Source organism: Vigna angularis, chromosome 7, assembly GCF_016808095.1.
Source record: "Vigna angularis cultivar LongXiaoDou No.4 chromosome 7, ASM1680809v1, whole genome shotgun sequence".
In the NCBI taxonomy this organism is placed as follows: domain Eukaryota; kingdom Viridiplantae; phylum Streptophyta; class Magnoliopsida; order Fabales; family Fabaceae; genus Vigna; species Vigna angularis.
In genome coordinates, this window is record NC_068976.1 from 12,428,574 (window position 1) to 12,500,662 (window position 72,089).

At 32.8% G+C, this 72,089-nt stretch overlaps 6 protein-coding genes across 7 annotated transcripts; 3 read left to right on the plus strand and 3 right to left on the minus strand.

The window, feature by feature from the left end:
* The first annotated feature begins 816 nt into the window (after window positions 1-816).
* Window positions 817-1,575, plus strand: LOC108337837 (protein GLUTAMINE DUMPER 4). The gene has a single exon (XM_017574439.2). The coding sequence runs from the start codon at window positions 907-909 to the stop codon at window positions 1,435-1,437; it is 531 nt and encodes a 176-aa protein (XP_017429928.1). The 5' UTR covers window positions 817-906; the 3' UTR covers window positions 1,438-1,575.
* Window positions 1,576-7,628: 6,053 nt separating this feature from the next.
* Window positions 7,629-12,633, minus strand: LOC108338431 (probable protein phosphatase 2C 59). 2 transcript variants are annotated; one of them, XM_017575309.2, is made up of 9 exons: window positions 12,503-12,633; window positions 11,946-12,208; window positions 11,161-11,288; window positions 10,546-10,644; window positions 10,272-10,430; window positions 9,461-9,547; window positions 9,284-9,375; window positions 8,701-8,775; window positions 7,629-8,262 (listed from the first exon to the last, which is right to left on the minus strand). In XM_017575309.2, exons 2-9 carry the CDS (start codon window positions 12,152-12,154, stop codon window positions 8,104-8,106), a joined length of 1,008 nt encoding a protein of 335 aa, XP_017430798.1. In that variant the 5' UTR covers window positions 12,155-12,208; window positions 12,503-12,633; the 3' UTR covers window positions 7,629-8,103. The 2 variants fall into 2 exon arrangements, with proteins under 2 accessions (XP_017430798.1, XP_017430797.1); XM_017575308.2 differs by having other exon boundaries at window positions 12,438-12,625.
* A 13,973-nt stretch (window positions 12,634-26,606) lies between these two features.
* Window positions 26,607-27,735, plus strand: LOC108337646 (protein ENHANCED DISEASE RESISTANCE 2-like). The gene has a single exon (XM_017574215.2). It carries the CDS (start codon window positions 26,711-26,713, stop codon window positions 27,614-27,616), a length of 906 nt encoding a protein of 301 aa, XP_017429704.1. The 5' UTR covers window positions 26,607-26,710; the 3' UTR covers window positions 27,617-27,735.
* A 3,662-nt stretch (window positions 27,736-31,397) lies between these two features.
* On the minus strand, window positions 31,398-33,719 carry LOC108337593 (peroxidase 46). The gene is made up of 4 exons (XM_017574150.2): window positions 33,403-33,719; window positions 32,780-32,959; window positions 32,477-32,642; window positions 31,398-32,033 (listed from the first exon to the last, which is right to left on the minus strand). The coding sequence occupies exons 1-4, from the start codon at window positions 33,628-33,630 to the stop codon at window positions 31,618-31,620; spliced, it is 990 nt and encodes a 329-aa protein (XP_017429639.1). The 5' UTR covers window positions 33,631-33,719; the 3' UTR covers window positions 31,398-31,617.
* A 12,070-nt stretch (window positions 33,720-45,789) lies between these two features.
* LOC108336986 (receptor-like protein EIX2) lies at window positions 45,790-49,050 on the plus strand. Its single transcript, XM_017573425.2, has 2 exons — window positions 45,790-48,488; window positions 48,742-49,050. Exon 1 carries the CDS (start codon window positions 45,822-45,824, stop codon window positions 48,459-48,461), a length of 2,640 nt encoding a protein of 879 aa, XP_017428914.1. The 5' UTR covers window positions 45,790-45,821; the 3' UTR covers window positions 48,462-48,488; window positions 48,742-49,050.
* Window positions 49,051-62,122: 13,072 nt separating this feature from the next.
* On the minus strand, window positions 62,123-63,162 carry LOC108336988 (ABC transporter B family member 10). The gene is made up of 3 exons (XM_052880632.1): window positions 62,987-63,162; window positions 62,468-62,884; window positions 62,123-62,351 (listed from the first exon to the last, which is right to left on the minus strand). Exons 1-3 carry the CDS (start codon window positions 63,160-63,162, stop codon window positions 62,123-62,125), a joined length of 822 nt encoding a protein of 273 aa, XP_052736592.1.
* Window positions 63,163-72,089: the final 8,927 nt, after the last annotated feature.

The window sequence follows — 72,089 nt, forward strand, 5'->3', positions numbered from 1 at the left end:
CATAAAAATACACACTTTTTTAATATTAAATATTATGAAAAAAATTATAATTATATAAATATTAAATAACATAAAAGTTAAATAATTGTAAAAAGGAGTAAAACTAACTAAAATGTAGTTTAGAAATAAGTTAAGAAATTAAAAACTAAATAAAATTTAATATATAAGACTTTTATATTACTTAATAAAATAAATGTGTTTTAATAATTTAAAATGGAAACATATAAGGATATAAACGATATTAAAATAGACACGGTGACAAGGATTGATGAATACGTAAATATATATATATATATATATATATATATATATATATATTGAAAATTTGAGTATGTGGGAAATCCTACATTAATTAAAGAAAAATGATTTCCTAATATATTGATGTAAGTCCTATTTTATAAACTGTTTTTTAGGATTGAATTAAATTTAAAATTTAATTTTTAAATATAACGTTAATATAGAGATTTTCCATGTTGTGATGAAAAGTAAAGAGAAAAGAAAAGGAAGTATAGTGGAAATAAAAATAGAAAGTTAGAAGAAATGATATTTTTTATATACATTAATAACAACCCGTATATGATCTTGAATATCTCTTTTCCATTATTTAATAAAAAGTTGTTCTAAACTTCTTTTAACACTAACAATAAAAAAAAATGCATAGACAAGAGTATTATATTAGAAAGAATAAAGTGAGATTAATTTTGAATTTTACATTCTTTGCATTATACTTATTATAGCATCACACAACTATAAACACAATCTTCTTGCTCTGTCTCATTCAATATATCTTGGGCACTATAAATACCCTACTCCCCATGTCTCTTTTACAAGCTCTCAAAAATCCTTCTCTTCTTTGCCTTCTATTTCCCCTCCACCAACTACCAAAAGCAAAAGCACAATAGCAAAATGAGAAGTTTTCCCATTCCCACCAACACCAAAACCACCACATTAGCACCAACAACCTCCACAGTACAAACACTGACAACAACGTCAACAAGAACAACATCAACATCAACCTCAACTTCATCACCTCTTGCCTCTCCATGGCACTCTCCTGTTCCTTACCTTTTTGGAGGCTTGGCCATCATCATGGCTCTCATATCCATGGCACTCTTCATACTTGCTTGCTCCTATTGGAGACTCACAAGGAGTACCCAACAAAGGGATTTGGAGAATATGAACACCAACAAAGAGGGTGATGATGACCCTCAAGAAAAGGAACAGCCTTTGGTCTATGAGGAGAAGATCTTGGTCATTATGGCTGGAGATCACAAACCAACCTTCTTGGCCACCCCATCTTCCAATACCAATTTCCACAAACACCTCGCAAATTCAGAAAATTTGGAAATTTCCGACAACAAACGTGTTGTTCTTGATGATGATGTTTCAGACGGAAATGGAAGTTCTCGTGAACATAATCAACAACCTAGTCAGTGAAAACTATGAGTTTAGATCCTCTCTGTGCTCTCCACCACGATTTTGTCTGCTTTGATGAGTGAATGGGGTTTAAGGTTCTGTGGAAGTGGTGTAGCTTAAAGACTGAATAGTTATGAAATGTCGTTCCATTTTTGTTTATTTTTTCCATCAATGTACTATCACTCTTCTTTTTCGACAGTTTTTTTTTTTTACTTTTAACAAAATAAATAATCTCGTTTATTCATAAAAAAAACTAATTAATATTATGTACTCATAATAAATTTAAATTAAAAATTATACTTTAAAATTAAATTTATAAAAATGTATACGCAACTAACTTCATAAATAGAAAAAGAAAAGCTAAAGCTATTATTATATTTTTGTATGAAGTTTAATGCATTGTTCAAGGGAATTTCAATAGCTAGTAGCTTTTTTTTTCTTTTAAAGTAAAAGAAAAAAGGTTATTCCTTCATTTTATGTATCAAAATTATATCCAATTACCAAAAAAAAAGTTACTTTTTCAAATTCAAAACTTCAACTTCAACTTAAAGACTGTATGTGATTAGTTATAACATGGTTACAAAATAAAGTGTGCTTCTTCTGTCAACCAAACCCCATTCAAATCCTTAACTTCTTCAATTTATTTTAAATTCTAGTTCAAACAATTTATTTTTCAAAACTATTTTATATTTTGTTCATGTTGTAATTTTTTTAAAAGTATGTTTCCATAAATTTATGTAAAAATACTTACAAAAGTATTATTTTTCTATAATATTAATAAATATATTTTAAATCTAATTTATCTTCACATGTAAAATAAGATTTACATTCACTAATATAATATAAATTTACTTTATATCTAATTGATGGAAATCATCAACATATTGTTAAAATTAATGTATACATACATTAAAAATAAAAATTAGAGTAACTATGTGAAATAAATTTTTTATACATGTAATAATTTCAACTAATGTAAAAGTTTTATATATCTTTTTCTTTTTTTTCTTTCGCAAAAGTATTTTAGAGGAAATTTTTTCAGACATATTTTTTTGAAGTGAAGCAACGAGAAAAGATGCATACAAACATGATAGGTAAATGGTTAGTGTAACATCCCAATATATATAGTGTAAACTATAATAAAGAGAATCAACATGCATGATAAAGTAGTATAGTTATCCATCTAAAATATAAAGTGATATCTTTACAGTCATCCAAAAACAACTATAAATTTAAAACCTTATATACAGACTGAAAACTATACCAAAACTATACACAAGGCTATAAAGAACAACAACCACTACTCAGCAGCAGCATCACCTCCATCCAATGCTTGCTCCAAGGAAATCTCTTCTTCCGCTGCTCACATCCAAAGGATGGTCATCGCATAAGAGGAACAGCAGAACATACAAAACATAAGCACACAACAGGGTAAGCTAGTTTAAACAAAGACTAATCATACCACAATCAATAAAATTCATACAAGTATGTTATACATTCACATCACTTAAACCCTTCACACATAACACACACTGACTCTAACTGTCCGGACTTAGAATGATTGTCGAGCTATGGCGGGTCGTGCACTCGTGGTGGCTTCTACTGCTTTGCAAAGCCATTGCCAATGGGTTTCACCCTACCATACTCACGAGGTTAGTCTGTTATCACTCACCTTGGGCCATACTGGAAGCACCCAAGACTAGGACCTCCTGCTACTCCTCACGACATGGATCAATCCTCTCTACTTGAGAATGAATGACCATTGGAGTTTCAGGATAACCCCCAAGACTGAGCTCCTGCATCCATTCTAAACTTACTTGAATCTCAACTAGAGATTCCACTTTGAATCACAACATAGGGCACCACCATGTCTCCCCTCCTTGAGGATCATGGAATTACGTCCATAAACCACACTTGAACTTTACCGTTTTGATTACAACATACCACAATCACCACAGATATTACATGTTACAACTTTAACTTACTTCATACAACACTTATTGATACATATCCAACAACATAAGAACACACAAGACTTGAACTAGAACGTACCTCTCGCATAGCGAGACCATAAGCTTCTCGCACAGCGACCTAACTCGCCTTGCGAAAACCTTAGACAGAGACCAACTACTCTAGATCCCTCGTATAGCGACTAAACTGGCTATGCGAATAAAATTGTAAAAAGCTACAGACCCCAACCCCTCGCATAGCGACCCAATTCGCTACGCGAGAGCCTCATCCAGGGACTGGAACCCCCAAGCACTCGCAGAGCGAGACCCACTCGCTGATCGAATAAAATGAATAATGGTTCCAGACCCCAACTAGTCGCATAGCAATTACACTCGCTATGCGGATTGACAAACAGAGAGCAACCCTCTCAAATCACTCGCACAGCACACCCATTCGCTATGCGGGTACATTGGCAGAGAGCATCTCGCCAAGGTAACTCGCTATGCGAATCCATTCGCACAGCGAGTCTGCATAATCTGCAGAACGAAATTATGCAGAATTACACAACTCAACTACTCCTTACCAATTCTACTCAACTTGGCCAACTTCTAACACTCCTAATTTGATGTATATACTAAATTAAACTTAACTAAAGGATTCTAAACATTCCTAACACCAATCTAAAGCGTTTATGCACCAATCTCTACTCTAGAACCTCCAATTCATCAACTTATAGACCCAAAACCAATTCTACCACTTGGAACCTGTTTTTGACTATTTTGATGACTCAAACCAGTCACAAATGACCTATCTACACTATCCCAGCAGTCACCAACAGCCCTACCCCACTAATTCTCAAATTCACTACCTCACTTCCTCTAAAATACACCAAACCAGCCCAATTCCCTTCACAATTTACTTCCTCAACACTACAACACATCACAGCCAATAACAATCCCCAATTTGCACACATTACAGCATATAGATTAATCCAACTCAGCTCATCAATCACATTTCACAGTTCCCACCATTTTAACAGTTAAGAACATACATTCACAACTGAAATTTTAACTGCAGAGCACTTTAAATCACAAAATTCCTCACATACAACACTAATTGATAATTAAAACATAACCTAGCTTCCCTTACCTCAGAGATAACAGCCACACACACAGAAACGTTCCAGCCGTACCTTGCACAGCAAGGAATTTCAACAGAATCCTACAACTCACCAAATGGTCATAGAGAACCACACTTAGAACTTAAATTGAGCTAGAAATGGAAGGAAGGACTACTAATCACATGCAACCAGAATCGTTGCATGCTCACAGCTCAGAGAAGAACGGACAGAAAAGGGAGACGACTTACCAGCTGAAGAACGAGAAATTGATCGGTCCAAACTCAAGCCCTCAACGCCAGGATCGCCTAGGCACTTCCTGATCGTTGAACAGATAACTCAGCAAGAAGAAATTTTAGAGAGAAATCAGAGAACTCTGAGGAATAGAGTTCTAGAGAGATGAAGTGTTCTTAGAATAATGAGAAGTGTTTATAAAATTTCCTTTTATATTATCAGATTATTTTAAAGTAAAATAATCTATCTCATTATTCTAATATATCAATCTGCTCTATAACACTCTATTTTTCAGGTCTTTACAGTTAGTCTTTTATAAAAAAATTAATTTATATTTATTTAGATTTAAGTTAATATAATGTAAAATAAAATTTTATTACAACTTTAAATAATAATATTTCTAAGACTATTTTAAGGATTTGTTTTTGTTCTCTAATATAAGTTGCAAGAAATACAATAAAAGGAATTAAATTTGAAGTTATGTTTAATCTCTAAATTATTTTATTTTGTATATTAATTATGTATGAGGTATCTATCTTAATTTTATTTAGGAAATAATATTTGAATTTAAGTAGAGGGATGGGAATAACGTTTAATTGATGATGTAGTAAAGCAAAATAACTTGGACTTTTGGTTGTTGGGCTGAAATATATAATAGACTCAAAAGGGAGGGCTTTTACTTCCTGCACCTTTACAATTTTTCCGTTTCCACAAATTTTCAAAATAACTACTTTATTTTTTGAAAAATTAACTTCCGAAATGAATATTTCCAGAACAGGTTTCGGATCGAGTTTTTCTTTTGCATTTTCTTCTCTTCTTCCACAGTGTTCTTTCCTTTTTTTTTCTTTGCAGCGCTTATGACGTAAGCGGTAGTAACAACAATAGTGGTATGGTGTAATAGGGAAGGATATTTGAGTCTGTTTCTATTATTGTGGGAGTACAGTTACTAATTTTGGGGTGCATGATGCAATAACCTAAATATAATTTCTAGTAAGGATACTATTCGCACCCCTTTCATTGTTATTTAAATTTTCTAGAACTCGTAATATTTGTTTTGACGAAAAAATATTATTTTATTTCACCCATATTGCGATAATTAATTAAAAAATTACTAAATCATTCTAACTAAATTCAATAATAAAACTCATAATTTATAAGAAAAATCAAAACAGAAATCACCACCGAAATATTTAGTGTTGAAAAGTCACTTTTCTCGTATCCAATAAGGGTTGAGGTTAAAAAGTTATGAAACTCCAACAAAAGAATAAATAAATGCAACATAGTTTATACATTACAAAAGACGAATATACAAAAATATTTACGCCACGATTATATGTATTTTCTTCCTAGTGGATTACTTAATAAAATTTTATCATAAAAAAAATTAACTTCACTTATGGTAACCTATCTTTTCACCTCTGTTTATTTAATAATTGTAAAGTGAAGAATTCGTTTTGAAAAAAAAAAACGAAAATACTTAGGTAAGTCAATTTTATTGTGAGTTCCACATGCATCACGATGTTCTTTAATTAAACAGAAGCCAAATTTCAAACATTAAAAAACATCGTATGAAAACGACATTGAGGGCCCTATAGACTGGTTGGTAATGCAATATCTGAGTATTTTAATAAAGAGTATAATGCTACTACTATATATTTTTTTTCTAACAATGTGTCTCTTATTAATTAAAAATTACTGAATCATATTAAAAAAAAGTAAGATTTACATTTTTAATAATTTCCAGTTAATAATAATACAATGTACAAATACTAATATTTCTTTTTTAATGATATTCAACCTTTTTCTTTTGGCTGGTTTCACTTTACTTGTTATTCTATGACTTGGTAGGCAAGGCATACAAAATTTTCTTCCTTTTTACAAATAAAATATATTTTATTTCTCCTATATAAGCCTTCAACTTCCCTTCTTCATTCATCCTTCTTTCAACTCAAATCCTCTCTCTCTCCATCTTTCTCTCTCTCTCTCTCTCTCTCTCTCTCTCTCTCTATATATATATATATATATATATATATATATATATATATATATATATATATATATATATATATATATATATATATATATATATATATATAATGTTTATTTATTACTAATATACATATACTTACTTTTTAGAAGTGTGTTAATTTTTCTTTTATTCTTTACTACTTTTTCTTCTTTTCGTTTTTTTTTTTCATTCCCTCTATTTTTCCACTCTATCTCAGTCATGCATATATGTCTTAGAACATGCTTTCATAAAAAAAATATTATTTTTGACTATATGAATATAAATATAAGATAGATATATATATATATATATATATATATATATATATATATATATATATATATATATATATATATATATAACTGAATATTTTTACCATGTACTTGTATTGGACGATGATGAAGAAAATTATAAGTTCGCTCGTCGTACGTAAGTGCAAAACCTGCCTTGTCGACAACGTAATTTTCTGAGTCCATTTCTATAGGGTAAGGACTTCCTGCATCCTATCCTATCAAATTTCTTGGTGCATCCCATCAAAAGCTTCTGGAAAGTGATTGCCTACCGAAAAAAATTTCCAGATTTGTTTTAATGTGTTCTAGGAAACGAATTCCAGAATGATAATATGGTGCAGGAAGTAATAGCCTTTCTATAAATAACTTAGTCTTTTCATTGGACAGAAAACTTTTTTCTTTCTTTTTTAAAATATGTTTGATAATATAAAATCAAACTTGAAATTTTGAATGGAACATCATTTTAGTCCCTGTGTTTAAATAAATATTTCACCTTATTTTGAAACCCAATCTTAATCAAAAGTTATTTTGCAAAATCTAGATAATCTAAATCCATTCATGCATATGCTATAAACAGTTGAAAAATAGTGAGAAAAGAAAAAGAGAAAGAAGATTGTTTCTAAGTAGATTGACATTATTATACAGTTGATGAAAGCCACTATTAGAGTAGAACATGAGTGTGGGTGTTACATGGGATGGGATGGGACTAACACTGTAAAACCAGATTAAGAATGAAAAGGGAACATAAGTTCAACCAAGCACACTAGTAGTTTGTTTGGGAGAGAGGGGATTAATAGGATCAATCCCACATTTACAAACATCATGTCATGTGTGAGCAATTCAAACACTGTAAACTCTTTGCACTGCTATTTTTTCCTCCCTACAAATAGGACTCAATTATGGAGTGAAATGGTTTGAATGTGAAAACATCTATGCTAGAGGACCATAGTGAGTTCAAATTTGATTTCTGTTCTTGCATGGTACACAGCTACAAGGAATGTCTCTCACCAACTATAACAAACTGATTTTGCCTCGTCCCACCTTTTCTTATCTGTCTCCAGATACACACTGCTCTTCTAATACAACACTTAGCCAGAGTTACTGTGAGAAGAAGCACCTTGATTCGACAAGAAACGAACAACCACGCATGTAATGTTGTCAGAACTACCTCTCTGGTATGCTTCTTGCATCAGTCTCTTTGCTGCCTCCTCCGCGTCCTGAATCGGTTTAATCATGGAAACAGCTTCCTGAATAAAGGTGATAACATTATGAGATTTAGATGAGTAGCACGACTACATGACTTGGACTTCTGAGTTTACAAATTCATAAGTTTGGTCTTGAACTTTTCTAGGAATATGATAGCCAATTTTCTTGAACAACACATCATGTAGAGGTCATCATATTTTCAGTGATAATTGTTGGAAACAATCTAAATATGAGTTTAAGTCTCACATTGAATAAAAATAAGCCTTAAAATGCTTAGAGATTTTAGGTTAAAAATTGTGTCTATTCCTTAAGTTGGTTACGCTCATGTTACATGTATATAATATCTTCGTAATGAACTCCCTCAGAAGAAAAAAACCTATCCGTAACAATGAACCTGCGTGTGTGGCACAGAATTTCAGAATGAGCCCTAGGTCTCTAGTTTGGTTTCTAACATGAAAGAAATGAAAATAGTTGCAAACCTCATTTGAGACAACATCCCATAGCCCATCACTGGCCAATATGAGAAACTCAAGAGAGCTATCAACCTTTTCTTCCTGCAAGACCACAAACATGTTTTAGTTAAGGGACATATACAAAAAGAGGCCAGAGAAATGCATGACTTCAAACTATTTGAACAAGAATAAAGACCAATCTGGAGACAGCTCTCTCATGTGAAGACCCGTTATATTACACTACTATAGTTAGCAGCATTTTTTTTTTCTCAGGCCCTAAAATGCAACTTCTCAAGGTTAACTGCACAATGGGTATATCAACAGAGATTTATTGTATATTTTATAGCCTTAATAAAGTTCAGGGAACTTCCAAGCCATAAAAATTGTTCATAAAATTAATCCACATGCATTGTTATATACATCATGCAAGTTCTTTCTGAACTGTCTTTATATTTTAAGCATGTTTTATGCTTTATTTTACTTTCATCTTCTCACATGAAGCAGAGTTTGGTCTCTAATTTACTGAATGGATGTTTCATATAGTAAATCATGCACTCTATACACAGATATTAATGGATCTAACAATATATGAAATATATTGTAAACTCACCTGGATTTCTGGATCAGCAACAACATACTGCTTCAGGAGTCTATCACCAAATGCACGAGAAACAGCAAGAACGCCACCAACTCTCCAAGTTCCTGCACATAATGTTAAAATTTACCAGGCACAAACCAGATGAATCCATAAAGCTGGTAACAAAAGCTAACTATAAGACGACCTTACCAGCCCACATAACAAAGCCACCTGCATCTTCAATCCTTCGTCTCTCATCAGTTTGGTCCGGCTTGTGATCTCGGGAAACAGCAATGGCTAGATGAAACAACATAGGAAAGCAAAATATTTGAGTCAGCATTCAATTCAGAAGGTTGAAAAAGAAATCCAACAAAAGCACAAGAAATTTCTATGTACAAATACAGACCCCTGTGACACATATACTCTTCGTTAGATTCCATCTTAAAACCAATTGGTATTAAATGAAGTTGCCAACAGATCTATCAGCTCCACCCCAAGAATTGAGGCATAACTAAAACCAAGTGAATGCTATTGATTCCTAAAAATGAATTAGACCTAGATAATCATTCAAGATAAATTTAGAAGGGAAAAGAAAGTCAAATTATATAAAGAACATCCCAATGTATAAACTATGAAAAGCCAATGATTAAACACTTAAAATTAAACTATATATTAAGATAAGCCTGAAATAAATAGTTATCACTTTGCAGTCTGTAGAGTTTCACATATTTAATGTTTTCTAAATAGCATATGATACGAGTGCCTAAAAGTTGTAAACTTATAGATGCAAGGAAATGGAAACACAATAGAAAAATGATTACTTAATGGCTGTAAATTTGGTGAGACAATACAAATATTAAGTATCGGCATTAGCATGCAGAGAGAATACAAATATTAAGTATAGGCATTACAATTATTATGTCATCAAGGTGTCAGAAAACTAAAATTACTGTGAAACAATATCTGTAATACAATCTATGCAACTAAGCAAGAATTTACAATACAAGACAACAAGCCTTACCATTTCCACCCCTGCATATAACAGCTCTGGAATCCCCAACATTTGCAACAAGCAATCGATCTCCGACAAGAATGGCTGTGGAAGCAGTTGATCCAGCATCTCTGTTTTGATTATTTTCAGATTTCAGAAATTCAGAGTCGGTATGGTTATATGCATCAGCTGCGAAGAAAAACAAATTGACAGGAGGAAAAGAAAGTTATTCTCAGAATTTATCACATTGGAAGACATCAGGCTAAGGATCATGATGCCATATCATGAGTAGGAAATTATAGACCTATAGCAGATTTGGTGTCAGAAATGAATTTTGGATGTCTGATCAAATTGCTAAACAGGTTTTGCTTGACATACTCGGCAGCACGAGCACCTCCATGACCTGAAAGTTTCAACAAAGAGTGTTATAGACACCTTTTACATTTTTAGCCAATAAAACACAGTATCAAGTATAGGTTATATGTAGCCAACAGTACATAAATCCTACATGTCTAAATGATAGAAATGAAAAACTAAACAAAGAAACACTCAGCACACATAATCACCACTATAAGGAACTCATGAAGGTTCTTTGTAACGATTAGGAATACTAGAAAGAGAAAGTACAGGATAATGGTTAAAGCCTCTGGAAATTATGCTCAAATACATATTGCTTAGATAAAGAACCTACAGGGAGAATTCCTTCGTGGTGTGCAGAAAACAGTACCATAGCCAATCATAACAATTAAACATTCCATAGTCAGATTGAAATAATCACATTTATCATCTCTAAAGAAAACAATTTCCAAGTTTCCAATTAATATACATTAGCTACTCCGCCATCTTGGAATTTTCTCTTAGCATAAGTAGCATGGATACAATACAAGGCTAAGGCGATAAAAGTGTTATGTAAAAATACCATCAAAAACTCCAAAAAGGCCAACAATTTCACCATCAACGCCATCAATTTTTGTCTCATAAAAATCTTCCATTGATGATCTCTTGCCAGGGGAGCTAGCATACCCATAGCTGAATTTGCCATTCTGACTGCAGTTACAATTCATAATAAATTTGTCAAAACCGTATCATTCCATCAGCCAAAAGAAAGGAATATAAAGAAGACAAATTAAAATCATATATCATCAATAAGACTATAACCATTGAATTATGCACGCATAAGTCACCATCTATTTTCAATCATTGACATAGCAGAAAAAATTCAGCAAAGGGTAGTCATTCATTTCAGCAAGAGTATAAATTTTAACATTGTCCAATATAATTTATGGCCAATAAGATAGAGAGAATCAAATGTAAAAACGGAAAACCGGATAAGAAATAGAAAAACCAGAACTTAGTAATGACATTCAACAAAACAAAGAATGACTAGTTCTACATCAACCATGGCCCCTCTACAAACAATTATATTATACAAAGAAAAACTACAGTAAATTTGCTTCTGACCATTTTCACAAAATCCACACTAAAAAGAACAGCAGAGAACAGAACTATGATCGTGAATCTGCAAAGCAACACATGGGATGATACAACAAAACGGACATAGAACAGCAAAGAATTCGACACAAAACTAACTAGAAAGAATAACATTAACCAACATCAATAATTGTAACCATCAAATAAACACTCTAAATCTTCAGTATACTGAACCAACTCTAGATCTACAGAAAGATGAACACAATTACAAACCTGAGGCCCCCTCCGCTGACAGGTGAATCTTCTGTGGCATGAACCTGGCCTGAAGAGGATAAGACTGAATTGAGGTACCCCATATCACAGCTTGAATATTCAGGGCTCCCAGGTACTATTTCTTTGACCAACAACAAAAAATGAAGAAATAATAGCGCTATTGCGTGTGTCCAACTTATTCTTGCGTGCAACAGGTTCCAAGTTATCATAACACTAAGTGGTGTGGGGTCATTTCGGAATAATCAAACAATCCCAAGTTTAATCTGCACAGAAACCCCACAAGGAAGAGAGTGCAGTTAATATCACAAAGCAGATAAATTTCGGAAAAAGGCTCCAACTTTGTTCCACCCAAAAGGATAAAAAAAAAAATTTATGCTTGGATCTTGGTATCGTTAACCAAATCAAATTCAGAACTGAGTTGGGATTTGGTGAGAATAATTATTGAACACGGTAAACCCTGCAGTTAGGGAGAGAGACAAAGAGGGAAAGTACCCTATAAAGAGAACAGGGAAGAAATTGCATGACACAAAGAAGAGAGAGAAAGGAGAAGAGGTTACAGCAAGGGTGAGAAAACAGGGTGGATTCTGTTTCATTTGTAGTTCAAGTTAGCTTCATGGTTTTGTTTGTTCCACCAACAATCTTGTTCAACGAATTCAAACACCATCTTTTCGTAAATTAACTCATAATTTACATCCAAAAAACTTTTTTGAAATTTCTGAGTTTAATGAGAAACCAATTGAAATCAGAAAATTTCTTTTTCTTTCAAACAAAATCGTATTTATTTCGATTGAATAAAATGTAGTAAGTAAGAGTTTAAAAACTTTACACTATCATTAGTTTACATGTGAGTACAAAGAGTTTGATGATTTGTATGCTATTCAAGTACAAATTATTCTCGTTTAATTAATGATTTGTTTTGTTTTGAGTCATCCGTTACATCAAGTATCTGGAATAATTGCATAATAAAAATTAATTGTGATATTAACAAATAATAAAATCATCATTTAAGACTTCTCAAAATAGTTATTGTAAAATATAATAAATTTAATAATATTGATAAAAACATGAAACTAAATTCTGGCAAAATTAGTATTAAATTTATTATACATAGAATATTTCCTCTACTTTGGGTTATTATTTTTAAATTTTTTGGTGAAGTTTAAAATGTTTGTTTGGTGATTCATTCATTAAGCTCTAAAATTTGGTCGGTCTCCAACGTGCACGTTGCCGGAGGATAAGGGAAGTTTATGTGAGGGTAAGTCAATGCCACATTAATACTCTTTCCAATGAATAAAATATAATTTTAAGAAATTAATCATGATTATTTTATCTTAATTACATGGTTTTATGTTAATTAATCTAAAACAGAGAAAAACAATCTCATCCACGAGCTTCTCTTATGTTTTAAGTCTTATCTCTTGTTATGTATAAAAAGCCATTGTGTTGTTTATGCTCACTATTGCTATACTTGAAATATCAACCTTTTGGATTATTTTTGGACATAAAATATGCATAATAATGGTAAACCCTTTGTATCCTTTTCGGCTAAGTTTACCTCTAAGGTTCAACAATGATATTTTTCTCACAAGTGTTAGTTTTTGAAGAAAACTCGATTAAAACAATTAGTATTACGTGAAAGAAAATTATGAGTTAAATATAAGAAAAAACAATCACAAAACTTGATACATTAGCCTTTCTAATTAAGTGATTTACACCCCTGTAAAGTGTTGTTGTCAAAATGCTTAAACATCTTATTGTTCATAAGTGTGGAGAGTATTCATATAATAGATAATTTATATTTACTTTTTTGTCTGAAAAAACTTATCTAATTAAGTAATAATAAGTACAATATTGTAAATGAGATTAATCTTTAATATGACAAATTAAGAAAAATATGAATAGAAAATAAGTTTATAATAATTGTTCATTCTTCACTGTATGAGATCTCTGCCTTATCTTGTACATCACACTATATGCTTACTTTGCTATGTATTTTCATCATAAGCTTAAAGGTAAAGGTTTTGATTAAAAGAATCCATTCATTCCTTTGAAAATCTCAAATTTTCATGTGATAGAGTGCATTATGATATGCATTTCTCCTATATACCCTCTTATATTATTATTTATTCCTCTTATTTATTCAGAAAAGAAAAGAAAAGAAAAACTATTCCCCTAATTGTTTATTTAATTTTTAAAGATGTTTTAGTTGCAATTTGAGGATATTCATTTAATTAGAGAAGATATAATTTGTCACTCAGTTATTGTTCATCTTCTTTTCCAAAGGTGTGACTTTTAATGAGCATAAAAACATCATGTATACTATAAAAATGTGACTTTTTTCTTGCAAGTCAAAATTATTGTGCTATAAATTTAATTTAACGGAAATTAAATTACTAATACATGCATTGGTGATCTACATTACATTATATTCTACTACATTTTGTTGCATTAACAATGCATTTAATTCTTATATATTTTTCACAATAAAAATAATAAAATTTGAATCCAAGAGTATACAAATTATTCAAAAAAGAATTAAACCGGCTCTTGTCATCTTCTTCGATATTTTATAGTAATAAACTCAACATATTTATAGTAATAATTTAGCTTTTATTGAAAAAGACCATACTAATAAAAATATCTCATACCTACTACGAGACAATATTTATGAGTTAAAAAATAATCTCGTAACATTCTTTTCAAACACACTCAAAGGAACTATTAAGCTCTTTTGATGGTTTATTGGACTAAATTTCAAATCCAAACATTGAAATCAATTAAAAATAAAAACAATAGTTCAAAAACGAAACTCGAAAAAGAGAAATGCATTAAAAGCAATAACGTAGCATCAATGAAACTATAAAAAATAAGAAACAATGGTTGCCTCAAGAAATGGTATGATAGGACATTGCTTTTTCTTAAATTTTCTTTGTTCGTTGGGTTCTCATTTAAGAAGGAAAGTATGGTAATCATGCCATGTGGCAAGAGACGGGGAAAGTGTTGAAATCTATAAAAAAATTAAATAATGAAGCAAACATTATTTTAAAAAGTTGATCTCTACTAAAAAAATGTCAAACTATTTTCTTTGATGGTAGCACCTTTTGTGATTCGTATCCTATAAACACTAATTTTTAAACTAAAAACAAGACTTTTAAGACTGGTTTATAAATTAACTTATGTATAAATAAATTTCCATCTATTTTTATAATTTTTAAATAAATATTTCTTGTAGAGAAAATTAAAAGAAAATCCATAAATTAAACTAGTTTATACAACACATTTAATTTATAAACCAATTTTAAAAGTTTTTCTTAGTGACACTAATTTTAATTTATGATAAAACTTTATTTTTTTTTTCTTAATTTTCTCTCTTGAAAATATCTATGAAGATTTTTTTTAGAAAAAATACCCTTTATAGAAAAAGTAATTTCTTATTAACATTTATAAAATCTAAATTATAACACATGCATAAACTAAATACTTGTAATTGAAAACTTATTGTATTATCTTCTTATAAAGGTTCATGGAAAAGTCTTTTCCAAATGACCTTCCTTAATGTTCTTTAACAACTAAGTAACACTTTATTTTATGGTGGTTTAGGGTTAGAAGAGACTTGGAGAGAGATTTAGAAGCTCCCTGAAGAGAAATTCCTATGTTACATTGGTTTGAATAAATTCTCTTATTATTATGATGGTGTGATTTTCAAAGTTTTGGGTCCTTATCTTTGACATTTTCCACGGTGTGATTTTCACATTCCAAGATATATCATAATCTCTCTAACCTTTGAAACATCTTTATCTTTAGGGCACATGTTTTGCCTCTCTTCTTCATTGCAATTAATTCATTGGCCTATCCAATTCAACTACTTTCTTATGTGTGTATCACAAGAAAAAGGGCACACATCAACCCTATCAAAAGGGAACTTCTATTTTGTCCCAATTAATTTCCAACTACCACGTATGCAAAACCCTAACCAAACTACAACTCCATTTATCATACTTGTACTTTCAAACAATGGTGGCTTGTGTTGTGTTGTGTTCTTGTCGACCACATATTCAGCTCAAGTTTCTATTGATTGGATCGTTAATTGGGTTAGACATGGTTTCCATTGTTGTAATATGAATGCATATACTTATATTGTTGCTTTGTGTAAGAGAATCTAGTTATCATTCTTTAAAATTTTGAAATCATTGTTTGATTATTTATGTGTTTAGTGAAATAAATTAAATAATCATACTAAGTGACTGTAACACAATCTAAATTCTGAGTACGTTATTTATTTAAGTTATAATTATTAGGATGTAATTACTTGATTTTGAATGTGATTTTAATTAATTGATTTATATTATCATAAATTTTGAATTTAGTTATTTTAAATCATGATTAATGTATATAATTAATTATTTAATGATAAAATGTTTTGATCAATACATCAAAAATTAGTTTACAAATATTTTTTCGTTCAAAACAATTTTAGCGTAAGTAGTTAATTTATAATTTTAGCGTAGGTAATTAATTTTTATTAAAATATAGATCTTATTTGATATCCATTTTAAATTTTGTTGCCTTTTTTTATTTTGTCTTTAATCGTTATTCTTCTAAAGATGAAAAATAAAAAGTATAAAAAGTTAATGGGGTGAAACTCGCTCTATATCTTATATATTTTATGTTGATTATGTGTTTTTTATAAAGAAGATATTAGGTTTAATACCCTATTTTGTCTCCAGTTTCGCCCGAAAATGTCAAATTAGTCCATCCTTTAAAAAATGCGTCAATTATGTCCTCACTTAATAAAATTTGCATAAATTAAATCCCTTCCGTTAAATCCGTACAAACAGCGTTAATTATCTTGATGCAAAATAATTAACACCGTTTATACGGATTTAACGGAAGGGATTTCATTGATGCAAATTTTATTAAGTGAAGACGTAATTGACGTATTGTTTAAAGGATGGACTAATTTGACATTTGCGAGCGAAATTGGGAACAAAATAAGGTATTAAGCCAAGATATTATTACCCTACTTTGAAAGTTTTTTTACGTGAGTGTGACATTTTTTTTTCTAAAAAGTCAATATTACAACCTCATGTTTCTGCCATTTTTGTTAGATATTTTGAAATATTTTTCTCTCAAAATCAATATCTCTTCCTTTAACGTATTTGGGTGTATCAATTTCTATGGAAGCTCCTAAGACATGATTTTTTCTTTTTCAATCTTTGGTTGATAATATTAGTAAAAAACAACCTTTGGTTGATAAGATTTGTAATAAACTTACTTTTTGGAAAGGGAAGTTGCTTAGTATGATAGGAAGAATTCAACTAGTAAATTCGATAATTGTTGGTTTATTGTTTTATAGTTTCCAAGGTTACAAATGACCTATTAAGCTTCCTGTTAAGGTGGAACAATAGAATGGAGAAACACAAAAACGAGGATTGCTTATTGTTAAATGGTCTATCTTATGTGATTTTAAGGTGAATGATAGTTTGCAAATTACTAATATTCAATTGGAGAATAAAACCCATCTACTACGTTTAGTTTGAGAGTTTGCTTACGAAAAAATGACTTGGATTGAACTCATGCATATTCGATTTCTTAAGTCTAAGTATAAAAAATATATGTTATTTAAATCATTGTCAATTTGACATGGTACATATTGTGTTGTTCTTAAAAACATTTTTTGAAAACTAAGTAAGGGTGATTGTATTAATCTTGGAATGATTGTTGGTGTTCTGACATTTGCATATCTAAATTGGTTAGAATTTCTTATTTTTACAATGTAAGATTATACTCTATTTTTAGTTCGGTCTGGACAGGTATTCACTAAAACTCTCCTTCTTTTATTGCCATTTTATTGATTTTTCTTCTTTAATGATTAATGAGGATGATGATGTACCTAACTGAATTTTGGATGACACTGATGTGCTTTCTTAAAAAATTGCAAATTTTTTTTACTCTTTTGGTATGAAATTGTGGATTAAGGAAACTTGATTTGGTTGGATAAGGTGCCACCAATTTAAATTTTGGTTCTTTGGAAGTTGTTGTATGGTCATTTACCTATTGATTTGAAGGTTCATAAAAAAGAGTGGTTTTATGCTCTATGTATTCTGTGTGGTAATAATGTTCTTTCATTGTTCTATTGTTATAGGGTTGTGACTATGATTGAAGGAAACCTTTTAGGATTTGAAATTTTTGTTCTTTGAATTTGGTTGTTTAGTGTATGAAGTCTTCTTATGATCCTTTGCTTAAACTAATTAAAGTGGCTATCATTAGTTAATTGAATTATTTGGAGGATGAGAAATCATAATAGATTTATGATCCAATTGCAATTCTTTTTGTTATTTTTTAAATTAAGGAACTAGTACATATGGTAGAAAATAAATCTAACACTACAAAATAACTGTTATTTAATGAAGATTATTTTGTAGAAGTTATAAAAATCCCTTATAAATTAACATGATTTAAGATGATTACGATGAATTCTCTAAATGCAATAAAAATTGGGATTTTAGTTCTTTTCTAAAGATATTTATAACCTACTCAAATTATAATACATTTTTCTATTTTCTTCCCATAATTTTATACATTTTTTTCCCTCCAAAAATTTTACACTTAAACTTTTTTATGTATTTAAAATCTGTTTATTTTTTCTCCAAATTGCAAAACCATATACCTAAGCGTCAATTTTCAAATTTTGTTCCTCTCAAATTTTCCAAATTTCTCGTCACTCTCATCTCTGTTCTTCCTTTTTCCATTTCCCCTTTTTATATATATATATATATATATATATATATATATATATATAATTTTATAATTTAATATCTGTATGAATGATAGAATATTTATTGGTTGTTACTTCTATATACTAATACTAATAGTACTATCCTCTTGTTTGGTGCTAGAGAGGAGTAAAAGAAAATGTTATTTAAATAGACTTTTTTATTGGTATTTATGTGAAAATGTGTTGTAAGACTGGTGAAAATTGTTTGAAAAATAAGATTGAAAGATGATTTGTCACTAGTTTACGATTAGATATTATTTTTGTTTTTATTTTATTTTATGTATTTAAAATCTGTTTATTTTTTATTTCCTAAATAGATCTCAAAACAAAAAATAAATTGAGATTAATTTTTTGCTTTATTTCCAACAAAATATTAAAAACAAAACATAAATTAAATTTAAAGTGGTATTTTTATAATCAAATAAAAACACGTGTTTAACTCAACCCATAGTTTTAGCGACACGAACTTTGTAATCACATTTTAACATTAAATTTTAAAATTTTACAAATTTTATCACTCAAACTTTTTAAGCATATTTTAGTATCACGTTTTTCAAAACTTTGTTGGGATTAAAAAAAAGAAAAAAACAAAGATAGAACCTTCTCAAAACTAACATAACAACTAAATAAGTCAATTTTAAACATTCTAACAATTTCACGAAAACTTTTTGAAAATTAAATGCACATAAATCAGACCAAGAAAATCAGCGTAAATTATTTAAAGGACTAAATAATTTTACAGCAAACTCACTTTTCTCTTTTAAATGGTAAATAAAATGAACCATTCGATTCATTTCTACTTTTTCAACGTTTTCAACAAAGTGAGGGAGTGAGAGCATGTTCCGACAAGGAACAGTGAGATCTTACTGAGAGTGTCGAGAAACCAGAAAATGGAAAAGGAAAGGGTTGGATCCGCATTCCAGTAAAACGACGTCGTGCTGCTGCGCATCCAAATCCTCTCTTCTTTTGTGCAATGGCGGAATCTGAATCGCAAGGTCATTCATGGATCTCCTATGGAGTGTCGTTATTGATCGTTCTTCTAATAGCGCTTCACGTCTTCGCCTTGGTAACCCTAACAATTTATCTCCTTTTCTTCTTCACCTTATCAAAACCTAACCTAATCACTTCTATCTATCTTTTTTCAGGTCTATTGGATTTATAGATTGGCCACTGACAATAGGTCGCAACAGCAGCAGCAGCAGCAACAACAAGAACATCAGCAAGTGAGAAGAAAAGCTCACTGATTGAATTAAAAAAAAAGTTCCCATTTAGTTTCGCTTTCTACAAACAATTGTTGTGTGAAATTATGTGCATTAGAGGATAGGATTTTTATTTTTAATTTTTTTGTATAAGAGTGATGAATGAGGTTTCTATTTATTTTTAAATTGAGTGTTAGTGATATAGTCAACATTGCATGCTTTCACAAGCTAGAGTGTGATCTGTTGTGCCAAAATTGAATAATCTCCGAGGAGTAGAGTCTTGCTGCAATTTAGTTCATCTTATGCTCTTTGTATTGTGTGCTGTGCTTCTTTGGATAAAGTTTTTCATAGATACTTCAAGAACAAAATAGCAACAAAAAACGAAAGAAGTTATTCCATGAGTTAAACTTAATTTATATGTAAAGTAATTTGTAAAAGTTCTCTTGTATTAGTTTCTCTACAGCATGATTTTTCTTAACCTATACTAGCTCTCTTATTCATAGAAGTGTTCATGGTGATGTTTATTCAAACATGCATTATGTTTATTTCCGTGATTCAAAAATATCCAAATCAACACTTACATATGAGAAGAAGAAACAAATGAAACAAGTTTTCTTGTAAGCTTATTTATAAATAAAAATAAGTTATTGGAGAAGTTATTATACGAGAGGTTTATAAATTAGCTTTTGCAGAAATTAATTTTAATTTATGGAGAAAATTGTTTCATTTGCTCTACTCTTCAAGTATTTATGTCTATGTATTGCATTCATATATGTGAATGGTGTTACAAATTAAGACTTTGAAGTTGGGGGCTACGGGGAGGGGCATGGATCTTGGTGTCTAAGGAAGTTGTATCATTTTTGTCGAGAAGTAGGTAACAAGGCTGTGATACACCAGAGAGAATGAGGTATTTATGAGCAGTTGAGCACTTACGTTGGTATTTAAGGTGGGTAAAAAATGTTTCCTTTGAGACTTGATCTAAACCGTTTGTTGTGAATGATTGCATTGTGTTATTATAGTTTGCCTTAACCAAAGGTATCACATTAAATTTTTGGGTGTCTGTTGGAGTCCTGATTTATAACCAGAGCTAAACCAGTATCTCGGGATTTAGCTTAGAACTAGAGAAATGCTAGCAACAATCTTTAATGCACTCATTGTAATATCTTCAATATTTAAATTTATGGAGACTTTTGTAGCACACCCTTCACTATCGATTAGAATTTATTGAGACTCTTGTATCTGGGAGAGTCTCACTACTCACTACAATATTAGTGAATATAACAATGAATTTGTTAGAAATTTTTTTGTTAAAGAGTGTATTAGTTAATATTGATGTGAGTCCCAGCATTCCTCTTTCTCACAATAAAATGATCTTCCTGTAATTTCATCTTTCTTATTTTGTCAATGTGGACTTTTTAAGGCCTTGGCTGTACGTCTTGGAAATATGCATGTGTTTACTGGTTAATATTGATATTCACACAAGAAAAAATCTGAAACACCAACAAGTTTGTGAGAATATCTTTCAGAAGTAGAAAATTTGTCTAGTTCGTAGTTTTGTACCATACCTGTTACTGCCTGCAGAGAATAAATAATGGGAAATGTGAATGATATATCTGCTGTTCACGTAATTTCTGAACCCGGGTCTCATGTTTACTGTGTTTGTCTGATGTTCATTGAAGTTCCATACATACAGAGTATGCAATAAAATTTGGAACAAAAAAACATTATACTGGTTCTGTGATCTAATGCAGGTAACATCGAAATAAGTGACTGGTAAGGGTATGTCTTATGTAATTTAATTTTTGTAACTTTTATAATAACAATAAGTTGTAGTTTTGGTGTTGGTAATTTTACTTTTCTAGTTATGCACAATAGTGTAAGCTGTGTGCTATTTGATATTAGGGGTCAATTTTATATTGCATTTTAGGGAATTGGCTTAACCAGTTAACCTATAGCTGCCTGACGTGCAATCTAAAGCCGAACGTGTTGAATGACTCTAAATTTGGTCTTTGTGGTTGCTTGGGACGACTCTAGTCTCTTTTGATAAGTAATTTTGATCTTAACGATTGGGGAACTTTTGATGTTCATACGCTACTGAAACACTTGTAGAATGGTGTAAATCTACCAAAATCTTGTAATCTAATTGAAAAAAATTAGAGCTTGGTCGCCACACAAAGCGTGGTAACAATATTATCACTGCAAAACGGATTGAGTTTAATTTGGATATGCTGTCAGTATACAATTACACAATCAATTAGAATTCATTTTACCATGACTAGAAATTATGCTCCCAATTCAGCCATGCCACTGATTGCAATTGAATCCAACAGTCCAGGTAGTTAGCCATGAAATAGGGGCCCTGGTAGGTGCTTCTCCTTTCTGGAAGTTTGGTGTGGGCTGATACGGTTGATTTAGCTCTATGCAATTGATAATCATTTTGGAAAAGTTATTTTTAACTTTCTTTTTCATATGAAAGGATATGTGAAAATTTGGCATAAAATATTTCATATCTTAAGTTTAACAAGTTATGCTTAAATCTTAATAGAAGGGGTTAGTTGATCCTTCACAAAATAATGAATTTTGGTTTAAGTCATCATCCATAAAACAATCCCACTTTATCCAATTTATTTTAAACATAATTATATGGATTGGTTTTATATTTTTAAAAATTGTTTTTTAATATGTTAAACAGTTTTTTTAAAATGTTTGTTTAATATGTTATTTTAACAAATGAATAGTCATTTATTTATTTTAAGTAAATCCCATATGCTCATCAAATAAGTCGTTTGTCTAAAAATGAATAATTTTAAAAATATTTATTCTAAGCCATTGAACTCAAATAAAATTGTAATTACCACAACACATATGTTGTTCAATAAACGTAAAAGGCTATTTACTATCCTATATATTTTTTGTGTGCGGAAAAACGGTCTTTTACATTTTACTAAAGAATGTTAGTTTATATTAGCTTGTTTCGTATATGGATTCACTAATCATGTTTCGTGGCCTAGTTCTCATAAATTTCGTAGAACTTTCTGAAATTATTAGGGAAAATGATCTCTTTGCATCAGATTGTGCTGGAACTTAATCTTATTTTATTAGTGTCATTTCACAACTGAAAAATAAATCATATTTCATGTACGATGTTCACAATCATGCATCTCAATTGGTTTGGGTCGGTAAGCCTATCTATGAAACTCGTAAAATCCGCTTGCGGCTTTTGTTACAAAAATCATAACCACACATAATATTGAAAATCAAATTAAAGAAGAATTTGATTAAGAAAACAACATAAGTTCTAGAAGACTAATCTAATGTTAGTGAGAAATCAATCATTAAAGTAAAGGATGACCACAGTTAGTAAATAGCCTTACATGATGGGTGTAAATAACTACTCTAAGTCTATATGATTTATTTTGCTTTGGATAAATTTAAGATTCATATATTTTGTATGCAGTGAATTGCGTCTTCTTTTCACATACGTGATATGGACTAAGAACTAGAAATTTATATACATACAAATACATGTAATTTTCCTCTTGATTCTTTTGTAGGATGCTCAATGTATTTTAATCCAAACATAATAAGTACAAAGTGGTGCGAACATCCAACATGCATGAATATTGAGTGAAAAAAATTATTAAAATAACACAAAATAGTTATCTTAATATTTTATAAATAATAGTTGAGTCCATTTTCTAGTGTTACAACAACAATTTACAAAGTAACTTTTCAATTATATCTTTTTTACTTCATTATGAATAACTTGAAGTTAACGTTATGTCATCCAATGCTTCAAACTATGTTCTTGTAATGATTACATTATATTTAACGCTAAATTATTCTTTGGACCAATTTTTGTTGAAACAATTTAAGTAGGATTTTTTTTTCAATTAACCTTAATTGTTTTGAAAATTTGATTTAGTTTAGTTATTTTCGTTAAATTTGTATTAACGACATCAAAGATATGTCACAATTTGTAATTTTTTTTAAAATTTTTTTTAAACTCTTTTGTCCATGTATTAGATTTTTGTCAAACCATGTAGCACTATCAATAACACATGAGAATGACAATATTACCTGTTAGTGTCAACTTTACGAGTCAGTTTTTGTATATTTAATTCAGTTTATATATTTATTTTTTATTCAATTCATTCCTAGATTTTTTTTCTTCAAATAAACTAATGACCAACTTTATTTATTTATTTTATAAATGTTATACTAATATGTTTATTAAAATTGATATTTATATTAAATATTTCTAGAATTATTTTTAAACCAATTCTATCGATATTATTGAATTCTATTCAAATAAATTATTTCTAATCTTATAAAAATATATGAATTAATAATATTGCAGTTCAAAATACTTACTCTTTGTAAATAAAACGTAAATTTATTTAATAAATATAGTAATAATTATTAATCATTTTTATAGACCTACCAACATGTGACATGTTTATTGGTACAAATCTAATGGAGAAGCCTAATTAAATTATTTTTTAGAAAATAGGACTTAATTGAAAAAAAGAAAGAAAAAGACTACCATCTTGAATGATTTCAACAAAAATTAAGACAAAAAGAGTAATTTAACCTACATTTAACATATATAGCTTCAAAATATTAAGCTTTTTGAAAATAAAGATAAATGAATTTTTACAAGTAATGAATCGAGTAATAGCTATCATTTACAAGTTAAGTGAAACTTTAAATAACAAGATGACAAAGTGGATTTTGGTCCGTAGTCGATTCGTCTCATCACGTCTAAAATGCTAAATTAGTAGTCAGGGAAGAAATGAAATAGGTTGACTTGTCAATCCATTATTTTAAATTAAAAATAAAAAGATTTATGTATTATATTAGTTGAAAAATATATATGTATAGTGACATAATTTATCTATTAAAGATATTAATTAATTAATTAAAAATTTAAAAAATATTTATATAATTAAGTATGTTTTTAATATATATATATATATATATATATATATATATATATATATATATATATATATATATATATATATATATATATATATAACAAATTTTGAAAATATAAAATTTACGACCCGCTTTACTACGACATAGTTGGTACTACGTACTCCCTTCAATATTTGACTAGTCTTGCAAAATTTTCGGAAGCAACCATTATACAAGTTTAAGATTCCTTCAATATTTGACAGTTTTTCAACATTTTCTCAAGCAACCGTTATACAAGTCTAAGATTCCAGTGAAGCATCATACATCAAATTTTGCACTGGTAGCCAACAACAAACAAATGAAACTAATGCAAAGACAAAAGAAGATAAAGAAAATAAATGGCAAGCAATCACTACAATGTACTACGAATGTTTAGGAAACTTTATTTTCTAATTGTTATATTTTAAAATAATTAGTTAAAACGTATTCGAGGAACATTATTTTTGTATTTTCTAAGTAATAATATTTTCTTAACATTCGATCCTTACAACACTACAGCCAACACTAGAAAATGATAATATTGCTGGTTGGACATTTGATCAAACACCTTTCTTCCCAAAAATAAAAATAGCTACATTAAGAAATCATCCAAAAGAGTAGATACACCACAAAACTACGACCAGAAGAACCAAAGAAAAGAAAGAGAGAAAGAAGGAAAAGGGAAGGAAATAGAAAATTCCTTAAAACCCATGGCTCAAAAGTTTCCTAAAATTCAAGGAAACGCAAATTCTTTCCAGCAACTCCAAATCAAGTAACAATGGCTGATGAAATCCATGAAAAATACAACACAAGTTTACGTGCCTACACCAACAAAAGAAACCACAACCATCACCTTCCAAGGCTGATTGATTTTTGGCTTCATATTCAACAAACCAATCTCAAAGCCACTGCTCAGAGATGAAATTAAGCAATTGTTCATCTCTTTAAGCTTCAAGGACTCCTTTTCGTTAGACATTTCATTCAAAGTAATGTATTATGCTTCATCAAGGTTAGATATTTAAAAGTATTAATTATGGCTAATGTGCAACATTTAAGAAGTTTCTTTTGTTGTATTAAATAACCGAGGAGAAATTAATACAATTTCTTTATCGGTTTCTCTTATCTCTCCCATGCATAATGATTAAAAGTAATGTATGATATGGTTGGTGGATAAACACATTTGTTAAACAAAATGATTAAGAATATCTGACATAATATGCTATGGACACAGTTCATAAATAATATTGCTATTGGTTGAGATGATGTGTATAACAATATACACTGTTCTTTTCCAACTCATTCCAGAATTACTATAATGTTTAAATTCAATAATTCACGAAATATAGTTGTCAAACCCAATAATTTCATTACTCTGTGTTCAAAAGTTTTGTTCTCCAGTTTACAGAAAAAGTTGAACCTTTATTTGATGCCTTAAATTATTGAACTTTGAAACAGAAAAACACATTTTTAAACAGTATATGCTGTTTTATAAAATACAAAAAACTAAAATTATAGAAAAAAGAATCAAAATTATAATTTAATTTTGTAAGAAATTATTCAGTTCTTATAATCATACAACTTTTATCTTTATATTTAAAAATAATCTATTTTAATCTTTGTACGTACTGTCTTAAATATTTTTAGTCTCTAATTATATTATTTTAACACTTTTAACTTTTATCGTCCAAGACTTAATTTTTTTTAAATAGCTATTATCTTTTATTTCTAGGTCCTCCTTCAAATTATCCTTGCTAACACACCCCTCTTCTCTCCACCTTAAATGCAGTTCAGTTAAACTTCTACAGTGTCTGCAATAAAATCCTCCACCAATGTCACCGCCGCTATATCCTCATCGTAGATCCGTTTCTGTCGGTGGAATTCCCGATTGGATCTCTGACTCGATCAACGGTGGATCCCTCCGCCACGTCGACCTGAACAACGGAACCAATGGCTGGGCGTCGCCACCGGGGGAACTCTTTTCCCTCCGCTCCTCCGACTACCTCAAGAACCGCCAAAAATCCCCCGCCGGCGATTATCTCCTGGCGCCGGCCGGCATGGACTGGCTCAAATCCACCGCCAAAATGGAGCACGTGCTCTCACGCCCGGACAATCGCGTAATGCAGGCGCTGAAAAGGTCGCAGCAAAACCAAGGCCAGTCGATGAAGAGCTTCGTCTTCGCCGTGAACCTCCAGATCCCCGGCGCGAAGGAGCACCACAGCGCGGTGTTCTACTTCGCGGCGGAGGATCCGGAATCGCTCCAAAGCTGTTCGCTGCTGAATCGGTTCGTGCACGGCGACGACACGTTCCGGAACCAGCGGTTCAAGCTGGTGAACCGGATTGTGAAGGGACCGTGGATCGTGAAGAGAGCCGTGGGTAACCACGGCGCATGCTTGTTAGGGAAAGCGTTACATTGCTCATACCACAGAGGGCCCAATTACCTAGAAATCGACGTCGATATAGGAAGCAGCGCAATTGCGAATGCGATTCTACACGTCGCGTTGGGACATGTGACTGCAGTTACGATCGACATGGGATTCGTGGTGGAGGCGCAGACGGAGGATGAGCTGCCGGAGAAGTTGATCGGCGGCATCAGGGTTTGCCAGATGGAGATGTCGTCGGCCACCGTGGTGGAGGCGTCGCACGTGCCGCAAGTAGCGCACGTGTCGCGTGGGATTGGGTGTGCCAGAGTGAATCACCATATGTCTGCGGATGATCTTCTTGCTTTGGATCATTAGATTATGAATTTTTTAGTGGCAAAAGATTATCATTTTTTTTTTAAAATTTTAATTGTTCTCCTATGATTTTAATTTCACATTTATTGGATATAAAGAAAATAATGCCAATATTTTATACGTAATTATGCTTACCGGAGGTTAATTTTATTTTGAAGAGCATGTATAGAAAAAGTTAATTTTAATGATTTTTATTTTTATTTTAATACAAAAATCTTTACAATTTGACACATACGTAACTTTATTACATTAAAGAGAGCGTTTATTATATTTATCCCAGTTTTATATTAGCTATTGCACTAATTTTGAATATATGTTGATAAACAAATGGTATGCCTATTGCTCATTCCTTTCTTCTCCGTTTTGAGCTGCACAATTTTTGTTTAATAAACAAAATTAATTGATGGCTATCTTTTATAAGAATCTAACTACGAATTCTAATAGATTTCTTTAACTATTTTTTATTTACATGATTTTTAATACAAGAAAACAGATATGAACTTATATGTATCGGGATGACAAATGAATAGGTACAAACTCATTTTAATATTTGTGATGATAATTCTTCACTTTTAAAATTGATAAGAAAATAACAATAAATATTTATATATTTGTTTCGTTTTTGTAAACATATATCTACATTCGTTTTAAATTACTAAAGTTATTATATTTAAGTCTTCGTTTTATAACATAAAATATAAGTTTACTTATTTTTACATTTTTATATAATTATTTGATTTTTATCTAATTATTATTTGATATTATTTTTTTTTGTTTTATATAAAAAATATATCTTTTCAATATTGAATGGTTTATAATATTATATTTATTTTATTGTGATTTTTTATTTAGTAAAAAAAGTATCTAATTAATATTCAAAATATTAAAAATTTGAAAAAAAAAATATAGATATAAAATAGAGATGAAAATGAAATAAAAAAAATGTATAGTTAGTAAATATATAGATGAAGATGAAAATTATTTTTAATTTAAAAAAGATAATGAATTTATCCCATCATGATCTTATAGCTGTTGATACCAACCACCCACACATGCACAATTTTTTTACTCATGGATGCCAACTTGAGTAAGGTGGACTTTAGTTATAAAATAATGGTTGAAGATTTGGTTTGTAGGGAAACATAAAGTTGAAGATCTACAATGATTGCTTGTAATTTTCAACATGAAATCAACCTTGTGATAGTTACCCTACTTCTGCAAATTCTTCTAATAAGTATAAATTTCATGTATATAGTTTAATAATTTTCAAAATATTTTACATTTTCATTTTGGATGGACATATTAATAATGAAAAACTCACCTTATTTAACTAGTTTTGATTTCCAACTTTTTGAAATTTAGAAAACTTAAATGAGGTTATTCGTCCTTTCTCAAACACTACTCTGAAGATATTAGAACAACTTTTCAATCGAAGAACGTCACTACTTCTTCTTCTTCACCATTATATTATTATTATTGTTTATCTATAATATAAAGATAGTTTCAGTAATAACAGTAATACAAATTGAAAATAGAATAATAAAGATAGAATAAAAGTTATTGAGTAAAAGAAAGACTTACAACTGTTGAAAAATAACTCGTAAACCAAAAAAAACATTTTAAAAGATATTGAGACTATTTTATTTCATAAATAAACTTAAATTCATAAAACACTGAGCAAAAATATATTAGAGCATACATATTTTACAATAATACCCTTAAAATTTTTTTATCGATGAACACATTTACATATTTTCATGTTTTAAATATCTGTTCTTTGATAAGTATTATCTTCTTAAAAACATTATATCGAGAATCTTGACTTTTTAATTTTATTGGTTTTAGTCGAACATATCAAATAAATTAAATTGACTATTTTCTTCATCGGATTGATGTTGTTGATTTGGTTTTTATTAGTTTTTCAAATTCTTCTGTATTTTTTTTTTTTGCAGAATCTAATTTGACTATTAACTTTTGCTTTTTTTGTGTTAAGAATAGTGACTCTTAAGTTACTACGGAAGTTCCTTCTTAGTTTTTTACTTGTTATTGTTAAGCCATTAATCGATTTTTATTCTTCTTAGTAATAAGATCTACATTAAACTTCTTTCACCATTTTATTTTAAACTTTTGTCCCTGGATATAAATTAATATATTTCGAGGCTATGTCACACAACAATTGTATGAAATACAAAGCTTATTATTGATGAGTGACTTAGCAATAATGGGATAAAACAAGAAGGATTTTCCCAACTAACTTAAGTACTATTCTTAACAGAAAATCGAAAATTACTAGTCGAATTAACTTGTGAAAAAATACGGAGGAATTTGATAAGCTAATAAGATCAAATTAATGACCTCAAAATCCAAATCAAATAAAGAAAGCAGTTAGTTTAATACATTTGATATGTTCAACAAAATTCGAATAAGATAAGAAGAAAAAAAGTCAAAAAGTTGAGATTATCATAATAGTATTTATAAGAAGATAATATTTATCAAAAAGAATTCCTAAAGCATGAAAAGACTTAAAGATGTTCACTAATAATTTTTCTTAGGAATATTATTGTAAAATAATGTGTGCTTTAATATGTTTTTACTCATGTATAACATGCATATCTCTTTATAAAAAATGAACATAATATTCTTGAGTGTAAATTTGTTTGAAATAAAATGATGTAATGTTTATTGAAAACTGTCGTTATTGCGATTATTTGATAATTTGAAAGATGAGAAATCATAACAAATTTTAGGATTTAATTGTTTTTTCTTATGTTATTTTTTAAATTAAGAAGTTTAGTGCAGTATATAAATGACACTATTTTTAATTTTTTGGTGCTGAAATTTTTCAATATTCAAATTATAGAGGGTAAGGTGGTTTCATTTATGAACATAATATGAAAATTTTCATATACTAATATACTCTATAAAATAGAGGCACCACACACACACATATACACTATATAATTGAACTCTATAATTCTGTGTAATTCATTGATGAATACTATATGCCTTGAATAGTCACAGGACCAAGAGATAAATACAATAACCCTAATATGTTGAGCATAAAAATAGTAACAATGACAAAATCAAATCAGAACAGGTTACAACAATACAATAATTAAAAGTTGTAACACGGTAATTATGTAACAAATAAACTATGACTCAAATGAAATTATTAATAAACCTCTTAGATTTAAGTTTATCCAACAAAACTCCCCTATAAACTTAAATATTTTTATCCTTCATTCTTACATTCCAACTAATCGTACTATTTTTCACTTTGATTGACCTCTCTAATGTTTTGACCGACCTTTTAACAACATTGACCAACCTCTTAGTGACCTTGGCCAATCTCTCAATCACCTTCTCCTGATAATCTTTATTGCTTTCAAAATTTAATTTGTACGACTTTGTTATGATAGTAGTTCTCATTGCTAACATTGACAAACTCTCGTTTCAAGTTGTTGTGTGCCAACTTCTTTTATTTTTGGTTTTACATTCAAAATAATTATTTCTTATGTTAATAATTTATTGTCCAATTTTATTTAGAATACTTACTACATTAAATATATTTTTCGACTAAAATTATTATAAAGCTTTTTGTTTTATTCCTAAAATAAATTATAAAATATTTCATCTCTTTCTTTGTAAAATATATTTTTCAACAAAATATTTTCTAATTTAGTTTAAATTTTTTTTGATTTTTTTATTATAACTCAGAGATAAAAAAACATATTTAATATATTTAGTCTTCATCTAAGGAACTATATTTGTGTATGATGTATAGTATCAATTGCCATTATTTCATTAAGAAAATCAATATTTGTTATGCTACAGCAACAGAAAAGAAATATGTATCAGATGGCAAGAAAGAATTAAGAAGAGATACATAAACACAGTAGTCTGCATAAACTGTATTTTTTACATGGTATAAAACCTGTGTCTGGACTTTATTTTCCATTATGCATAGAGAATCTTGGTTGCTGCACTCTTTCAATATGTACTTTTCATGCATTAGTTGATGCACAGAAGCTCCTAATTTCACCCTCATCACCAGTTTTGACTCCAATAGTAGTGAGTTTCAAGAAAGACTGGCCCCAACTTTGAAAGAAAAACTGTTGATCTTTTGCCAAGTCCTCTACCAATCTCCTTGTTCTGCTATCACTTAGCAAGGCAGAGTCAGATTGGAACAACCCCTTGTTGATGACAAGATTTCTGTAGTACTGGTTGTCAAAAACCATGGAAGTTTCAGGATCATTATTTACTAACACTGATGGGCTTGCACTTAAGGGACACTCCTTCATTAGCTCATTTGCATAGCTACTATCAAGGCTTTTGTCAATCAGTGTGAGCTTTCCCTTGGAGTCTTGTTGAAACCTATCCCTGAATGAGCTGCAATGAGCTGTTCCTATGGTGTGAGCCCCTACAAATCCAAAAAACTATGTTACTATTTTCATCTTAAAATCCATTAGGAATAGTTGCTATATAAGTAATACCCTAAAACAAGTATGTGAAACCTCCTAACTGTTACATACATGTGAATTGTAAGAAAACAAAAGGGTGACAATGTAATTTGGTCTTTTATGCATTATGAGATCTTTGTACCAAATACCAAACATATTCTAATAAATGTGGTGAGTTGGTTTCCATCTAAGAAATTCAATTCTTTCTACCTAACAGAACCTATTGTCAAGCCTCGTGTGTCTTTATGGGCTTTTCACCACAATCATGATGAAAAACATGGTCAATTACATTCTAAGAATAAAGGGTAGGGGAAGAGACTGAAATAAAAAGGAATGATACTTATATATGAAAGAGAAGCATGCCAATATTATAGGACGTGAAAATACTTAGAAGAATATGAACCTGAAAGGATGACAAGGTCAAATAAGGACAAGCCTTTATTGGAGAATCGGTTAATCATCTGATCCATTGTAAAACTTGTGTCCAAAATGTTGGGTCTTACATTTGAAGCAACTGAAACCATGCCATCTCTCCTTCCAGTGGGAATTTGAATCATAGGACCACCAGTCTGTTCTCAAGTCAGTGCCACTAAGATAAATTGGATCTTAAGGTAATAGATTTCTGGAATTTTCTCATGTGAGACTTATACTCCATTTAGATTTATAACATATGTAATGTAGCAATGAGGGTAAGTGGATATCTTACGAGTGCAACAGCATCTCTTGCAGCCAAAGCAATTATGTCAGCACAAGAAACTGTTCCTGGACAAAGGAACTCAAGCACTCTTTTTGCTGATTCTATTACTGAAAATCCTCCAATAGACCTATTTGCTGGATCACTTTGTTCTGTGTTATTCCCTAACAGCATCAAAGATGCATCACATCCCTACATATCATGAAATGATTGATCACTAAAAGCTAAATTCCATTTGAATTAATTTTATATCACGCAAAGAAAGCATAAGAACAAAAGAAACCACATTTGATTTTTTTTATTAACAATTTCGATTACTCTCTTTATATATCCTTATTCATTTTAGAGAGTCCAAGTACAAGAGGAATCTGATTTCTCCAAAGTGAACAGCTCACTTTAAATAACAAAATAAATCATTTTATTAATTGATAAGAAACTCAACTCTAGAAATTAAGTGCACAAGCATAATGTTAGATCAACCACTGACTAAGATAACTCTAGTCCAAGCCCTACAGTGAAATGCAGGAAATGAGAAAGATAAATATCTTAACAATTACAGACATAATATGAATATATACAGCCAAAATTTTTGGTTCAAGAACATGTGTTAGGAAGGAGTAATAGTATAAGCTAACCTCCACAAAGCAGTCATGAAAAACCAAGCGAAGCAGCTTCCCAGGGATTGAAGGATCAGAAGAAGAAGATGAACTGACACTGTTTCTTACAATGAGTTCTGCTGTTGGGCATGAAGCTGCATAGAAGTTGAAAAACAGGCTACCTGAAACAGAAGTAGCCAAAATGAAGACAATGAAAAGACAAGAAACTGCTATTGGAAAATGAAAAACCGTTGCTCCTTTCTCCATAGAACCAAGTTCTCAGTCCTTTTGAGTAAGGGCTCAGTGTTTCAGTGTGGAGAATCTCTCAGTCACATGATAATGATAGAGAATGGAGATACATACAGCAAAGTGTGACCGTGAAATAGACTAAATTCAAAGCTACATTTATGTGGTTGGATGAAGTCAGTGGCATGACATAAATGTTAGAGGTTATGGTCATGCATTTTTCCAGCTCTGAAGCATTTAAGAATGTTTCCTGGTAACTACAGATAATGGTAAATTCTATTACCTTACACCAACCGTAGAATAATTATTTCAACCATGTGTTTGGAACAATTATAAGGGGCTTGTTCTACACCATGTTTGGATAAAAATCTTTATGCTGAGGAATCATAAGAAAAGAGTACTTTCTCATTTCATTTTCACCGCTAACTCTTAAGTGTTCACCACACTTTTATGGTCTAACACTAGTAAATGTTGTCAGACAATAGGAGAGAACAAAAGCACAAGAGGAGTAAATTGTAATTAATGTATGAACATTTTCTCCACCACAAATTATCTGTAAACTTAAGAGTTCCAATATTTTCTAGAGTCACAGTATTTCTGAAAGAACACTCTGAATTAATTTGACCACAGCTCTTTAATCAGAATTTTTCATCTTTGGACAATCATCCATGTATTTAATCCCTATTTGAGAGACTATCATCTTTGGACAAATACTATTCTATAAAGAGAAGTACATATACAAAAAATTAAAAGTTGAATCTTCAATTAGATATGTAGTTACTTTGCAGCTATATCATGGTTTGCTTCATCACTTTCCTAGGTTGTTCACTCCACTTGCACAAATGATGAGTCAAACTACCACAAAACACAACAGTGATGGCTTTGGCCAACCCATTTCTCTCGCTCATCCCATCTTCTCTGGCTTTGACTCCATCACGGCCATCAAAACACAGTTCTCCAAAGTACCACTCTTCACAACCGTTCAAACCATTGTCACTTCATGGAGAAGGAACGTGCACCACAGGTGTGGAGCCCTCAAACATGGACCTTTGCTTGATCACAAAGATGGGTAGGGTCAAAAAGTTCTTGTCGACACTAAAGAGTAAAGAGTCTTTTGAAAGAGGAATCATATAAGAGACAACAATAAATGAAACATTAGTCTATTTAGGTAAGAATTGAAATCACTTTTAATTTAAGACCTTAATGTTGTATTTGAATTAGGTAATTTTGAAGAATAATTCATTTATTTGAATTCTTTACAATATTAAAAACCTTTAAGACTTGGTTGAAATAATAAAATTTTTTTGAAGGTATTTTAAATGAATAAAATACAATTTTTTTAATAGAGTTTACTTTGAATCAAATGTTGAGTTCACTTAGTTTAGGTCAACGGTTGAGATGAATTAGCTCGAGACAAAGACAAACTAATTCAATTCAAGACGAAGGTGGAGACAAGTTGGTCGGATACAAAAGTAAAGACAAGTTGATCGAGTTATAGATTAAGAAAAATTAACCTGTTGAGATGAATCGATCAGGTCAAAGGTTAAGATGAGTTTGTGAATGCTTAAACTAAGTCGATTCGACGTAGTTCGTAGATTAAGATATAAAAATTGATTTAAAAAAAATAATACTTAAACTTTAGCAAATTATCTAAAAAGATAAAATTTATTGGTTGTAAGTGGATTTTAAGAAAAAATACCATTCAAAATAAATCCATAGAAAAATATAAGACACAAATAATAACAAAAAGTTTTACTCAATAACTTAACATAAATTATTTTAGTATATTTGTTCTAATTTTCATTATTTACTCTATTTAATTGTTGTTATCTTAAACATTAATCCATAAATTATTTATTCACTAAATGGATGTGAAGACCACGTTTTCTAATATTTCCTCTATTTGAATGTTATCTTAAACATCAATCCATGAATTATCTATTAACTAAATAGATGTTAAGACAACACTTTTTAATAGTGAAATAAAGGAAGAAATTTATATCTCAACTTTAAGGGTGGGTAGCGGTGAAGCTCCGACACAACATAAAGTGAATCGACCTTTCTATTAACATATGAAACTTGCATTATATCTATTGTTGAATCTTACTCCGAGTGGCCATAAATATTTTATTGGTTAATTAATTCACGTAACTTATCCTTCTTTTATTTGAATAATATAATAGAAAATTGCATCAATAGACAGATACATTAAAATCAATTACTTCATTGCCCAAATTAACTTAAACAAATTGAGTTGGATTATCTTTGCAATTGAGGAATTTTGAAAGTATAAAATGAATATTGATTCAAGGGAGATTGTTGTCCACGCGAATTCGTTATTTTAGAAATAGTTATTAGAAGACTCTTCAAGTTCCAAAGACCATGTTGAAGTCACTTCTCTTAATTTTATTGTCATTCTTCTATTTGACGAGGCAGCAATAGTTATATTATCATTATTTTTTGTTTTTCTGCTAAATATAAAACTTCTTTTATTTTGATCTAGGTCACATATGAGACCAGTTAATCTATTCATTTCTTTTTTATTTTTAATAAAAAATTTGTCTACCATTCACCACGTATTGATTTGACTAAGTATTAAATATCTATCTCGTTAGAATATTTTGCCGATTATAAGAGCCTTAAACAATTTTTTTTTAGTATTTATAACTATTCATAATATCTTGTAGTAAGAAAGTCATATTAATTAGGTCTAAAAATCACCAAACCATCTCATAACTGAATTCGAACAACCAAGAAAGTTGATAGGGTTTGAAGATATATTATACTATATATAATCATAATAATTATAATTTTGAAGAAGAAATATTCTAGAAAAAAAATTATCACTTTTTTATTTTAATATTGAATATGTTGAAAGTTTCATCTCAACTAGTTATAAGATTAGTTTAAAATATATAAATAAATACAAACCTCACCTTAAAATCTAGTTTTGTAAAATTGAATTAGGTTTAAAATTCACTTCTTAACATAATATTATAGTCACAACGTTCAGAGTTTATAATAACGAAAATTATTGTTTCTTAGATATATTATTTCATTCACTACTAGACAATTATTAGATCACCTATTAATGTTTGGTCCTACCCATAATATAAGTGAGTATGAAGAGATAGTGTGTTGAAACTCTTATACCAACTAGTGATAAGTTTACTTAAAAATATATAAATAATTAGACTTAAAGTTCATTGAATGAAAATATTTTTTGGACTATTTTTTTTTTGTCGGAGTTAATGATTATCAACTATTAGTATTAGAAATAAATTTATATATATTTTTTTATAGGTTTAGTTATAATTGATTAATGTTTGGGTTGTATTAGGATCAAATAGCTAGTATAATTTTAAAGGAGAGGATCTATTACAGTGATGTATTAAGAGATTTTGAAAAGATACGAATTTGTTTTCTTTTAACATTAGATTTTGACAACTTAGACTAAAAGTAGATGAGAATAGTTGTTAAAGCTTAATAAAGAAATGGGGGTTGCTCCCTCCACCTCTCCGTTTCCTCCCTCCACTTCCCCCTTTCTCTTTTACTTTCTCATTTTATCTTTCTATTCCTAATTTATCCCTAGTATATTTTTAGGGTTAAAATTTTATAATTTTTACCCACTCTCTCACACAACCTATTCATTCTTTTTTTACGTTCATGCACTCATTCTTACTTTCATACACACCCTATTCATTCTCTTTTACGTTCATGCTCTCATTCTTACTCTTTCATCTTGGAAATTCTTTCTCTTATTTTTATTTTGGTGTGAGAGTGAGAGTGTGGTGAGTGAGAGGTTGTTGCAAAGAATTATTGTACTGATGACAAACTTCAATCGCTTAAAGGTGATGGTGGAGGCTTTAACAGAAAAGTGTGTGAATAAACGTCGAGGCACGTGTGGAAAATCCCTTAAACGGACATGGGCATCCGTCAACGGATGTCAACATCCGTTTAAGGTAAAATAGATGTCGACATCCGTTTTACCTTAAACGGATGTTGACATGCATTGACGATGTCCATATCCATTTAAGGGACGTTACAACATTAGGGTAACAACAACATTATGCAGAAGTAACCAAGTTACAAGATTTTTATTGAAAGTGTATAAATCCTTTACATTATGTCCTGAAAGTTGATTATTATTATTATTATTTTGCAACACCATCTTGCAATGGTGTACTGCTTTCAATAAGCCTAGGAATTTAATCTTTTTACAAACTGATTGTAGCAAGACAATTGATTGCTCATATCAGTATTTATCATCACTGCAAACCATCAAATAACAATTGGAAGAGGGTGTAAAAACAATCTCATTTACAAAAAAATATATAACAAGAGCAAGCTGACGACATTTACAAAAAAAATATCTAACAGGAGCAAGCCAGATTCTATGCAAACTGATAACACACGACAATAATACAGTAGTTGCAGAAAATACAGAATGCTGAAACAACAAGACTTTTTGGCAACAAACGGAAGAGAGGAGTGGAAGAGTTGAGAGCAAGAGTTTTACAAAATGAAATGGATCTGGAGAATGGGGAACGGATCTGGAATTTGGAGGTTTGGGGGTGAGAATGTGAGAGAAGGGGAGGTGGGGCTGCTGCTAAAGTAGTAGAAATTTAGGTTACTTAACTAAATAGGGGTTAAAAAGTAAAAAATAAAGTAAAAAAGAGTTAAAAAAAGGTTATTTATGTAATTTAAAAAAGTTGGAGAAAATTGGGAAGGTAGAGGGTGGAAACGTGGTGGAGGGAGCAACCCCTAAAGAAATAGCTATATGTTGAAAGCTTTATTGATTTTTTTAATAAAAGAAGAGACTCATCGACATCTTCCACAAACTTCCCCTCTTGAAAATATTTCTGACTCGACGAACGAAAATTTGTAAAATAAATATTTATGATGTTATTTTATTTCATAACAATTAATAAGAATGCTACAGTACATTTCTGTTACATTCTTCGGTGAGATGTTGATAAGTCGAAGAATAAGATAGATATTAGACAAATTAAATTATTCTATGTTTTTTAACCTATTTTCATGTATCATATATTCTTTTACCTAATATCGTTCATATGCTTAATTATGTTACATATAATTAGTTATTTGATGCATTAGTGTGTTTTTTTATATGAGCGTTTCATGTATCCGTATTAGTGTTGGAATAATTTTTCAAGAATTTAGCGCAACAAAATGAACAACAATGTAGACTTAGTATAATCGTGAATATATACTTTCTTAAAAATAATTTCGTCCCTTATAAGAGTGAAGAAGATCACAAAATACGTTTTGAGATACAAATAAGAAATACAACGATAATACTCACTCTTAGTATTAATATCAAAAAAGAATAAAATTCTGACGAATTGATTTGTGTGTTAAGTGAATGACATAATGTAGAGAAAAAGTCTCTCTCTCAATAAAGTACAAGATCCCTTTATATAGATGTTGATCACACATCTTTCAAATCCAAGAGATACACATTCTGATTAGTTACCTTTCTTGATTGTAACTTTTCATGAATGATTGTAACTCTTCATGAATAATTAATGAATTTGAAAACTATCTCTAATACTCTTAAATTCCAACAATCCTCCACCATTTGAAAGTATTGTATAATTACTTAAGACAAACATCAATTTAATAATTGCGACGAGAGGCAGATCTGAGATGCTTTGGTGTAGATTTGAGATGCTTTGGTGTAGATATGAGCTTGGACAAAATGAACTCAATAGTTTTTGGAGTCCTGGTTTCTCTTTGAAGTGAAGATCTAGGGTTTCTTTGAAAAAGAAAGGACAATAGAGTTTGAGTCAGAATTTGGGCTTGGATAATAATGCACACACTATTGAAAAACAGGTATTCGCTCGCGGGTTGGAAAAAATTCGTGGGTTTTCTTTATGCGAATACTTGATGGAAAGTGGACCAAATAATTGGTACAATTTTTTACATGCGGGTCGGGTTCGGTATTACATTATCTGTGTCCGACACGACCGGTTTTCAATTATCATAGTTAATGTAATTTTTTTATTTTGTTTTATGTAACTGTAGTAAGAAAAATAGGGAAAATATAAATAGATCACCCAAATATAAAATTCAAGTGATAAATTGTAGTTACAATTCAAAAACTCTATGAATCTCATGAACATAAAAAAAAAGGACAAATCTAGTGATAAATAATGATTTGGACCACTGTTTTCATATATTTCTTGTGATAATTTCCTTTTTATCCTTGATAATTTAGTTTTACTACAATTTACATTCCTGCAATTTCACTTCACCTGTACCTTTTCCATTTTTATTTATTTTTATCTCTATTCACCATTTCATCTATAAATAAATATAAAAAAATGATTATTATAGAGAAATGAATGAATTTCTAATAAAAATATATATATTAAAAGAGAATTTAACGATTTTAATATAATCGTAACATTACTTCATAACATAAACATAATAAGCGAGTTACACATCACATTTTTATTAATAGTGAAATAATAAATATCAACATACTTAAGTTAAATTAAAAAAAAAACATTAGTTTAATGTACAAAATTGACAAAAGAATCAACCTAATTCAGTCCCGAACTTATAATGATTTTAATGAAAGTTTGATCCAGTCTAATCCAAGTTTTGGTCCCAGTCATATTAACTTGGACAGAAGCACTTCTAAAAAATATTGATTCACCTTGAATATTCTCATTGGTATTGGGTGCACACGTTTTCCTAAACTTATTCTCTTTCCGCGTGAAATTTTTTCTCTTCAATCATTTATATAAAGAAAAATGAATAATATTATATTTATCCGCAATAGTATTAAATGATGAGGAGCATGAAAACGAAAAATAAGATATTAATATCGAGTTGAAAAATAAGGAATGAATACGACAAATGCATAATTTATGTTTGATTTGAATAGGTTTTTACAAAATCGTTTTCTCTAGTCAAGTCGTTGCAATGCTAATTAACTATATGTTCTTATTTAATACAAAAAAATTTTATGGGACAAGCTAAGATGTTATCGAATACTTCTATGAAATCATAACAAATTATTTCAGTTCAATAATATGGTATTTAGAAACAAATATTTTATAATGATCTTACCCACTGAAACCATAATATTATAAAAATAACAACTATTTATGTTAAAATTCAATATCTCCATCATGGTTTACTTTTAAAATATATATTGAAATTATAATGTGAAACTTTTCAAACTCCAATTACTATAAGTACGCTTTTTCCGTTATATTCATGTCATCCATCCTATCTAACTCCTTCGTTTCTCTTGTAATTATTATGACTATATTTTCCTCTCAAAATGCAATCATTTTTTTGTTGTTGCTGTGTGGAGTTATGTTCAACCATGCCTACTGCAGCTTCAATATTCTTAAACTTCAAGCAAGGAGTGGCAGATCCATCAGGTTTCCTTTCTTCATGGTCCACTAAACTAGATTGTTGTGATTGGAAAGGAGTGACGTGTAGCAACATCACTAGTAGAGTCACTGGAATCTCTCTCCCATGTTCTACAACTCCTCCAATTTACAGGGACGAAGAAGATAAATCACATTGTCTTACAGGTTCCATTCACCTCTCCTTGTTGTTAGTGGAGTTGGAATTTTTAGAATACTTGAATTTGAAAAACAATGACTTCTTAGCATTACAATTTGATTATCTGCATAATCATAATTGTCATAATCTATCTACAACTACTTCTCTTCGTTTGTGTGTCAACTCTTCAACCCTTCGCGTCATCTTGATTTATCAATTAACTGGAATCTTGTTATCAATAGCCTTCAATGGCTTCCCTACATTTCCTCACTGGAATATCTTAATCTCCGTGATAATGATCTCAGCATGGAAACTAATTGGCTTCAATTAGTGACTAAGCTTCCATCACTTTCAGTCCTCAATATGCGTGTTGTCAACTTAAAGACTTGAGTTTGTCTCTCCAGTATGCTAATTTTACTAAACTCGAATTTCTAAGTCTTTCTGCAAATGAATTTAACTCAGAGTTGCCTAACTGGTTATTCAATCTTAGTTGTGGTATTTATTATTTAGACCTTAGGTCAAGTTTTTTAATAGGACATCTACCTAAGGTTATTGTATGTATACTCATATCCCACTTTAATCTTTGATTTTGACTCGGATTGGATTCCACCTTTTCAACTTGAGGAATTAATACTTGGGTTTTCAAATCCCGACCTGCGTGGTTGTATACGCAACGATCTATTGAATGTTTATATATTTGGGATTCATCATTTGAGGCTCCAGGCAGATTTTGGAATTTGGTATCATCAGTGATTGAAATCGAATTACAAGGCAATTTGATAGACGGGCACATGTCAAATGTGTTTTTGAACTCTACATACATTGATATATAATCTTATGGTTTGAAAGGTTGCTTGCCTCAATTATCACCAAAGGTGGTTTTTGTCTCGTTATCAGGAGAATTTATCTAACAACAAATTAGCAGGAGAAATACCAAATGAGATAGGAAACATGAAAAACTTAGAGTCCCTCGATTTTTCAACAAACCAACTTGGGGGAGAAATTCCTCAAAGCTTATTCAAATTGTCCATTTTGGGTTACTTGAACCTGTCATTGAATAATTTGACAGGCAAAATACCATCAGGCACCTAACTTCAGGGATTCACTGCACTTAGTTATATGGGCAATCATGATCTTTGTGGATCCCACTTACCAAAATCTGTTTTCAAGATGATAAACTTAAAGACACAAAGCTTGTAGACGAAGACGAAAATCAATCAAAATTTTTTGCATGGTTTTACATCGGAATGGAATCCGGATTTGTGACAGGTTTTTCGGGAGTTTGTTGTGCTATTTTCTTAAACAAAAAGTTGAGGCATGGTTTCTTCAAGTTTCTTTATGACTTGAGATAATTGACTTCATGTCATGGTGGTCGTCAACATGAATTCATTCCGTTAAGTTCAAACAAATTCCATAACAATAATACTGGTTAGTAAAATTTCTTTTATACATTTTTTTAATTCATCTTTAGTTCTTCACTATCACTAAAACGTTAGTTCTTCATTTATTTTTTAAATATAAGTGAATTGAGTCTAGCAGAAAAAACCTAGTTTTCTCAACTCACATATGCCATAGTGGTATCTTAACTTTTAAGTTTTTCTTTTCTTATTTTTAAAATTCTATTTTCCTTTAATCGCTTAAAGTAGAGTGAGTGAGTAGATCAATTTTCTTTATTTTTGTCGAATCTTATTTTTGATTTATCAAAACTGGGTTGATGAAAAACAATTGTAAGAAAAGTGAAAATATATTAGAATAATGAAAATAAGAACAATTAATTTAAGATGTTTTATGGTGTATTCAAATTTTTAAGTAGAAAAATTTCATGATAATGAAGCCTTTGTTATTAATTTATTTATTCTTACAAAAATTTTTTTATTATCTTATATCTTAGGAATTTTTCATTATCAAAAAGGGAAATCATCAAACGTAGAAGAAGAGAACATGGTGTAGTTCTTATGACCAAACTACAAACAATGTCAGCACTGATGAGCTTAATATTTAGATTTGTTTATTATTAATAGTTGGGGTATGTTATAGTTTGGTTTTTAAGTTGTGTTGATGGTTTTCTAATTTATCTTTTCCTTTTCGTTTGTTATGGGTTATGCAAAAACAGTTACGTAAGTGTGTTGATCTTTGTAGCATTTAAGTGAAAGTATATGCTGTATGTTTTATAAAGCAAAAGTGGATCCATATTAACTTTTCTTAATATCAAAGCACTAAATATAGGTGGCAATTTCAATAATTTAATAAATAAATAAATAATAATAATAATATGTTGTAGAAGCTGACAATAAAAGAATAAAGATCACGAACAAAGGATTTTCCGAGGCATAGAAGAAAGAGAAAAAATGAAACTAATAGAAGAGAATGAGAGGAGAGTGGTTTGTGATGATGATCTTTGGAGAAAATGAAATGCTCTATTTATAGAGCAAGAAAAGGAGTGATCCAAGGAAAAGATCTGGTGGAAGAAGCTTCTCGAAATCGTACCTTGTGGATGAGTGAAACCACTATTTGAACGTGATGATCCTGATCGAGACTTGCAGAGAATGGTATTGATCACTTGGAGTTGAAACTTTCCAACATTTCTTGCAGAATGTAAACAACCAAACCAACTTAGATATTTTGCAACATTAGTATAATGGCACTGTAGACACTCCTTTTTATAACAATCCTCCATATATTGTAAAATATATATATACATAAAAGATGAAAGAGATAGAAAAAAAAATTATCCTAGTTTTTATAATATGTAATGCATCAAAACTGGTATAACAAGTTATATAAATCAGTTCTAAATCAAAAAATTTAACATATAGTGTAATTGGTATAACAAGCTATATGAATAAAAAATACTTGTATTAAAAGTTTATCAATCACAATACAACTTTCACGATCTTTACATTTATCAAGCAATTTATCAAACAATAGCTTCTCTTGCTTATTACATACACTTCAAGTACACCTTCAACATAAGAGCTAGAAATTGAACTGTCATAATAATTTGTTTCTTGATAATCGAGAATGTGCTCACAAAAAAATTAATTGTTTCTAGAGGAATTAAATTGAAGTCTGGTATTGATCAATTTGATGAACTGTAGTTTTGTCTTTACATAGCCTTTTTCTCAGGAGGTCGGTGATAAGATTACCTTTTCCCTCGATATTTTTTGTGGGATACGTGAAGGGTTTTTGGATTGTTGTTGATTAATATCGGGGAACTTTAATGATATGATACTACCTTTGACTTTCTGTTTTTTCACGTAATTGGTTAATAAAAAAGAACCAACTCATAACCACTGTGGCCATTATCAGAGAGCTGAGTCTTTGACCAATGCAAAATACACAACAAAACACAACATAGTGGCAGCCTTTGCGATAGTAAATTAGTCTGCAATATCAAGGCTCTGTTTGTAGCCTGCACTCTCTCTCTAAATATACACATACATTAATTTTCCTCTATATTTCTAAGTTACTTGGTTCTTTTGCAATAATTAGTTACAGTGTTTGAAAGTATGTTTAATGAAACACTGTCAACGTTTGAATGAGCTACAGAGAGAAAAATGTGGCATCTAAAGCTTATAAATGCATCATACAATACTCTAGATTAGCATGGTGTGTAAGGATGACAAATAATGTTTATCTATTACTTGACCTACAACAAAAACCAGACCCATTATTTGTTCCATCCAGTCAAATATTCATTTAAAAAATAATAGTATAGCTTTTAAAATTTGAGAGTATTTATGATATTTACAGATATTTAAAAAAATAATAATTTGTATATTTTTAAAATAAAATCAAAATAAAATTAAAAAATATATATAATATAATATAAATTAAATTTTAATTTTACATAAATTTAACTTAATAAAATATAAATTAAATTTTAATTTTTTAAATAATGAAAACTCTAATATGATATCACATTTAATCCATTTTTAAGAAGATATTAAATTATTTGTTACTTTTTATTTGCGGGTACTCGTTTAAAGCATATAATTATAATCCATATTTTATCCAGGAACATGAACATTTTTGTCATCGTTATTTGTGTTTGAAAACATATTGAAAAGGTAATTTATTTATTTTTTGAATTTAACTTTTTTGAAAGGAAAATAAATTATTTGAATAAGAAAATTAAAAAAACGAAATTAAAAAATTTTAAAAAAATATTTCAAATAACTTTTTCAGACACCACCATCACATGCACGTATATATACCACAGGCATATAAATGTATACACACATTCTTATAACGTGTACAAACACATTCTTATATTGGATTGGTAAATCAATAACAGTAAATTCACATTTTTGGGTGGTTAGGGGTGAACTCATAAGCTATATGATGAAATGATTCAGATGCCAAAGTAACTTTGCAACCCCAAAGTAGCTAAAGTAGCTTTGAAAAGTTATGTTTTTTCTTTTTCCAGACAAAAATTCAATTCATTGAAACAATCGCGTAAAGTAACTTTGCAACGCCAAAGTAACTTTGAAGTGAGAAAGGAAGGAACCACTGGTGTTACAAATTTACTTTTAAAAAACATCTTAATCCGATTATTAATTAAATACCCCAATCACTATAAATATATAGTTTCTCTCCATTATGATCAAGCCATTCACTTATAATCATTTCTCTTCAAAGTTCATTTAATTTCTCTTATAATCATGAGTACATCTCCCTCTCAAAATGCAATCATTTTTTCGTGGTTGCTATGGGGAATCATGTTCAACACTGGCTTGTGCAGCTTTGACACTCGTTGCAACCAACAAGATATGCATGCTCTCTTAAACTTCAAGCAAGGAGTTACAGATCCCTCAGCTGTCCTTTCCTCATGGACCACTCAATTAGATTGTTGTCATTGGAAAGGAGTCATCTGTAGCAACATCACTAGTAGAGTCACTCGAATCACTCTCCCATGTTCTACAACTCTTCCAAGTTACAGGGACGAAAACGATAAATCACATTGCCTTACAGGTTCCATTCACCTCTCCTTGTTGTTAGTGGAGTTGGAATTTTTAGATTACTTGGATTTGGGAAACAATGACTTCTTAGCATTACAATTTGATTATCTGCATAATCATAATTGTCGCAATCTATCTATAGCTACTTCTTCTCATAGTCAGTGTGTCAACTCTTCAACTCTTAGTCATCTTGATTTATCACTTAACTGGAATCTTGACATCAATAACCTTAAATGGCTTCCCTATATTTCCTCACTGGAATATCTTAACCTCCGTGCCATTGATCTTAGCAAGGAAAGTAATTGGCTTCAATTAGTCACCATGCTTCCATCACTTTCAGTCCTTAATATGTGTGATTGTGTGCTTAAAGACTTGAGTTTGTCTCTTCAGTATGCTAATTTTACTGCCCTCCAAGTTCTTGATCTTTCTCTCAATGAATTCAGGTCAGAGTTACCTAAGTGGCTATTCAATCTTAGTTCCACTGTCTATATTTTAGACCTTAGCTACAATTCTTTAATAGGACATCTACCTAAGGATTTGTTAAATCTTCGAGAACTGGAAGACCTGTTTATGCCAGCCAATAACTTTGATGGACCCATTCCAGATTGGTTAGGTGAATTCAAACATTTAAAAACTCTTGATCTTGAAGCAAACATGTTTTCTGGATCTATTCCTACAAATTTGGGAAATCTATCAACCTTGATTACCTTGTCAGTTGCCTCAAATCCATTGACAGGAGTTGTGTCTGAGAGAAATTTTGCCAAATTGTCAAAATTAAAGTTATTGTATATATACTCATATTCCACGTTAATCTTTGACTTTGACTCGGATTGGATTCCACCTTTTCAACTTGAGGAATTATGGCTTGGGTTTTCAAATCCTGACTTTCCTGCGTGGTTATATACACAACGATCTGTTGAAAGTTTAACTATTTTACAATCATCATTTGAGGCTTCACACAAATTTTGGAATTTTGTATCAACAATTAGTCAAGTCCGAATGCAAGACAATTTGATTGACGGGAACATGTCAAATGTGTTGTTGAACTCTACATTCATTGCTCTATCATCGAATGGTTTGAAAGGTTGCTTGCCTCAATTATCACCAAACGTGGTTTTTGTCATGTTATCAAATAATTCATTATCAGGAGAATTGTCTCCCCTCTTATGTGGTCATAATGTGTCGAATGGGAAAAACAATTTGTTGTATTTGGACATATCATTTAATAATCTATCTGGAGGACTTACGAATTGTTGGAAAAATTGGAAATCTTTGGTTGCTATTCACTTGGGAAGCAATAATCTATCAGGAAAGATACCTCCATCACTAGGCTTCTTATCTAATCTCACCTCATTCCATTTGCATGAGAATAAACTACATGGTGACATTCCTCCCTCATTGCATAATTGTCGTTCTCTATTGGTCTTTAATGTTCGCAATAACCAATTATCAGGAAACATACCAGATTGGATATCTCAAGGTGTATTGGCTCTCCAATTAAGGTCCAATCATTTTAGTGGTAAAATCTCAACACAAATATGTGAAATGTCTTCCCTCATTGTGTTGGATATTGCACAAAACACAATCTCCGGTGATATACCCAGTTGCTTTGGTAATATCAAAACCCTACTTTTCAACAATGTCTCACGCCACAAACTTTCTTTTGAATTTCCTTCGTTACGTCCTGGTCGTTACTACTTCAGCGCTGACAGTCTTGAATTGGTTACTAAAGGTCAAGTATTAGAATATGAAAAAAACCTACACTTTATGACCTTAATTGATATGTCAAGTAACAATTTGTCCGGAACAATACCTCCACAAATGTTTAGTCTCATTGGATTGCATTCGTTGAATTTATCCAACAACAAATTAGCAGGAGAAATACCAAATGAGATAGGAAATATGAAAAACTTGGAATCCCTCGATTTTTCAACAAACCAACTTGGGGGAGAAATTCCTCATAGCTTATCCACATTGTCCTTTTTGAGTTACTTAAACCTGTCATTCAATGATTTGATAGGCAAAATACCATCAGGCACACAACTTCAGGGATTCACTCCACTTAGTTACATGGGCAATCATGATCTTTGTGGACCTCCACTTACCAAAATCTGCTTTCAGGATGATAAACATAAAGACACAGAACACGAAGACGGAAATCAATCTGAATTTTTGCCATGGTTTTATATAGGAATGAAATCCGGATTTGTGACAGGCTTTTTAGGAGTTTGTTGCGCTATTTTCTTAAACAAAAAGTTGAGACATGCTTTCTTCAAGTTTCTTTATGACTTGAGATATCGACTTCATGCTGTGGTGGTCATCAACATGAATCCTTTTCGTTAAGATCAAACAAGTTGCATAACAATACTGGTTAGTATAAATTTTTTTATATGAATTTTATTTGAATTTATCTTTAATAATAGTTTGTTCTTCACTATTACTAAAATATACTTTAGTTCTTCATTTATTTTTTAATTATTGATTATTCTTTATATGTTTTTAAATTATATAGTAATATATATCTATCGAACTTATTTGAGAACATATATTAAAATAAGTGATGATGAAGCCTTTCCTATTAATTTAATTCTTCTTATAAAATTCTTTCATTATTATATCTTAGGTATTTTTCACTCATAAGAAAGGGGAGGAGTGACCAAGCTTAGGGGAAGAGAACATGGTGGTGTAGTTCTTACAAGCAATGTCAGCATTGATGAACATAATATTTAAATTTGGTTGTTATTAATAGTTGGTGTATTTTGTTTTCTTTGAGCTACAGTGATGGTTTTCTATTTGGTCTTGAACGGATGTTGATATCTGTTTACGGATGTTGATATTCTTTTAACACTCCAGCGAATACCCACATTTGTTACAGTGATAGGTTTATATATTAATAAAAAATGTAAAGAATGCGGACCACCTTCAACAACCAGACGAAGCTCTCCCATCCTGTCCCTTCTCTTTCTTGCACCACTCCAAAGTTTTTTTGTTACTTTCTCTAATCATTGGAGAACCTTCTTACACCACAACGAATCAATGTTATCTCCAACCAAACAAACTACAATATCCCCACGCTACACCACCACAGTTTTAACAAACAAAAATTAGAGAGAGAAAAAGATTCAAAAGGATTTCATTTAACGGAATCAGTGAACTATTATGTAGATGTATTGATATAGTAGTGGAACCACTAAAGAAAGTGGTTGGTTGTTGGGTTATAAAATAAAAACAGAAATTAAATATTATTGAGGACAAAAAGGGAACGGGGAGATGGAGGGAGTGATGCATGGTGATTAGAGGTGTCATTTGAGTCCCTGGTCCATGGGTTGACCCTGACCCCTTCTAAAATCAAGCCCAAATTTTCTAGCCCGTTTAATAGGGGGCTTTTTAAAAGCCCCAACCCCTAAAGCCCCACATAAAGTGGGTTGGGGTAGAGTTAGGATGGGGCTAGGCCCCAAACTAAATTAATTCACTTTTAATGTTTTTTTAGTTATTTCTTTTATTTACTTTACAAGTTCAATAATTTCCAAAATTTACATGATATTTAATATCTTTTTAATTAAATATAAATGTATAAATATTGATTTTATAAAAAATTATTTAAAATAATTTTTTAATTATAAGTATATTTTAAATATATAATTTTATTATTTTGGAAAGTTAAAAAAGAAAATTTTTATTATTATTTTTATTTAAAAGAAAATGAAAAAAATTTCAAAAAAGAAATTATAAAAGTAACACAGTTGAAAATTCCATTTTTCAATAATCGAATTCTGATATCTATATAAATATTTGAAATATTAATTATGGATAGATTTTAAATTCAAATATACTGATTGGATGAATTTTTAATATCAGTGTAAAATTTTTATTTTTTATAGTTTGTCATATAAAATTCTTTTGTTGAATGTTTTGTATAGATATATATACATTAAAAAATTAAACCACAAACTTTAAAATTAATTTCACATAATAAAAGAACTAACTTTTTAGTGAAAATCCTTGTTAGGCAAAATTGTTATAAATATCATATATGTTAGTATACAACATCTAGATGTAATCCTAGTGGTTATAAAATCATATTTTTTTCTAACCTTTTAGATAAATTAATATTCTAAAATCAGATTTATCTTTATCCAATAAAGATCGATTTTATTGAATTATTTATCATAATTGAGCCGATTGTAATAAAAAATAATTAAATAATAGATACAATATTTTTAAATAAATATAATGTTATAATTTATAATACTAAAATTAAAATTATTATTGTATTTAATTATTAACATATAAAATAAATAAAAATTATAATAATTATTATAATAAATCCTGTCGAAACACCTTAATTTCCAAATTTTGTTTTGATTATTAATGGTAATAAAAATTATAATAGTTATTAACTGAGAACTTGAATGGTCAAATTTCGACAAGATTATATACATTACTAAAATGAATTTTGTATTTATCAATTTGACCATTGAATTTTTATTGTAATTGTTTCGTACGAGACAAAAATACTTATCTTGTTGATGAAATTTCACGTAGGGATGATGATTCATGTAGTGTATTACTTTATTGAAAGTTTCCGGTGTTGATCCAAAGTAGCAATGTCGAGACCGAACGCTCGTCTTGGTTCCTTGCAGTTTTAGTGGGATGTCGCTCGGCCCCACGGTGGGCGCCAAAATGTTTCGGCAGGATTTAGAACCCTAATCCAAAACATTCAACGTTGTCAGCTCCGACGTCCAACTGTGCTGTCTTCTCTCTTCTCCTTGTCCGAGCCGCGGGGGAGGGTGCCTGCAAAAGACACTCCGACGCTCAAGTCTGTGACTTTAGCGTAATAATCTTGTAATCAAGATTTAGATATGAGAGCTCTAAGTTCAAGTTCTCAGTTAAAAGTTAAGTTAAGTTACCTGTCTCCTTTGCCAGAAATATATTTATAAATTATAAAGAGCTTACCGTTGGGTCTAACTCATTAACCACCAATGAATGACTATTAATTATCAATAAATGATAATTATCCTCATTAACTTCCCGGCAGTTATCACCATTAATTACCTTAACGGCTGATCTAACCGATCGGTTCACTGATCTGAGAGGTATCATCGGTCGGACTGATTTTACCGATCGGTTCATTGACCTGCGAAGTATCATCGGTCGGACTGATTTTACCGATCAGTCTATTCTCCTTGCGTTTGCCCGATCGGCTGTGTTATGACACATCTGACCGGTTATCTACCCTCGGTAGAGGCACACGACACTCATCTGCCTACCCTCGGTAGTAACAAACCCCGCGGTCGGCTACCTACCCTCGGTACAACACTCTCTGCGGTCGGTTGCCTGCCCTTGGTAGTAACACCAGCCCCCCAAGCCTTAGCAAAGTACATTTGCGTAGGGTTTGAAGTGACCTGCGAAGTATCATCGGTCGGACTGATCTTACCGATCGGTCGGCTATGAGCCCATAGTAACATAAGCCCCCCAAGCCCTAGCAAAATTTGATATTGCGTTGGGTTTATAAAGTTATATCGATCGGTAGTAGATTTTACCTGAGTTTATATTCACGCTAGCATGCGTTCTTTATCTCCCGAGCGGGTTTTGCGCTAATAGTTCCCCGACCAAGGCGAGAGTTCACAAAAGAGCTTGCTTGAGCTTGCTTTGCCGCATGATTTAGGTCTTAGGAGCTCTCTAGAAGCGTGCCCTAAGACCAAGGTGAGAGCTCACGAAGAGACTGCCTCACCCGCTCGGTGTGAGAGCTCACGAAGAGACTGCCTCACCCGCTCGGTTTAGGTCTTAGGAGCTCTCTAGAAGCGTGCCCTAAGACCAAGGTGAGAGCTCACGGAGAGACTGCCTCACCCGCTCGGTGTGAGAGCTCACGAATAGACTGCCTCACCCGCTCGGTTTAGGTCTTAGGAGCTCTCTAGAAGCGTGCCCTAAGACCAAGGTGAGAGCTCACGGAGAGACTGCCTCACCCGCTCGGTGTGAGAGCTCACGAATAGACTGCCTCACCCGCTTGGTTTAGGTCTTAGGAGCTCTCTAGAAGCGTGCCCTAAGACGAAGGTGAGAGCTCACGAAGAGACTGCCTCACCCGCTCGGTGTGAGAGCTCACGAAGAGACTGTCTCACCCGCTCGGTGTGAGAGCTCACGAAGAGACTGTCTCACCCGCTCGGTTGCTCAAGGTGTGCCAAGTAGTTTGTATACAGAGTCCTGTTATCTGCACCGAAGAAAAAACAACATACAAATTTCGAACGATTAGAAAACTGTAGCTGAATTTAGTTTGAGTTGAGACCGGTCGTGACCGCTCCGTCAACAATATTGAGGCCGGACGTGACCGGTCGGTCAAAAATGACGAGGCCGGACTTGACCGCTCGATCAAAGATGACGAGGCCGGACGTAACCACTCGGTCCAAGATGTCGAGGCGAGACGTGACCGATCGGGCAAAATGTTGGGACAAGACGCACTAGCCAGTAAGACCGTTTGGCCAAAATGTTAAGGCCGGACGTGACCGTTTGGTCAAAATGTTGATGCCGGACAAATTGTTGGGGCGAGACGCACTAGCAAGTAAGACCGTTCGGCCAAAATGTTGAGGCCGGACGTGACCACTCGGACAAATTGTTGGGGCGAGACGCACGATCAACTAAGACCGCTCGATCAAAATGTTGAGGTGAGACGCACGAGCAAGTAAGACCGTTCGGCCTTGATATACCTGCTTTAGAGTCTTATGACCTACAAGATAACAAAAATATAATTTATGTTTAAATAAAAACATCCATTTCTCCCAAAGATCGAAACCCCATCTCATGTAGTCGTCCGACGTTTCTTGGGTATAGTTGGAAGCTAACGGTTGCTTGCTTCTCTCTGTCTACGCATTTTTGCTTCTCCACTCATTTTAGTTGTTGAACGTCACAATAATTCATGAGACAAGCAAAGGAAGCAGTAGGAGAACATAACATGTTTTTAGAAAATAAGCAATAATTACTCATTTTTTCTGAAATCAATCTGAGTAAATAAGAATATTGGCTCAAGTCGCCTCTAGACGCTGCCTGCAACCGTGATATCCAAGCCCGCATCCGATGCAGCTCGACGCTTACCACGGCCACAGCGGGAACCTCCGCACCCACTTCCAGCGACCTCACATGGATCTCGCACAAATGTGGTCCTCGAGATTGACGAAGGTGGCGCCGGAAGCAATTTCTGAAATGGTCTTGGAAATTTCCCCAAACCGGATGAGCCGAAGGAGGTGTTCTTCAATTTCATAATTAAATCCAGTAAAGTCAATCAAAAATCAATGACAATAAAAAAGGGGAAATGTTAACAAAGATGGAAAGCAGTGATGCACGATCATCGTCGAGGAAGTCTGGCCGCTCGGCACGGCGGATGTCGGGAGGTTCAACCGAACGGCGTGACAGATGACCCAGGTAAGGGCAACCTCGGGGTTCCTGGCGCGATGCTCGATTTGGCATTCATAGATGCCGTTCGGTCAGGCGATGAACATGGAAAGGCCATCATCAGTGAAGAGCGGGTTAATGGAGGGACCAGAATGAGTAAGCGGCCGTTGATGCAAAGGCCACCAAGGTCGCCAGCTGCACGGTCCCCGCCGGATTTGTGGTAACCAACGCATTCAATCGGATATTGAATTAAATTAGATTATTAAATAAAGAATAATAAAATAAATTTAGGATAATGAGACGTCGGAGCCCTCCTCCTGCAAACGGACTCACGCCATTGAAGAAAGAGAAAGGAATTTGGAATCGCGCTCTGAATCGTCTATAATATGTATATGTGTGAAGGAACTTCACTTGGAGGATTTCAATATCTCTAGCACATCAGATTTTCACATCTTCCAATTGTGAGAATGGTAGCCCGGCTGATGGAGCTCTCCATCTAAACGCCTTCATCGAGCTTTAGTAGCCCTGACCGGATGGTTGTTCTAGTTCGCGGCACAAGCTTCCTTCTCCTCTTTCTTCCAGAATAGCAATTTGGGTTTTCAGGTTCTTTGGGTTCTCTGTTAATTCATGATGGAGGGTTTTTCTCGCGGTGGCGGTTGAGGTGGTTGCCCCTGGGCGCATCCTTTGTGAATAAAAAATGGGCCACGTCTGGCTTGGTGGTACCAACTACGGAGGGAACGACCTGTCACCACGTTCATGAATATGGTCACTAGAGAGCAACCTGTAGAATCGACAGAAACTTTGGCAGCAAAGCCTAAAAAATTATTTAGCCCAAAAGCCCAGGCTCAAAGAATCACATAATATTATATATAAAAGTACAAATACATGAAACTCCAGTGGTATTACGTATAATTATTTATTTGATAAATAAAAGGTTTGATTTGAGAAAGCTGGAATCAAATAAAGGAGTTAAACAAAAGTGAAATAATAGGGTATATCCTGATACCGGATCATTATTTTGTATATTTTGAAAGTTCCAATTGGTTTGGCCTTGTATGATGATAAAGATCCATATATTGGCAATATTTCTCAGTGGAAAATGCGACGTAAACATTACTAAAATGAATTTTGTATTTATCAATTTGACCATTGAATTTTTATTGTAATTGTTTCGTACGAGACAAAAATACTTATCTTTTTGATGAAATTTCACGTAGGGATGATGATTCATGTAGTGTATTACTTTATTGAAAGTTTCCGGTGTTGATCCAAAGTAGCAATGTCGAGACCGAACGCTCGTCTTGGTTTCTTGCAGTTTTAGTGGGATGTCGCTCGGCCCCACGGTGGGCGCCAAAATGTTTCGGCAGGATTTAGAACCCTAATCCAAAACATTCAACGTTGTCAGCTCCGACGTCCAACTGTGCTGTCTTCTCTCTTCTCCTTGTCCGAGCCGCGGGGGAGGGTGCCTGCAAAAGACACTCCGACGCTCAAGTCTGTGACTTTAGCGTAATAATCTTGTAATCAAGATTTAGATATGAGAGCTCTAAGTTCAAGTTCTCAGTTAAAAGTTAAGTTAAGTTACCTGTCTCCTTTGCCAGAAATATATTTATAAATTATAAAGAGCTTACCGTTGGGTCTAACTCATTAACCACCAATGAATGACTATTAATTATCAATAAATGATAATTATCCTCATTAACTTCCCGGCAGTTATTACCATTAATTACCTTAACGGCTGATCTAACCGATCGGTTCACTGATCTGAGAGGTATCATCGGTCGGACTGATTTTACCGATCGGTTCATTGACCTGCGAAGTATCATCGGTCGGACTGATTTTACCGATCAGTCTATTCTCCTTGCGTTTGCCCGATCGGCTGTGTTATGACACATCCGACCGGTTATCTACCTTCGGTAGAGGCACACGACACTCATCTGCCTACCCTCGGTAGTAACAAACCCCGCGGTCGGCTACCTACCCTCGGTAGAACACTTTCTGCGGTCGGTTGCCTGCCCTCGGTAGTAACATAAGGAATAATTGTATAAAAGCATTATTATTAAACTAATTAATATAGAAACAGTTATGAAGTAGAAAATTAATTTTATTTGTAAAAAAATATAATTACACATGAATCAATTATGGTTATAAGTTATTACTAACAAAAATAAAATGAAAGCTGGATAAAAAATACACATTATTTGTGATTACTTGTATGATGATGTTATGTTTCTGGACGTTAAATTTTGTAAAAAGGAAAGCCCATGGGCTGGCCCTGGCCTATAGGGCTTTAGGGGTTTTTAGCCCTGTGGGCTTTTTTAATAAAGAGTTTTTTTGGCCCTGTGGACTTTTTTGGCCCCAACCCACATGGGTTAGGGCCAAATATTATTAAAGGGGCTCATTTGACAGCTCTAATGGTGATGGTGGGAACAACTCTCTCTAATTAAATACAAATTTTCCTAAAAACAAAGTTAGCATTTCTAGGGAACAAAAGTAGTTTTTTTATAATCAATTAGAAATCGACTAAGGTCTTGACTTGGTGTTACACTTCTTTCTATCAGAAACTTAAAATATAAAATAGCTACGCTGCAAAGATGATTTTGAAATTTGGTTTTTTTGATATTCAGTTTCGAACTTTGGTGAAGAGTGAAATTTGTGTTGTTAATCTGAAATTCAGTTTTGATTAAATGTTACATGATTTTGAACTTCAATTTTGTTAGTATTCATCCGATTTTGAAATCTTGTTAGAAATCTTGAGTTTGTTTGCATAAATGAAGGTGCAGGATGTTGTAGCCCGTAAGCCAATTCGGCTCACCGAGTTTAAGTTGGATTGGGTTTGAAAAAAATGTAATTTTTTTATGCGGGTTAATTTTCAATCTGCCTCACTTAGAATCCGGTTCACCGGGTTGAAACCATGGTGAGCCGGGTTAGCTCACCAACCCACCTAATTTAATTTAATTATTTTTTATTTTGTGTTTTAATATTATTAGTAGCATTTTTTTATTATATTGTAGACGATGATAAAGAAGATGTTTCAAAAGAGAAAAATATTATAGATTTATCTATTTAAGACTCTAATATTATAAATGGACAAGTGATACAAAAATTATCAATATTAAAAACTTATTTGTTCACCATTTGTACATGTTTTTGGATTATGCTTAGATTGTATGATACTTTTTTTATTATTTTAAATTGTCTTTGGAGTTTAACATCATTTTAGTGTGACATTTATTTAAATTTGAATTAAAAAAATTGTAATTTTTTATTTTAAAAAGAAAAGTTATAATTAAATGAGAGTAATTTAACCCACCAACCCCGTGATGGATCAGGTCAGATTCGAATTTTTTCAACTCGCTAAGAAGTAAGTCAAGTTGGATTGACTCACTAAGTGATCAACCCGTGGTGCGCCGGAACCGGATCGAACCGGATTACCAGTTTTGACAGCTCTAATTGCGATGCAAATGAGTACGTCATAATGATTTTAAAATAAAAATGGCATCACTTATAACAATGCATAAACGTTGGGTTGAACTTGCACCACTTATTACCATGATTTGTTTAGATTATTACAAAGAAATAAAGAGTAAGTTCAAGTTAATAATTTATTGATTGACAGGCCTCATAAAGTTTCGAATGAGCCAGCACCTTTACTGAGAACTTATTGTGCATGATAAGGTCCAATCAGCTTTTGAGGATAACTTATCTCATACTTAATTGGTTTGAATTTAGTTGGTGCTTATTCATAAATCTCAAATAACTCCTTGATGCTGCTATCATTCTCATTGTATGAAACTAGAGTTGGATATGCCAATGAATAAACTCATTTAAGTTCGCATATGCATAAGCCGTCATTAAGGAAAAAAAAAAGAAAAACATGTTTTTTCAGTCTCATCTTAAACAAACTTTAATTTTTATATTAAGCGAGTTAATTTTGGATGAAAAAGAAACATAAATAAGCAAGTTTCTTAGAAAAAAACACACGTTATGATGATGCATTACGGGTTATGCGGAACGGACATAAGTAAACTAGTAAATTAAAATACTTAATCTATTTTGTACTCTTTTTTATAAGTGGGGGATTTTAAGATATGTCAAATATTAATTCTATTAACAAATATTAGACAATCAAATATTAGACAATCAAATATTGTATTAGTTATAATTTAAATATTATTATAATTTGTGTAAATTTATACACATGTAATTGTTTTAATATATGAGAAATTATAGAATCTTTATATATATATATATATATATATATATATATATATATATATATTAAGGCAAAAAAGGCCTTTAACGTTACCTTTTAGACGTTCGATCCTCAAATATCTAACGTAAAAAATGACTCTGTGACATTTTTCGTAAACAAAACAACCATATTAAAAAGTCACTTTTTAACTCCATTTAGACGTCTGATCCTGCAAATCCGACTTCTACAGCTATATAGACGTCTGATGTGGGGGAACCGACATCTATATACTCATTTTTGAAATAAAAAAATTTACTTTTTAACTCCATTTAGACGTCCGATCCAGCCAATCTGACTTCTACAGCCATATAGACGTCTGATGTGGAGGGAACAAACGTCTATATATTGATTTTTGAAATCTAAAAAGTCACTTTTTAACTCCATTTAGACGTCCGATCCCGCAATTCTGACTTCTACAGCCATATAGATGTCTGATGTGGGGGGAACCGACGTCTATATATTGATTTTGAAATCTAAAAAGTCATTTTTTAACTCCATTTAGACGTCCGATCCCGCCAATCTGACTTTTACAGCCACATAGACGTCTGATGTGGGGGAACCGACGTCTATATACTGATTTTTGAAATCTAAAACGTCACTTTTTAACTCCATTTAGACGTCCGATCCCGCCAATCTGACTTCTACAGCCATATAGAGGTCTGATGTGGGGGGAACCGACGTCTGTATGGCTGCAATAAAACATCGCGAACACGAGGCAGCAGTTACACACACTTAATGTTCATCATCTTCCTCGCATTTTCTCTCTACAGGTTACACTTTTCATGTTCGTTTTCTCACTTTTGCACCATTTTAAATTAATTTTACTACGATTACATCACTATTTGATGAATTATCTTTCATTTGAACCGATTAAAATGCGTTTTCGTTGGGTTTTGGTGCATTTTTGCTCGTGTCCTTGGGCGGTGTTCTTGGGCAGCGATTTCTTGCATTTTGCACTCCTCTCCACTACGTTTTTAAAACCATCCAATACAAAAAAAAATGTATAATATATTCTCTTCAACTAAAATATAAAGTTGTAAACTCGAATCACCATGAGCCAGGAGCAACCTGAGACGTTTTAGATTCAATCAAATACGGCAAAGTTTTAGACGTCTGATCTATAATGTCAGACGTCTATATAGACGTCAGACTTGTATGGATCAGACGTCTATCTAGACGTCAGACCTATTGTGTAAGGCCTTTTCTACACTAATGACACACACACGCACACACACACACACACACGCACACACGCACACACACTAACGTGCACACATACACACGCACACATAGACACAAACACACACACAGACACAGACACAGACACACACACACACACAGAGACACACACACAAAGACACACACACAGAGACACACACACAGAGACACACACAAACACACACACACACACACACAGAAACACACACACACACACATAGAAACACACACACACAAACACAGACACACACAGACACACGCACACACACAAACAAACACACACACAGACACACAGACATACACACAGACACAGACACAGACACAGACACAGACACAGACACAGACACACAAACACAGACACACAAACACACACACAGACACACACATATAGACACAGACACACACACAGACACACGCACACACATACACACAGAGCCACACACACAGCCACACACACACACACACACACACACATACACACACACACATACACACACACAGAGACACACATAGACACACAAACACATAGACAGACAAACAGACACACACACAGACACACACACTGACACACACATACACAGACACACACACACAAACACAGACATACACAGACACACACACATACACACACAGACACACACACATACACACACAGACACACACACAGAGACACACGCACGCATGCAGGCACGCACGCGCACGCGCGCGTCGCCCGCAGGCACGCGCAGACGCGCTCAGACACGCGCGCACGCACAGACGCACGCGTGCACGCACGGACACACGCACGCGCGCACACACACACACAAATGAAAAATTTGATCCAGTTCAACCAAAAATTTTATTGAGTTGAGTTGAATGATATGTTTAATATAAATGAATAAAAAAAGTAATACATTTTTATATTCATTTGATACAATAATGTAAAAATAAAATGATTATAAAAAGTTAATTTTTATATTTTTTTAAAAGAAAAATATAAAAGATAATGAAAATAGTATCAAATAAATGTAAAAAATTTATACGTATAGATGACGAATTTGATATTCTTCATTTTAGTGTTTTTAAAAGTGGTTCTGTTTTTTCGGACACCCACCACCCTATGCGCTTATATACCCACTCGTACGCATAAATGCATACACAGATTCTTACCTTCATACGTGTACAAACACATAGTTATTAGAATTGATTGTATCTAGCTGAATAATATTTTTACATCATTAGTTGTCATAAAACCCTTTATAAACGTACACGAACACGTATATTTAAATTGATAATATCCACCATGAGTAATACTTTTACATTAATACAAATTTTAAAATAATATTATATGATTTAACAAATTTATAATATATGATAATTTTTTATTGGACGGTAAATTGTTTTAAATTCCTTGTGTATAGATTTCTTTTAGAAAAAATTAACACAAGTAAAATTTTATTAATTAATTTAGATATAAGGTAATTTTAGTTTATTAAAAACAAATATTTTAAAATCACTTATCACTACAAAAATTTAGATTTTTATCGGGGTTATTTTTTTCATTTCCGACGGTTTTAACCTCCGAAAAGTACGTTACCCGCGGTTAAGTAATTACCGGCGGTACAAAACCGCCGGAATTAGCGGGGGTTTTGGAAAACCGTCGGAAATAGCGAGGGTTTTGGAAAAACCACCGGAATTAGTGGGATTTTAGGAAAACCGCCGGAATTAGCGGAAGTTTTTGGTGGAACCGCCAGAAATGTGTACACTTTTTTTTTAGTTTTTTATTGTAAAATGAGATTATAATAAAATTATTTTTATTAACCAAACAGGAATAATATGAACTAATACTGAATATTATATATAAAATAAATTACATTGTTCAACATATTAATATGTTCATACAACTAATTGTTCATATATTAAAAAGAAAGATATTCAATACTAACATACTAAAAATATGACTAAAATGTTCATTACATTACTAAAAAAGAAACAATGTCGAATTTTGTTCTTCTTCGTTACTTTTATTGTTTGGCATGTTCGCTTGGTCAAATACCTACAATATAACATAATAGTTAGTCAATAATATATTTAATAAAAACATACTTTGTTATATGTTATAACATAATATAATAACATATAGTTGAACTCTTCTTTCTATCGGTAAAAAGGCAATAATACATGCATTTTGAATTAAGAGACATAACATAAATTTTAGTTTTGATCCAAGAAAACTAGATCAAATTTATTCTTGAAAGTGAAAAACAAACGCATTTTTAACATAAATATTATTTTTCTATAGACTTACTTTGAAAACAAAACATTGAATATAATTCACTTAACTTCAAATTTAATTGTACTAAAAATTAATTTTATAGAATAAAAGAAGTTTAAAATCATGTTTTTATATACTGCCCGAACACAAGTGAGTAATAACAAAATTATAATCCTTTGGCAGGGTAAGCAAACAATTCTAAGTTTGCAGTACCTGACATCCAAGTCCATAAATACTAGTTGGAAAGACCTGCATGTAAAATTGAAACAACATATATATATATATATATATATATATAAGTATAAATTTTCTATGGGTTAATTATTGTATCAGACTATTTAGAGATGAGATATTAAATTGATATGATGCTGTTTCGTGACCTATAGAAATTATTTTCTTACTTTAACCCCATGTTTGTTGGGTAAATGCAGCAATAACATTGAGTCCTCCAAGTTGGAGACCACATTCAGCCATTCCCCAAGGAAATATCTCCTGCAAAGATCACTCCCTAGTTATCAACCAACTCAAGCTGCATTTGTCCTCTTCACATTATATACCAAGGACACTTAAACCATTAAAAAATTTGGAAGTAAATATACTTGGCCAAGCATTGCTACCTCTGCTTCAATACCCCCAACACCCCATCCAGCAACTCCAAGCCAATCAATCATTGTTGTATGTGAATCAGTCCCAAAAACACTCTCAGGATAAAGCATGCTATAAACAAATGTGCAATCTTTTCTTTGTTTTATGTTATAAGCATGCACCAGAGGTGATAATAAATCAGAATGAAGAACTAAATACATGAAGCTATTTTACATTTTATGGCAATTACATACACATATATTGTATGAAATTATTTGGATCCGACATCAGCTTCCCAATCCACATCATTCTCTATAAATGTGGGGGAAAAACTACTTTGGTGGAGTAGCCCTTAGGAAGACCACTGATGAAGTTATGAGCATTGGCAAGCTTAGCTGCTTCAATCACTTCTGAATCAGAGGCACCTTCTTTTCCATAGAGTATGTTTTCATAAATTGATGTGGCAAAAAGAGCTGGCTCTTGTTGCACAAGACCAATGTGTCTCCTAAGAGATTTCAGATTAAGTTTTGTGATGTCTTTGCTTGTAAAAGTTTAATTTATTCTTGTTAAAAGAATGTTACAGGCAAATATCGTATGCATGCAAATGGGTCAATGACAAATCCTTAGCATTTAATTGGATAAAGTTCTACGAAAAACTTACCATCAACTAACACCCTTCCGGATACTGGATCACAAAATCTGAGGATAAGGGAAATCACAGAGCTTTTACCAGAACCACTTTGCCCCACTAGAGCAACACTCTTGCCTGCAGGAACTCTTAGGTTGAAATCCTTGAAAATAATCACATCTGGCCTTGAAGGGTAGCTGAAATTGACTCTTTTGAGCTCAATTGTTCCCTCCACTGTTTTCAATTCCTCTCCAACATCTCCTGTTATTCCTGACTTTCTATCCATCACTTCGAAAACTGATGCAACCATTTGGTTCCCTTTCAAAAGGTCTGGGGCAAGGGCCAAAGTCTCCGCCATAGCCAGAGCTGTTACTATCAAAACCATAAATGACTTCATAATTGATTTAAAGCTTGCAAGCTCCTTTTCCATCAAAGTAGATCCATACCTGCATAAAGTTTACACTCTGAGCACAAATGTAACCAGCATTTGGTAAGACATTAATCCTACAAGTAGCCTACTTAAGACAGAATAAAGTTAAAACATCTACCACAAGGCAAGACCATAAGATTGGAAAATAAAGAACTGGGAAACGCCATAGAATATGCCAGCAATTTGGCCTCGTTTAAATGAGCGTTTAGAGGGATCAAGAAACTCATTAGCATAAAGGTCAAGGACCTTTTCTTCAGAACAAAATGCAGCCACAGTGCGTATAATTGTGATCATTGTAGAAAATTACTATTAATTTGGTAAAAAGGACAAAAAAAATGGTACAGGTTAAAAAATTCGACGTCTTATCTCACACCGCTTATCTCTTCCATTTCCTATTATTTATTCCATTCTTCAATCTCTATCGCAGACAAAATCAAAAGTTCTTTCATCAATCTCAAAGCTGTGTCAAATACTTGATCTTATTGTACACATTCATGTATATTTGTCAGACCACATACTCATATAGGTAACAATTTACCAAGTAATTTCAGAACCCTATCCAACTAGCACTCATCAATTCCATTACATACCCATCCACCTCATCCACCCTGTCTTCTTCCACTTTCCCTAACATTCAATTAATCTAACACTTTTTTCAATCAACCAACAAACACACCAAAATTATGATTTAGAAGTGTTTATTATCATTTCTTAAACTAATAAATTTATACAGAAAAAACAAACGATCATACCTTGGTGAGAGATGAAAGGTTTAACGGAGAAAATCCACGGATCAAACAGAGAGAATTCGAAGCTGACGTTGAAGTTTAAGACAGACACCTCGCACCCAAGCAGAGGGAGACCAACACGAAGCAGTTGAAAATCCATGAACAATGAAGCTTGTGGTGTAGCGAAATGAAGATTATGGTGCAGACAAGGGGTTTGGGAGAAATGAGGTAGCGGGGAGGGACTAGAGTTTGGAGGAAAAATATTCAGAAAAAATAGACGTAGAAGGAATGAAAGCGCGGGAAAATATTTTGGGATTATTTAAGGAGTATCGGCGCCGGAAATAGTTTTTTTATTTTTTTAAAAAATGTTAACTGCGGTTTCAACATTAAACCGCCGAAATTATTTGAGGTTTATAAAACCCCCAAAAAATAACCCCTTCTAAAATTAATTATTTTTGTAGTGTATGAAGAAGGTGTATCCAAAATCTAAAACTATATCTTAGCAACATTTTGGTGGAAATGACAGTACAATGTTGTTTAAGGTCACATGCCATTAATAGAGTGCATAGGATGTTAGTGTCACAAATTTTTAATTTAGAACTAAGTTTTCAAAACACAAAAAGTTTTAAGAATTTTAATGCAGTAAATTTTAATCTATTTTTTACAATAATTCATTTGAAATTTTTAATTGAAATATAAGATAGATTCATAAAATTTGTTTTAGCAGGATTTAGAACCCTAATCCAAAATATTTAAAGTTGTCTGCTCCGATGTCCAGTTGTGTTGTCTTCTCTCTTTTCCTTGTCCAAGCCGCGGGGGAGGGTGCCTGCAAAAGACACTCCGACGCTCAAGTCAGTGACCTCGCGTAGTAATCTTGTAATCAAGATTAGTAATCAGAGCTCTAAGTTCAGTTCAAGTTAAAAGTTACCCGTCTTCTTTGTCAGACAAATATTTATAAATTATAATGAGCTTACCGTTAGGTCTGACTAATTAACCACCAATGAATGACAATATTAATTGTCAATAAATGACAATTATTTTCATTAACTCCCCGATAGTTATTACTATTGATTACCTTAACGGCTGATTTTACCGATCGGTTCATTGACTTGAGAGGTATCATCGGTCGACCGACTCTTCTGCACCTTTACCGTTCGGTTGGTTGCGAGCCCATTTTATCGAGCGGTTAACTGTTTGTCCGCTCAGTTCATTTGCCTAGGAGGTACCATCGGTCGGCCATGAGCTCAACAACTTAGAGGCTCTCTTGCACCTTTACCGTTCGGTCGGCTATAAGCCCATAGTAACATAAGGCCCCCAAGCCCTAGATAAATTTTGGGTTAAATATGTTTTTAGTCCCTCAACTATCAAGCGATTTTGTTTTTCGTCCCTATTTCAAACTTTGTACGTTTTGATCCCTCTCCTTAAGGAAACCATAATTTTTGGTCCTCTAAAACAAACGGCGTTAACAATCAGGTGAGGTGGCTAACGTCTGGCCACGCTGGAAACTTAGAAACTCTCTCTCTCTGCAACATTAGATATTTTTTCATGCAATTTCAGAACAGTGGTCACACACGAATGCCAACACACCTCCACTAACTCAGGCTGTCGCCGGCGCCGGCGATGTTTGTCGCCGGCGATGTTTGTTGCCGCCGGGGAAGCTACCGGAGCTTTCCTTCCTTTTCTTCCAAGCATTAGGGTTTCTTCCTTCTTTTTCAATCTCTGCTCATGAGGAACGATAGAGGCTCCAGATTCTCCAACACTTAGATCAATTTCAAGGGCTGCTTTTGAGCTTGATGATTATTGGAGGATTGTAGAGATTCTGCACAAAAGGTTTTTCTGCCTGCTTTTTCTTCTACAAGTTATTGGTATTATTGATGCTTGCCATCTGATAAAAAAAATGAATGAATTGAATAACTCTAAAACAGACTCCTTAAATTTGAGAAGAAGAATTGGAGGGAATCTTACAATTCTCTGATTGTGGTGGAGCACCTGTTGACTCATGGACCAGAAAGTGTTGCAGAGGAATTTCAGAGTGACAAAGATGTAATTAATCAGATGAAAGATTTCCACTTTACTGATCCCAGTGGATATGTTCTAGATTAATTAGATTTCCATGATAATTCATCCTCCACCCATGAGACTGGTCAAAGGATGCCCAACCAACAAAAAATATTTCCTATATCCAGTCTTGTCAAAATTTTATGCCACATACAAGTTTCACTCCACTTATTTTCTTGATAGCACTTTTTTCTTTATTAGTCACGTTGCATCTCAATTCTTATATAACCATGATTTCTTTCCTCATGCATATATACCATACATGATATATACTAAATTCTTTACCTCTCCAATTTTTGCACTGTAAGATTTAAGAATAGCTAAATTATTTGAGATAATTGTTGATTATCCTGAGAGGTACCTTATTTATAGTTCTTTTTATTTCTTCTGGGATATCTATTAGAAAATTAATTGTCCTATTTCTTTTTTTTTTAACAAATTGAATGGCTAGATCACACTGTTGCCTAAAATATATTTGTGGTTATAGCTTCGAGTCATAACAGAGAGATTGACAATTGTTCTAGGATTTAACATTTTCTTTCAGAAATGAAGTTGTTTCTGTTTGTCACAACAATGAATCTAGAATTTAGATTATCAACTCTTTCTTCTTGCAGTTCCATGCTTGCCTTGGTTTTGAATAACTTTCAAGCTCCAACATTTCGCACTTATGCCATTTGGCTTGTCTTAACTAATTCATTCTGTGCTGGATTATGGCTTGTTTGTTCATGTCTTCTGATAATTTATTTTCTTTCTTTCTACTAATTTTTGAAGCTCTCCTGCAATTGAAGACTTAAAATTGTGTCTTGAATACACTGGACAACATTCAAAGCTGGTGGAATCATTTATTTCAGCACTGCGATATCGCTTGCTTACTGCAGGTGCATCAACCAATGATATATTACACCAATATGTTTCAACAATTAAAGCACTTAGGACAATAGATCCAGCAGGTGTTTTCCTTGAGGCAGTTGGTGAACCCATAAGGGATTATTTAAGAGTAAGGAGGGAATTGGAGTGTGACAAAGATGTAATTAATCAGATGAAAGATTTCCACTTTACTGATGTCGTGTTTGCCATAATTCTCCACACCTCCTTCTTCAAAGTTCTATTATATATATATATATTTCACAAAAAACCTTTCTTCTCCACATTCAAACGTCACACTTCCACCAATTCATTAGATTAATAACCTTAATTTTTCTTTTGTTCTGAGGTCTCAATAGACATAAGACGACACTCTTCACAAATGGCACACACTTTGTCCTCTAATCTGGATCTTAACCTTCCCACATTGAGGTATCTTCTTCACTCCAGACCAACCCAATTGAAGCCAGTGAAGTTCATGGTGATGGGTGATGTGAGAGAAAAGTTTGACCGGAAGATTTGACTGTTTTGTGTTTTGGGATTGAAGTTTGAAGCTGCGACGGCCGGTGCAGATCGATCGAAGAAGGAGACGTTGGCGTTGACAACACCCCCGATGGTTCCATATGCCACCCGTGACGAATCTGGTTGGAGTGGACCGTGATGGTGCCTTTATCGTTCCTGATGAGCGTTGCAGAGATTGAAAAAGAAGAAAGAAACCCTAATGCTTGGAAGAAAAGGAAGGGAAACTCCGATGGCTTCCCCGGTGGCAACAAACGTCGCTGGCGACAACCTGAGTTAGTGGAGGTGTGTTGGCGTTCGTGTGTGTGTGACCACTGTTCTGAAATTGCATGAAAAAATATCTAATGTTGCAGAGAGAGAGAGTTTCTAAGTTTCCAGCGTGGCCAGACGTTAGCCACCTCACCTGATTGTTAACGCCGTTTGTTTTAGAGGACCAAAAATTATGGTTTCCTTAAGGAGAGGGATCAAAACGTACAAAGTTTGAAATAGGGACGAAAAACAAAATCGCTTGATAGTTGAGGGACTAAAAACATATTTAACCCATAAATTTTTGATATTGCGTTGGGTTTGTAAAGTTATATCGATCGATAGAGGATTTTATCTGAGTTTCAATTCATACTAGCATGCATTCTTTATTGTCCGAGCGGGTTTCACGCTAAGAGTTCCTTTGAAGTGTTCCCCAAACCAAGGCGAGAGTTCACGAAAGAGTTTGCTTTGCCGCTTGATTTAGGTCTTAGGAGTTCACTAGGAGCATGCCCTAAGACCAAAGTGAGAGTTCAAGAAAGAAATCTGCCTCACCCGCTCGGTTTAGGTCTTAGGAGCTCTCTAGAAGCGTGCCCTAAGACCAAGGTGAGAGTTCACGAAAGAAATCTGCCTCACCCGCTCGGTTTAGGTCTTAGGAGCTCTTTAGAAGCGTGCCCTAAGACCAAGGTGAGAGTTCACGAAAGAAATCTGCCTCACCCGCTCGGTTTAGGTCTTAGGAGCTCTCTAGAAGCGTGCCCTAAGACCAAGGTGAGAGTTCACGAAAGAAATTTGCCTCACCCGCTCGGTTTAGGTCTTAGGAGCTCTCTAGAAGCGTGTCCTAAGACCAAGGTGAGAGTTCACGAAAGAAATCTGTCTCACCCGCTCGGTTTAGGTCTTAGGAGCTCTCTCTTGAAGCATGCCCTAAGACCAAGGTGAGAGTTCACGAAAGAAATCTGCCTCACCCGCTCGGTTTAGGTCTTAGGAGCTCTCTAGAAGCGTGCCCTAAGACCAAGGTGAGAGCTCACGAAGAGTCTGCCTCACCTAGTTGAAAAATGTTCCCAGCCGATCGGTTGATCAACGTTGGCCAAGTACTTTGTATACAGAGTCATGTTATCTGCACCGAAGAAAAACACTATTAGGATTTTGAACGGTCAGAAAAATGTAGCTGAAAATTTAGTTTGAGTTGAGGCCAGACGACCAAGCGAGTGAGACCGTTCGGTCTTGATGTAACTGATTTAGAATCTTATGACCTGCAAGATAATATCAAGAATATAGACGTGACCGTTCGGTCGAAATGTAACTGCTTTAGAGTCTTAGAGTCTTGTGACCTACAAGATATAATAAAAATATAATTTATATTTAAATAAAAACATCCATTTGATCGCCGCGGTTAACTAGTGGTTGACTTTAATGTCCATTTGGTCGCTGCTGTATCCGAGCCAGAACTTAAATTTGAATTTACGGGGTGTAACAGGAGAACTTTTTCAATTGTATCTCTCGTGTTGCCCGATAATAAATCATGACCTGCATAAAAGAATAATAGAAGATGTTGATGACGACCATATGAATTACCACCGCTCAGGAGACGCTAGCTGAAGTAAGCTCTCGTTTGATCAAGTGGCTTGCAAGTCTTGTCCTCTACACTGAACAATAATAATTCAACTTAGAACAATCAAAAAACACGTTAGACAATTATTTAATTAATAATCACGTATTTTGTCATAAGGCCAAACGACTGGTGAAGCGACCGTTCGGTTTTCAGTTGAAGGTTTGAAGACCAAAATGGGAAACCTCATTTTAGAATATGCCATGGTTGGGACATTAATGTTTAATACTTTGTGACATGCAGAAGAGCTGAAGATGTTAATCGTGGTTGTATGGATACGTTAAACAAGATTTGAAGTGTCCAATATAGGTTCGAGCGATAGTCAAGTCCTTGAAGCCTGTCAAGTTGCAAGCTTTTTATACATAATTTTATCTGCAAGTCAAATATATGAACTCCAGGAATGATGCACCGCCTTGAGGGTGGCAAAAACTGAATGCCCCCTATACCGAGCGATTACCTCACGTTCCTTCACTGACGCTAAGTGCATATTTTGAGCCACTAAGCAATTCTTTCCAATTATGTACTTCTGTTCTATCGGAAAAAGTAAATAATTTGACAAATATAATTGTGCAATAATGCTAAGGTAGAGAAAAGAATAATGTTTGGTCAAGATCTGAGATTCTCCAATGTGCATCAGGCGGAGGAATTTTTATGCAGATTTACACCACCCCTATTTAAGCAGTTTTGAATTGGGGCAGCAACATGCATTAAGGTTGCCACAACAGCCATTTCTCCCCTTCCTTTGATAGAAACTCCAACTCAGATGGTTGCCTGATGCTTCTAGAGTATCTTCCCAGTAATTTGGTTTTAAAGATAAGTATGAGGCCTTTGTTCGTGAATTTTGCTTCACCACTTTCATTTGAGTTGTCACAATGATTCCTGAGGAAAGCACACAAGGCAGTAGAACAATATAAAATGTTTTTAGGAAATTAGAAATAAGTACTGTACCATAGGATACCTGACATTCGCACGACACACATCTGAACTGATGTCGATCACTAGACGATCGACCATTTGTAGGTCGAGCACTGGTGGTCGACCGATCGACACTTTTATGTCGACCATTGATGGTCGACCGTTTACGATTCAACGTCGAGCACTTGGCAACTATCGACTTCCACTGACATTCGTATGTATATGTCGATCATCTGATGATCGACAATTACTAGACGATCGACCGTTTGATGTCGACCACTGAGGATCAACTGTTTATGATTCGATGTCGATCACTTGGTGAGAGGCCATTTATGGTCTGATGTCGCGACACAAAATTCTCTCACAAAGATCAAACGGTTTAGCAGATACGAACAAAAAGACACTGTCTTAATCAAAGACCACGAATCAGGGAAATAATTGATCCAGGCAATGATAAAGGTCCTAATAATGGCTAAGGCAATAGAGGTGGAGGGACCTACCACTCATGTTTGCTGCCCACTTCCAATAGATCCAGGTAAGAAGTAACGGCAAGCACTAGAAGTGGAGGGACCTACCACTCATACTTGCTGTCCACTTCCAATAGATCCAGGTAATGGGTAAGAGAAAAGACCAGGGAGGGAGGATTCATTTTTCCAGTCATTTTTAGCTAAGAAAAAACATAGACAGAGGAGATCTAATCTAACTTGAGCGTCGGAGTGCCTTTTTCAGGTGCCCAGCCCACTTCCCTCGAAGGATCAACAACGTCAGAGGCAAGATAGCATGAAGATGGTCTCATCAGAAGAAAGAATCCAGAATTGTTAGGTTGATATCTTGGTCCCCGTACCTCATACCGAAACAAGTACCATTTTTTTCTGAAATCAATCTGAGTAAATAAGAGTATTGGCTCAAGCCGCCTCTAGACGCTGCCTGCAACAGTGTTGTCTAAGCCCTCAACGGCGCTGCACTCGCAGGTCCATAAGACCAATGTCTAGGCACGCGGCCCCTTGAGGTCACTACCCACTACTAAAAGTTGCGTCGCAAGTCCCTTCTTCACCGCCATGAGCTCTTGCCTGCCCGCATCTAATGCAGCTCGACGCTCACTACGGCAACGGCGGGCACCTCCGCGGCCACCTTCAGCGATTTCTCGTGGATCTCGGACACTTCCCCACCGCGCTCGTCCCTGACCCTGGCAACCGTTACGGAGATGCGATGAAACTCATCCAGCATGATGGCGAGGATGGCGCAAATGCCGGCTCCGACGATGATGTCAAAATAATCGGCGATTTGCGCGTGAGGATCGCTGGTTTGGGACCGAATCTGGTCCTCGGGGTGGACGACGGTGGCGCCGGAAGCAATGGCGGTGGATCTAACACCGTGCATTTGGCTTACGTCTCTGAGCATATCTCATCGACCTTGCTAACGAGCTCCTCATCGGTTTCCGAGCAAGAAGATTCACAAAAATTCTGAACCAGGTGACTATAATAACGCTGGTCCAATGGTCTTAAACCTTTCTCTAATGGTCTTGAAAATTTCCCCCAAACCGGATGAGCTGAGGGACGTGTTCTCCAATTTCACAGTTATTAATACCCAGTGAAATAAATCAAAAAATAAAAATCAGTGATAATAAATAGGGGGCTTATGTTTGCGAATATGGAAGGCAGTGATGTGCGATCATCGCCGAGGAGGTCGAACCGCTTGGCACGGCGGATGACGCGGAGGCTCAACCGAACGGCGTGACAAATGACGCAAAGGTAGGGGCGACCTCAAGGTCCTTGGCGCGACGCTCGATTTGGTGTTCATAGGCGTCGTTCGGCCAGGCGATGACTATGGAGAGGCCATCGTCACTGAGAAGCGGGTTGGTGGGGGACTGGAATGAGCAAGCGGCCGTTGATGCAGAGGTCACCGAGGTTGTTGAGGCAGTCTTCGAACCGAACGGGAAAGTGCGAGAACCTTTCAATAATCCAATGGCCCAAATTTTTGGGTTTTCTTTCTCTTTGGAATCAAAGGTTTTGATCTTTATTTATTTATTTTCTTTTTCTTGCCACATCATTGTTGGGCATCATGATGTGCTAGAGGGTTGCCTTTCTTCTGTGCGGAATGATAAAGAAAGGGTTAAACATCAAATGAATTACATGACCAAAAAGTAATAAAACAATATACCCAGGTGCCGAAGGTGAGCCCTGATAAAATAATATTTTAGTTTTTTTATCACATGATTATGAATGGGATTTACTGGTACGCCTTTTGTGCATGTAATCATTATTTCATAACTCATGAATTAAGAAAAG

Excerpts from the sequence above, each read along its gene's own strand:
- LOC108337837 (XM_017574439.2), top strand. The coding sequence starts at position 907 with ATGAGAAGTTTTCCCATTCCCACCAACACCAAAACCACCACATTAGCA.
- LOC108338431 (XM_017575309.2), bottom strand. The coding sequence starts at position 12,154 with ATGATAACTTGGAACCTGTTGCACGCAAGAATAAGTTGGACACACGCA. Across the intron at positions 10,645-11,160 it reads CCTTTTTGGAGTTTTTGATG|GTCATGGAGGTGCTCGTGCT; the intron begins GTATTTTTACAT and ends TGAAACTTTCAG. Across the intron at positions 8,263-8,700 it reads GGGATGTTGTCTCAAATGAG|GAAGCTGTTTCCATGATTAA; the intron begins GTTTGCAACTAT and ends ACCTTTATTCAG.
- LOC108337646 (XM_017574215.2), top strand. The coding sequence starts at position 26,711 with ATGTCACCGCCGCTATATCCTCATCGTAGATCCGTTTCTGTCGGTGGA.
- LOC108337593 (XM_017574150.2), bottom strand. The coding sequence starts at position 33,630 with ATGGAGAAAGGAGCAACGGTTTTTCATTTTCCAATAGCAGTTTCTTGT. Across the intron at positions 32,643-32,779 it reads CAAGAGATGCTGTTGCACTC|ACTGGTGGTCCTATGATTCA; the intron begins GTAAGATATCCA and ends ACTTGAGAACAG. Across the intron at positions 32,034-32,476 it reads TGACCTTGTCATCCTTTCAG|GGGCTCACACCATAGGAACA; the intron begins GTTCATATTCTT and ends TTGGATTTGTAG.
- LOC108336986 (XM_017573425.2), top strand. The coding sequence starts at position 45,822 with ATGAGTACATCTCCCTCTCAAAATGCAATCATTTTTTCGTGGTTGCTA.
- LOC108336988 (XM_052880632.1), bottom strand. The coding sequence starts at position 63,162 with ATGATCACAATTATACGCACTGTGGCTGCATTTTGTTCTGAAGAAAAG. Across the intron at positions 62,885-62,986 it reads TCTTATGGTCTTGCCTTGTG|GTATGGATCTACTTTGATGG; the intron begins GTAGATGTTTTA and ends AACTTTATGCAG. Across the intron at positions 62,352-62,467 it reads AGGGTGTTAGTTGATGGTAA|CAAAGACATCACAAAACTTA; the intron begins GTTTTTCGTAGA and ends AACTTTTACAAG.